This window comes from Diabrotica virgifera, chromosome 7 (assembly GCF_917563875.1).
Source record: "Diabrotica virgifera virgifera chromosome 7, PGI_DIABVI_V3a".
In the NCBI taxonomy this organism is placed as follows: Eukaryota; Metazoa; Arthropoda; class Insecta; order Coleoptera; family Chrysomelidae; genus Diabrotica; species Diabrotica virgifera.
Genome location: NC_065449.1, coordinates 103,653,068 through 103,725,156, shown reverse-complemented (window position 1 = coordinate 103,725,156; position 72,089 = coordinate 103,653,068). Strand labels below are relative to the sequence as shown.

Below are 72,089 nucleotides of genomic sequence, written 5' to 3'. Positions count from 1 at the left end.
TATTTTCGAGTTTTTTATGCGCTCGCTCGCTCGTTTTTGTATTTATAATTATTACATTTTTAATGATTAAACTTTTTATTATAAACTATTATATGTTTAAGTAATTTAAAATTTTTTAATTTTTAATAAAACCCGAGTTAAATTCAGCTTATCGTGATAGTATAATTAAACACAATGAACAAGAAGTGGATAAAGACTCGATATGTTTTGAATCAAATTAAAAATTATATCTATATGGTTTTGTGGAGCTTTCGAGTTAGTTTTAAGAAATCACGACGAAAAGGAAAATTCAGAAAATAGAGGCATATTTATGGAACTGTTCAATGTTAGCCGAATTAGACAACGACTTAGGTTCATATTCAAAGTTCCAAATCTTTAAAAGCATGTACCTGAAAACAACACAACATGAACTCCTTCAGTGCATCTTAGATGTTTATCACGAGGAAACAAGGAAAGAAATTGAAAGTTATCTTTGTGTTGCAGTGATTGCCGATGAAACGACAGACGTCGCGTCGCTGGTGAATTTCAGTTAGTTATAGTTTTCCGATATTTGTGTAAAGGGCGATAAGTTGAGAGATTTTGGAGATTTTACTTGTTGGACGGACATGATGTCAAATCAATCACTGAATGCATTTTAAATATTTAAATTTCTTGACAACCCAGAAATGGTATATACCTACATAATAATGTAAAAGTATACGTACCTATTTTTTTAAATTTCTATTTTATACCTTTTTTGACAATATCGTGAACCTGTCACTAAAAATTTAGGCAGCCGCCCGAATTCTGGCACTACCTACTTAAAGTGATACGAGCCGCCACTGATGGGAGGAGAACAAAAAGACCTCATATTAGACGATTACATCACGATAAAGCATTGCTGTGACTACAAGTATCTAGGTATCACTATTTCGCACTATGGAACATTAGACAAAGCCATAAGAGAGAGAAATACGTCATGGAGAAATGCCATCACAATGTTAAACAGCATTATATGGAACCAATCCATCAGCAAAGAAAATAAAAGGAGGATATGTGAGACTATATAGTGAACAGTATCACTCTATACAGCTGTGAGGTATGACCACTGAAAGAAAGAACACTGGCAACGCTGAGGGCAACGGAAATGGATTTTTGGTGAAGAGGCGCAGGAAGATCTAGAAGAGGAAGGATTACCAACGAACTTCTTCTTCACGTGCCATATCAGAATTATTCGACGTCGTCGATCACCATTGCGAAGGCTTCTCCATCTTCTGCAATATGGAATAATTGTCCAGCATTTGGTATCTGAGTCCATTCTCAAATGTTTTTTAACCAAGAAACTTGTTTTCTTCCTACACCTCTACGGCCCTATATTTTGCCTTTAAGGATCAGTTGTAATATTTTATATCGACTTCCCTCACTATATGTCCCAGATAAGACATTTTTCGATGTTTAACAGTCTTTAGCAGTTCTCTATCTTTGTTGACCTTCTTTAGTACTTCTGCATTAGTTTTCCTTACTGTCCAAGGTATGTTCAGCATTCGTCTATGAATCCACATTTCCAATGCTTCAATTTTGTTCATGATCGATACTTTTAGCGTCCACACTTCTGCACTATACAAAAGTACGGACCAAACATAGCACTTAACCATTCTTTGTCTTAGTTCTAAACTGAGATGATTATTGCAAAGAAATGACTTCATTTTCATAAAAGTAGTTTTAGTCATTGCTATTCTACGTTTTATTTCTATGTCCGGATCTAGTTGGTCCGTTATCACAGTTCCCAAATATGTCATTTTGTGAACTTTCTCAACTTGGACTTGGATGTGAGTCACGACTAAACACTAAAAATTTGGTTTTGTTTGAGTTTATTTTAATGCCCATTTCCGCTCCTACCTCGTGAATACGATCAAGCAGAATTTGGAGACCTTCAATATTATCTGACAAAATTACTGTATCGTCTGCATATCTAATCACATTAAGTTGTTCGCCGTTGATTTTTATTCCATAGGCTGTGTCTCAAGTGCCTTTTTAAATAACGGGTCCGAGTAAATATTGAACAATGTTGGCGACAAAATGCACCCTTGTCTGACTAATCGTTGTATGGAGATTTGATCGGTGTAGTTATCTCCATTTTTTACGATAGCAGTTTGATTCCAGTACAAATTTTTAATGACACGAATATTCTTGTCATCTATTCCGATATTTTTCAGTATTTGTATTAATTTTACATACTGTACTTTATCGAATGCCTTTTCGAAGTCCACGAAACATGCAAATACATATTTTCTTTGGTCACGGCATTTTTGTAATAGGATGTTATATAAGTGCAAAAAGTGCCTCCCTGGTTCCCATAGCATTTCTAAAACCAAATTGGGTATCTTCGAGATCTTCTTCTCATTTGCGTCTAATTCTGTTGTGAAGTATTCTTAGGAAAATTTTAGGAGTGTGGCTCATTAAGCTTATTAATCGATATTCTGAGCATTTTCTCGCATTGTGTTTTTTATGTATTGCGACAAAGATGGATTTGAGCCAATCTGTGGGAATCACTTCGCTGTTATATATTGAATTAAAAAGTCTTACTACTACTTTTATATTATTATCCTCTATTAGTTTCAGCAACTCAGTTGGTGTATCGTCTGGACCACAAGCTTTTCTAATTTTAGCATTATTTATAGCGTGTTCTATACTCTCGTTCTACCTCGCATTTCATAATTTCTGGGCCGTCAGTACAGTTTTGGTAGAATTCGGCAATATTATTCCTGTCATCTTCAAACAACTCTGATGTTATACAGCTGCCATTCTTTTCTTATTTCGTGCTCATTTACAATAATTTTGTTATTATTGCCAACGAGTACAGAGGGAACTCGTTTTTTAAATATGTTACTTATTTCTTTTAGTTTTTTGTGCACATTAAATAAGTCGTGTTTAGATTTAGATATCACATCCTCCATTTCGTCGCACCTTTCTCTCATCCATTTTTCTTTCGCTAACTTGATCTCCTTTTTTATTCTTCTCAACGGATGCCTATATTCTGTTTCATTAGATTTTATCGGTCGACGTTGTTCCATCAATTTCAAGATGTCGTCTGTCATCTATTTATTTTTCTTGATTTTTTTTCTATAATCATTGTTTGTGAAGATTTCGTTAACTTGGTTTTTAAATTCACTCCATAGTTCTTCTGGACCTTCTAGTTGTTCTCCGATGTTTTTTATTCTATTGTTAAATTCTTTTTTAATGTTATATTTTATGTTTATATCGTCAAAGTTGAGTACATTGGTTTTTGGTTTTTGTCGCTGAATTCGTTTTAACCTTAGTTTAATATCTGCTACAAGTGGTTGATGATCAGATCCAATATCCAACGAACACATTAGAGAAATAATGGGAATCAAACGAACAATCACGGATGACCTAACAACAAAACAACTGATCTGGTTCGGACATATACAAAGAATGGATGAGCAACGAATACCAAAGAAAATATTAAAATGGAAAACAGAAGGAAAGAGAAAACGAGGTAGACCGAGAAAAAGTTGGAACGAAGGAATAAATAAAGAGCTGAGAGAAAGAGACTTAGAAGAGGACCTATGGAACAACTGGAGGAAGTGGCGATTGGAAGTCAGAAAACGGCGGAGAACGTTATAAACCGACATGTAGTAGTAGTAGTACCAATTTCTACATGAATAATAACAGTGACAAGCGCTATTATTAGGTTTGTTCTAGCAAACAGTCAAACTAGTCAGAAATCGTCAGCAAACAGTTGGTCAGTGAGAGAACATAATACAGTCACCAGTGCTATCCCCTCTACTCGCGCTGGTCCACTATTCGCTGATGGTTTCAAACCGTTTGAAACTGATACTAGAACAAACCTTATGTTTCTTTGATGTTGAATTGCGAATAAGTATCTTTGGATTCTACTATTTGTACGTTGCTCTTATTTATTACTGTTGTTCTTTGTGTGTTTAGCTGTAGTGAATATAATTTTGTTTTATCGATAAATCGTTAATATCGACGCTAAGGATAGAACAAAGAAAACACTAATTTAAAAAAAGCTAATTTTAAACTTTCACATTACAAACGATCTCACGTCACGTGAAGTCGTTCCACGAATATATTATTGGATCGAATTTGTAGCTGAAGTTGTGTAGTTTCGAAAACGTACTTGTGGAATCGACAAGAAAAAGTTTTTAAGGTACTAGTACACTTTAGAAGACCAAAAATAATTATTTTTTTCAAGAATTTTTTTCTCAGAACACTTATTAAAAATGAACATAAGACTTTTTACATATTAATATCTAACTCATAGAGAGTACAAAAAATATATCTTTTTTCATTTATGCTCGTACACTAATATTGTAGAGGACGCAAAAGTCGAGACCTCGAAAAATGATGGCGGACAGTTAATCTTAGGATTGGGATATCTGAAACAAAAAGATCGTACTGCATTTGAAAAAGGAAGGTTTCTTACGTGACAATTTACCACAATTTGACCAAAAAATAAAAAATAAATATTTTTTAACCATGAAAAACTAAAGAAAAACGGGCGATTTTTTCACAAATTTTTTTCAAATTTCCGTAAAATCTTTTTTTTGCGGAATTTTTCACTAAAGGTGGTAAATCTCAATCCTGAGATTAACTGTCCGCCATCAAAACTCCTTTTTTTTCCTTCCTGTACGTGCATAAATAAAAAAAGATATGTTTTTTGTATTCTCTAAGAGTTAGATATTAATATGTAAAAAGTTTTATGTTCATTTTTAAGAAAGGTCCTGAGAAAAAAATCTTGAAAATATGCTTATTTTTGGTCTTCTAAAGTGTAGGTACTAGTACCTTAACGATTTAGATCATTTTTGTAATGTGAAACTTCAAGTTCAGCGTTCTTTAGACATATTTCAAATACCTCATATTTGCTGTCAAAACTCAAAATCGAAATTTCATGTTATATGTGTTGAAGATTAGGTTGTATCAATGAAAATTCCATAGTGACCGGTCAATGGAAGTGATAAATTTTATTGATCTTATGAGAATCGGAAAAAATGGCGAAAATCGCGCGACGTTTATTAAAGATGCACTCTTTACCTTTAAAACACATTTTGATTTTTGTCGATAAGAGACTCTTATCAAAGGATATCGAATTTTTACCGTCGAGTTGCGGTATTGCGAGCATTTTATTTAAAAAATTTATTTCACTCGCACAACTGACATTCAAAATCTCCGGTCGTTTCAAGTGTTGTTTCTAAGATAACGATTCATTAGCTACAAAAAGTGCTAACAATCAAGTGCTTCTGTTCATTTTTGTATACGGCGTACATATTCTTAGTAAATTGATGTTTTCCGCCCCCTTTCATATTTCTTTACACACCTCGTATACAATTGATAAAAAAATAATATTGTTACCTGATCGTTGCTTCTTAAATTTTAGACTATGCAGAGCATTTTATGAATAATAACTTTTTTTCCTAAAATTGATAATAAAAAAGTTTCCCATATAGTTTTAAGTTACGCAGACATATTATTGCGTGCTGAAGAAAAAATTTTAACATTTAAATTTTTTTATGTTTGTTATTCAATGTATTTTAAGTAATTTGTGCAGAAAAAAAATTATAACTTCGTGTAAACATATTTTGAATTGATATTTTTTGGTTTTTGCATTATATTTTTTTATTTTTCTTAATTTTCTCAAAAAGAAGTTGTTTATTTCATTTTCAAAATAAAATAACTTAGTGCATTTTAAAGATTATATCTTAATTAAGCTTCTAAAAAGCACCTATAAAATTGTGCTTTTTAAACTTCTTCTCTTAAAGTAGTAAACATTCTCTTAAAAATGGTAGTAACTCTGTAAAACTACGAAGTTTTCAAAAATTTCATTTTTTGAGACGTCGCGTCGTATCATCTGAATAAAATTTTGAGATTATTTTTGAGTGAAACATTGCTTAGTACAATGTAATTTCTCTAAGTCTAATTGTGTAAGTTTGCGATTTTTATAGGTAAAATTGTATTACTAACATATTTTTAAATAATTTTTAAACAAAACTCATGTAAGTCCCACTTTCTGCCCACACTGTTCTTATGCACATATTTTTTTCTTTGCAGTATAACTAGTAAAGTAGCTTTAATGTCTTCTTTCATTACCAATTTCTAAAAGTAAATTTGATCAATTATTTAAAAAGTTGTGTTAAATTTATTCAACTTGCGTGATTTAAATAAAAAATTACAAAAATTGAAGAAAAAAAAATCTTCTGTGTAAAAGGTATATTTATTTAAAACCCCGAGTTGGCTTTTACCTTTCTCTTTGTGAAGACAGAGAAATCAACTCAACCACCCACATACACGTGATATAGTCATATGATGCTTTGAGGTATATCTTGTTTAAATTTCACCCATCGCCAGGGTTTGATATATAATATGCCAATGTAAGACTTTTGGTCGGCATTTTAAGGGTTTTAACCCATGTATTTTTGGTGGCTTAGCATGTAGAGCTTGCTTAGAACACTGATGATGCTCTCTTTAGATCGAAAACGTTCTGTCTTTTAATGTAGCCCTTTATTGGGGTTTTAAATAAATATACCTTTTACACAGAAGATTTTTTTTAAATTTTTGTAATTAATGGTATACAGCCAGCTACAGGAAATTTTTCCTTATGGATTTTCAATAAAAAATTATTAAAACTACAAATCTATGTAATTTTAGAAAAATCTTGATATATGGTAATTTAGGGAAACATTTTCTGAATTTTTTAATGCTTGGGTCAGTTTCTTTCGAAAATTTATATTTTCGAACTTGTTTTAAAAAACAACTAATTTTGCAGTTAATTTGTTTAATAAAAAATTAAGCACCCACTTTTGGGGTACAACTTTTTGATATATTGTGTATTATACTTTTCTTAATGAAATTATAAAATTTTCTATCTTGTTAGATTTTTTCCGTAAGTAAAAGCCTACATTGACTCCACCACTATATCGAGTTTCTGTTTGTTTCTCTTAAAAGTAAATACAAAGAAAACTAGAATATTTTTGATACCTACCACTTATATTTCGGCAATTCAAAAAATAAAACAGACAAATTGAACTGTCTACACTGGGATATACAGCGCGTGGAGACTGATGCAGATGTGTGCCACCGAGAGGAAAGCCCATATAATTTGTGCACATAAGTGCATTCCATTCGGGTGTTAGACTACTCGCCGACCCCTTGTCGTCCTACGTCCCGGTTATCCCGCGCCTAGCAAACTCCCTAAGTGCATTTACGTGTCGAATATATGCGAAAAAATATGGCGTACTCGAACATAATGCGGACATGAGAACGGAATGCCGGGAATCGATCACTACGTGTTTCTATAACAAAAAGTCCTGTCAGGATGAGCTGTTTCTCGTTCGCCTCTTGGTCCTTCGAATATGTATTACGTGTAAAGTTCATTCTTCTTTCCTTTATGGTTATTTACATGATCGGGGAAGGTGTATATAAATTGGTCGATGTTCATCTAGACTTCCAGACACACTTGCTGTTAATTTATTTCCATACTCTTCGATTTCTATTTACTTAGTTAACAACTAATTAATCTTGCTGTTTCAGTAGATTTTATCAGTTTTTGTATCTTTTCTTAAGGGTTTTTCTCCATTACTGAAAGCTAATGGCGATACTGTTACGGTACAAAAATTGTACCATTAATTGTTACTGTAATAATCAAAACTCAACTCAAACTCATGATGATATAAACTTTATCGAAGAAGTCGAAGACACAGAATTAGAAACGCCCGAAGAACAAGAAGAAATAATAAATCCCACATCAACAAGAGACATAAGTGAACTGATCCGAAAAAGATCACCAAAAAAGCACCTGGTGCAGACGAAATCTGTATTTGACAAATATAACAAACACAATACTAAGATACAGGTTCTTCCCAAACCGATGGAAGGAAGCTCATGTAAGTAATAATGATACCCAAGCCACGAAAGAACCACATATTTCCGCAAAATTACAGGCCGACTTGCTTACTTCCAGCAGTCAGTAAGATTCTAGAACGAGTCGTATAAACCAGACTCCAATCAGAGACAGATATGCTAGGATTAATCCCAGAAGCACAATTTGGATTCAGAGCTCAACATCAGAACTTCAAATACTCAGACTTACAAAATACATAGCAGCTGGATTCAAAGACCAACAATATACAGTAGGAGCCTTCCTGGATATAAGTAAAGCCTTCGACAGAATTTGGCATCAATAACTGACATGCAAAATGAGAGATTATGGATACAGCGGGCCCATGACGAAACTCAACTCCTCGAACCTAGGTTCTATTCTCCTAGTACCTTACATACCCGTTACTTAGTACCTGAAGTACCTAACGTCCAGATAGGACCAGTTCTGTCTGAACCCGGAATCCTGGTAGCTGGAGTACAGGGGCGTCTTATCACCCCCTCTGTATAGCATAAATACAGCAGACGTTCCAAGAACACTAAGCAGCCTTTAAGCAGACGACACGTCAATTGCGGCAAAACAGATGAAACTGGATTTAGCTGTAAGGAATCTACAGACGGCACTGGTTACTATAGAGGAATGAATATCCAATGGAAAATAGCAATAAAACCAGAAAAGACCCAGCGGTTATTTTAAAAAAGAGAAGAAAGGACCTAGATAACAGCTAACAGTGCAATACAGACCCGTCGATTGGCAAAACGAAGTTAAATATCTAGGAGTCACAATTGGCCAAGATGTGACATTCAGACTACATGTTAACGCAACAGTCCAGAAAACAGCAACGGCCAGAGCTGCAATTAGGTGATTCACAGGAAGAAGAAGAAAATTAGTCATGAAAACAAAATTAAGACAAGTTTGAACAGCAGAGCTGTCTCTGTTTCGCCTCGTCCTTCGAATATGTATAACGTGTAAAATTCATTATCTTTTCGTTTATGATTATTTACATAATCGGGGAAGGTATATATAAATTGGTCCATGTTCATCTAGACTTCCAGACACACTTCGGCTATAGCTTTTAATTTATATGCATACTCTTCGATGTCTATTTTCTTAGTTAGCAGCCAATTAATCTTGCTGTTTCAGTAGAATTTATCATTTTTTTTTTGTATCTTTGTTAAGAAACAAACACAACAAAAAATTTTTTACTTAACAAAAAAATTATTGTTAAACAAAAAATTATTAAATAATTTCTTGCATGATCACCTAGTAACCATAAATTTGACAATAAAAATACTCCGTGCTTAAAAAATGGTTGGTACAGAACACCCCTTATATTAAAACAAAAGAATTTGTAATTTTATTAAACCAAACGGACTCTAAAATTATTGTACTTAACTTAAGGTGATACAGTAGCGATCAACAGGTAGCCAAAACGCGTTCCAAGATTGGGGCTGTAATTTTGAATATTTTTTCGAAATATTTGGCACACGTATTCGTAATATAATAAAGAATGGCGGTACAGAGCCCAATTTGAAAAATATATTAATATGTGGAAATTACTCTGTAATTAAATACAATATTAAAAAACGAGCCTGTACCGCCATTAAGAAGAACAAAAAATACACTTTCTTCAAATAAACTTTTTTATCCGATGCCTAGATTTTGTGTCATTTTGGAACTACTAATGAAATAAAAATTTTTAGTAGTTCCAAAATGACACAAAATCTAGGCATCGGACAAAAAAGTTTATTTGAAGAAAATGTATTTTTTTGTTCTTCTTAATGGCGGTACAGGCTCGTTTTTTTAATATTGTATTTAATTACAGAGTAATTTCCACATATTAACATATTTTTCAAATTGGGCTCTGTACCGCCATTCTTTATTATATTACGAATACGTGTGCCAAATATCTCGAAAAAATATTCAAAATTACAGCCACAATCTTGGAACGCGTTTTCGCTACCTGTTGATCGCTACTGTTTCCTCTTAAACATTGCCATATTCCAAACAACGTAGATAGCTCGGAGCCAACTATATGAAATGTCCACAATACAGAAAAAATCAATTCAAACCATAGAAAGATCCATCAGAGAGAGAGCGAGAACTACTTAAATCTCCAAATTCAAAAATTCACCGGTAACAGCTGAGATCAAAATAGCGTTAAGGCAACTTAAAACGCATACAGAAGGAACTTAGTAAATGGGCCTTCGCCCCGGACCAAATGCGTTTTTCGTACAAGAGGAAAAACCGAAACTCATCGCAACAAAATAATCTGAAAAGAATACTTGCCGTGGTTCAAACGATGAACTGAACTCGGAAATAAAAATTATCTAGAGGGGAATTCGAAATATTTTTAAGGACAAATCAAGCATGTTACATTAATTGCAACAATACTTAAACTATAATGTATTAATCTGAAATTGTTATCCCTTTCAGTCAATCCCTAATTTGTAAATTTCGCAACTTATAGTACATTCTTTCACGGTTTTTGCTGTAAATTTTAAAGAACCGCTTAGATTAACATGAAATTTGGCATACGTATAGCTAAAATGTTAACGAAGAAAAGTGATATTGTGCAGATGTGTGCTTTTGCCCTGGGGTGACTTTCACCCCCTCTCGGGGGTAAAAAAATATAAGTCCGGAAATCGATAAACTGACTAATTTTAAGCAACTTTTGTTCTTTAGAGTTTTTTCACCAAGTCAATACTTTTCGAGTTATTTGCGAGTGAACCTTTTTCATTTTTCAATAAAATAACCACGTTTTTAGACGGTTTTTCGCAAATAACTTAAAAAGTAAGTATTTTGTCGAAAAAATCATTTTTAACAAAAATAAAGCCCGTAAAAAGTGAAAAAATGGTGTATATATTAGATCTCTATACTTAGCAGAAGCAGAGTTATAGCTAATGAAAAATAGGTTCCTATTCGTCAAATTCCAAATCGAATATTTGAACTTGAAATAACCAAAAAATTAAGCCCTTTTTGGGGAAAACTCATTACAATGTTTTTAAAGTGTTTCAAAAAAGCTTTCTTTTGTTTTACAAAAAAACATTTCTAGCGTCAAAAATAAACAAGTTACGCTCAAAATAAAGTTGGTCCCTTTTGTTTTGGCAAAATAAAAATCGGGAAGATCAACCCCTAATTAGCAACTTAAATGATATTAATCATTATCGCTTCACAAGTTACTTTACTTATGTTGTGTTTATATGATCTGTAAGTTTCATCGGTTCAAAGTGCTCGTTTTTGAAAAAAATTGGTTTTGAAATAAAATTTTCAAAAATTTTAATTTTGGAGAAAATGCATTTTTTTAAAATAACTTAAAAATTGTTAGAGATACCAAAAATCTTAAACAATAATAAAAGTCGGCTTGCTTTTCTGAATATTTTATATTTTTTTGCTTTACTGTAAGACAAAAATTGGTTAAGATTTGGTGTATCTAAATTTGAATACACTTGTGATTAGTAAATCTTTCAAGCCCATTTAACTACAGCCCTCTCAAAAATAAGGACTTAAAACCAATGAAACTTACAGATCATATAAACAATACATACAGGAGTAAAGAAACTTGTCAAGTGGTAACGATTACGTTCATTTGAGATGCTAATTAGGGGGTGATTTTCCCGATTTTTTTACCAAAAGAAAAGGGACCAACTTTATTTTGACCGTAACTTGGTTATTTTTGATGATAGGAATGTTTTTTTGTAAAAAAACAAAAGAAAGCTTTTTTTTAACACTTTAAAAAAGTTGTAATGAGTTTTCCCAAAAAGTGCTTCATTTTTTGGTTATTTCAAGTTAAAATATTCGATTTGGAATTTGACGAATATGAACCTATTTTTCATTAGCTATAACTCTGCTTCTGATAAGTATAGAGACCTAATGTATCATTTTTTCACTTTTTTACAGGATATATTTTTTTGAGAATATTTTTTCGATCAAATACTTATTTTTTGAGTAGTTTGCGAAAAACCATCTAAAAACGTGGTTATTTTGTTAAAAAATGAACAAGTTCACTCGCAAATAACTCGAAAAGTATTGACTTGGTGAAAAAACAAATTTCATGTCAATCCAAGCGGTTCTTTAAAATTTAGAGCTTTTGCAATATTTTACCGTTAAAGAACGTACTATTAGTCCTAATTAGTCCAAATTATTGTAAGGTAACAAGATCAAGTACATTGTTTTCGTCTTACAACGATCAGAATATCCTTTCATTTGAGCCCAGATTAGTTCAGTGCTGTTAAAAGCAATGATAATGTGGTATTCGCAACAGTATTAACTCCACGTTGTTTTGCTACTTCATGTACAGCATTCACCTATATTTTGGCGAATCTAATTTACATATGTCTTGACATAACTGTAAAAGCTCCTTTTATAGTTATATTCCTCCTTATTATGGATCATACTTCGGGAATCTGAGCATCGTGATCACGTACCGACAGACGTGGGCTCGACGACCACACCTTTGTGGCGCTCAGCCGTCTAGGAGAACAAAATTTATTCTGCCAATTCGACGGCTGAGTGATCAAGCACAAACAGTCTGGACAGCGGGACACCAACTTAGGCGGTGCTTCGCTCCCTGGAACACACATTTTTAGGACACAATTCCAAAGTCAAGTAATAAGTAAATTCAGTCAATAATGGGGTTACAAGCTCTTCTAGGTGCCCCTAAAATCAGGTGACTTAACCACGTAAAGTAAAACAGAGGATGTACCATTACCCAGAGCATCCAGAGTAACGTTCAGTACAAAGCTACCCCATTAGTTATGTCCTGCGATGGGGAGGGGTTGTGGTATAGCTTGGAAGTCAGATAGGTACCTAAATGTGGGTCTCACTGTTCCATTGTAACACGCATGTCATTCGGAGCTGGAGTTGTACCAGTATGTGTGTGTGGGTTAGAAATTCGTTGAATAATGTTTAAAAAATATTTATTTTTTATAAATAGTGTTAGCTACAATAATTATTAACTCTAACTATAAAATACTTAACAACAACAATCAAATAAAAAACGACCTAACAACTAACAAACAAACTGTTGGAGTAACTAGACTACTGTTTGGTTACACTCTTGGGCATCTTCTGTACCCTAAAAAATTAAAACTAATTACAGATAATGAAATATACAGTGCTAGTCAAAAGTCCGTACCCCCCCTCTTATCTTTTGAAAGGTTATACCTATAATAGTGAAATTTGGAGGGAGGAAATAAACGGACGTAAGCTTCTTAACTAGTCATGACAGGTGACGTTATAGTGACAGATGACTTTACAGCGCCACTGTGACAGATAAGTTTAAACGGGACCTTATGGCAAGTGATACATCGTTTGAAAGGTATTGAAAATACCTATTCAGACATACTAATTTTGTTTGAGTTTAAGCTAATTTTGATGAATAAATCAAATAAATTTAAAATTGTAGTTTCGCATTTAATTAATAAAAATTCTAAATTCCGCCTATGGTTACTTGTCAAAAAAAATGATGTTGTCGTAAAAACTACTAGAGAATTGCAAAACGTCAACTTTTTTGACAAAAAAAACCATAGGTGGACATTTGAATTTTTATTAATTAAATGCGAAACTACAATATTATATTTATTTAATTTATTCACCAAAATCAAAATCAACTTAAACCCAAAAAAATTAGTATGACTGAATAGGAATTTTGAATACCTTTCAAACGAGGTATCACCTGCCATAAGGTCCTATTTAAAATTATCGGTCACAATGGCTCTGTAACGTCATCTGTCACTATTACGTCACCTGTCATGACTAGTTAAGAAGCTTACGTCCGTTTATTTCCTCACTCCAAATTCCACTATTATATGTATAACCGTTCAAAAGATAAAAGGGGGGGTACGGACTTTTGACTAGCTCTGTATATTATTCTCATACAGTACCTTATCTTCTTCACAAGCATATAATTCTTGTTGCGATAGTTTTTCCACAATGGCAGCTGCGTAACAATCACCAAGCATGTTATTAGTAGTGCGAAATCGATCTCTAGAAAATCCAAAAAAAAAACATAAAATGTGTAAATAAATTTTTAAATTCAAATTGTGGCTTATTCCCAATGAAAATAGTAAATTGCATCAGATGCCACAAGAAAAAAGCTACAGAAAAATATAAAATGGTATCGTCGCATCAAGCTCGCAGTCGGAACTTGATTTGCCCACTGGTCCTATTAGTCCAGGGTAATAAGGTTTTTTCCATGACACTCGAGCAGCCAGGTTACTGAAGCGTTTTTTCGACAGGTAATACCTATAAGAGCAAATTGTAACTATTTCCTGCGTAGGATCTGGCGGCCATTTTTATTTATAAACAATTAAGTGTCAAAAAATGGCATTTTCCCTTTTTTTTTTTCAAATCAATGGAAACAGTGAAAGTTATGGTTTTTTTAGTACAAATATCTTTGAGATTATGGAAAAAGCTTTAAAATGACATATTACAAAGTTTGATATATTCATTTATTGTTAATATAATTGCGAAAAAAGGTCGGAATTGCAAAAAAAATTAATTTCGCAATATCTATTGTAAAAATTAGTGTACAGCTTTGAAATTTTTGTCATATAAGGGTTCTTTAGTGCTTAATATGTGATAAAAATTTCAAAGCGATTCATTCAATTGTTTAAATTTTATTCAAATTGTTTATCCCAGAGAGCATTTTTTTTACAATAACATAAGTCAGAAAAAAATGACGTTAAAACCATTCCACAGGTGTCAAATGAAAGAGCATGAGCTATATTTTCAACTTGGTTTAAAAAAAGCGAATAAAAAATGCATTTATTAGTAATAAATAATTATGCAAAAGTATCGTAAATATTTCCTTATAAACTTTTTATTTTGTTATATAAGAAATTATATATATTTATTACAATTTTTTATCAATTATGATATAAATAACATTACTTGGTAGTTGTGCACTTAAAACAGGGTAAAAAAGTTAATTTTTTTGGAAAAAGTTATTCAAAAAGTTTATAAGGAAAGATTTACGATACTTTTGCACAATTATTTATTACTAATAAATGCATTTTTTATTCGCTTTTTTGAAACCAAGTTGAAAATATAGTTCATGCTCTTCCATTTGACACCTGTGGAATGGTTCTAACGTCATTTTTTTCTGACTTATGTTAGTGCAAAAAAAATACTCACTGAGATAAACAATTCGAATAAAATTTAAACAATTGAATGAATCGCTTTGAAATTTTTATCACATATTAAGCACCAAAGAACCCTCATTTTACAAAAATTTCAAACCTCTACACTAACTTTTACAGCAGTTATTGCGAAAATAATTTTTCTTGCAATTCCGACCTTTTTTCGCAATTATATTAACAATAAATGAGTATATCAAACTTTGTAATATGTCATTTTAAAGCTTTTTCCATAATCTCAAAGATATTTGTACTAAAAAAATCATAAGTTTCACTGTTTTCCATTGATTTGAAAAAAAAGGGAAAAATGCCATTTTTTGACAGTTAATTGTTTATAAATAAAAATGGCCGCCAGATCCTACGCAGGAAATAGTTACAATTTGTTCCTATAGGTATTACTTGTCGAAAAAACGCTTCAGTACCCTGGCTGCTCGAGTGTCACGAACAGGGTATATTTTTGTCTTATTACCCTGGCCTATATGGTTTTGATACTAAAAGTGAATTTGAAATGTTGATTCAGTATAACCTGATCATTTACCGTAGGACATACTGAATTAAGATTAAAATGAGCGAAAATATAACGTCTTTTAACTAAAAATAAGATATTATTTGGTATTTTCCGAATAACTTCTTTGTTACCATATTTGTGTTTAGATTTTTTGGAAATAGTGTGTACAAAAATAAAATAAGTTCTATAGAAGTGAAATCAGTGGCGGATCCAGAATTTTTGTTGAGGGGCGGTCATGGATCTTGAGGGTGATTTAATTACTTTTCTCTGATGCAAGTTCACTTAGTCTTTCCACCCCTAGGTTTAAGTGAGTTTTCAATTATTTTTTGGATGGGCCTAATTTTTTTTTGTTTGACGGCTCTCGGTTTTTCTTTTTTTAGGATTATTGAATTGATATTTATTTTAGAATAGGGGGGGTCATGACACCCCCCGTGACACCCCCGTGGATCCGCCACTGAGTGAAATAAAAAAATAAACAGAGATATTACTTTGAAGAGAAAGGAAACATATTGCATCGGAAACAATCGGCTTTGTCGTTCGGGGTTCGCCTCTGATGGGTATTCGTGCACAATTTGGAGGGGATACTAGGGGAAAATTAAATTCTGATCTTTGTCTATTAAATGAAAACGTAATGTTAGTATCTTCGTTAGATGTCTCGCTAATTTTCTTATATCAACCATACACTTTTTCCGAATCTGTATTTTCTTCCGAAAGACTTTTGATAGTTCAGTCTTTCGATTATTCCTTTTAGATTTATTTCTCTTATATTCTGTTTCCATTTTTATGAGCTAAGTATTAGAATTGCTAGTAAGCTTTGCTCATTGTTTATTTAATGTAGAGATGGTAGGACATTGTTTTGTAGTCTATTTTAAAATGATACTTGGTATGTCTAGATCGTATCAAAGCTTTTAATTGATTAATTAATTAATAACTATACTTACACAAGCCAATCAACGGCAAATAAGAGAGATACGTTATGGTTGGGAATGCCAATTGAAGAAAGTACCATAAATAGAATAATTAACGCCGAACTTGGTACACTGGTAACTGCAAATGACATTATGGTTGTTGTAAACCTAAAACAGAAAGGCCTTAAAGTGAAACAAAATCAATAAGACCAAAAATATTTTTGTATTCCGGTTGTAAAATAGTTACATGCATCGTTAAATGTATCGTTAAATCAATTAGGAATAATAAATTCTTTTGAATCTGCAAAACTATACAAGGTGTCCCATTTAAATTAAATGAGTTAAGGCTATTTCCGGTGAAACTACATACACTCTGGTGCAAAAAAATCGATCAACTGAAAATTTGGTCATTTTTGATGTCTCGAAATTCCTAAACCTTTTGTCCGATTTAAGTGATTTTTTTACCATGTTATAGTCTTATTCATTAACAATATCGCTGTACTTAATAATATTGTTGCTAGACAGGTAAACTGTTATTGTATACCGGGTGTACGAATCAAACTGTGTTTTTTTCTCAAAGTTCGCATCACCCTGTGGACTATTCTAGCGTTTAAAAAATATTGAAATTAAAAACCAACTATAGCCTCAGGTTTTCTTAACATTCTGTTTTTAGATTCATTCGCTTATGTTGGATAATAAAAAAGTTAGGTACTTTAACAACTAGCCATGTTCTTCATTAGTACACGGTGTTTCTAAATATAAGTGCGACAAACTTTAAGGGGTAATTTTACATGAGAAAATAATGACAGTTTGAATTATAATCATATGTCCGCAAACGCTTCTTTTCCGAGGTACGGGATGTTCAATTTTTTTTACAAAGTGACGATTTATTTATTACTTTAAAACCAGTTAAGATATATGCAAATCAAATTTGGTGGGTTTTAAAACGTAGTTATTGCACATTTTTTGACATACAATTAAGAATTTTATATTCACCATTGGCGTGCATACGGGTAATATGATCGGTCATAATACCCGTTTGCGCGCTAATGGTGAATATTAAATTCTTAATTGTATGTCAAAAAATGTGCAATGACTACATCTTAAAACCCACCAAATTTGATTTGCATATCTCATCTGTTTTAAAGCAATAAATAAATCGTCAGTTTGTAAAAAAATTTAACATCCCCTATCTCGGAAACGAAGCGTTTGCGAACATATGATTATAAAGCAAACTGACATTATTTTCATGTGTAAAATTGCCCCTCAAACTTTGCCGCACTTATTTCGAAACACTCTGTACTGATGACGAACATGGCCAGTTGTTAAACTACCTAACTTTTTTATTATTTAAAATAAGCGAATAAATCTAAAAACAGAATGTTAAGAAAACCTGAGGCTATAGTTGGTTTTTAATTTCATTATTTTATAAACGCTAGTTTAGTCCACAGGGTGATACGAACTTTGAGAAAAAAACACAGTTTGATTCGTACACCCGGTATACAATGAGAGTTTACTTATCTAGCAACAATATTATTACAGCGATATTGTTAATAAATAAGGCTATAACATGGCAAAAAAATCACTTAATCGGACAACAGGTTTAGGAAATTCAAGACATCAAAAATGACCAAATTTTTAGTGGATCGATTTTTTTGCACCCGAGTGTAGAAGTAGAGTACATAGTAACAAAAAATATGCTATCAGATGCGTTATCTGTGTCATTGTACTGGTATAAAAAGCTTCATGAATACCTATAGTGTAGGAAGCAAAGGTTGAACCTTGCAAAATGGACACAAGTCCGGTTTTATTTTTTTTTTCTGGTATATCAAGGGGTGCTTATTATAAGAGTAACTTTTTCTGAAAAAATTTCGCCCCGGAACCCCCATTTTTACCCCTTTAAAGGGGGTAATTTGTGGTTTTTGCGGAACGTAGCCCTTCCTGTACCTTTTACAAAAAATTTCCTTTATAGAAATATGAAAAGGACTATATTTTCTACGATTTATTTCCCGACAGCATCTGTCTATCATCCACCGTTTAGCGGGGGTCGCGCCCCAAAGTTGACAAGTTTTTAAAAAAGATGTTTTAAAAAAAATATATTTTTTCCTAACTGTAACGGAAATTAAGAAGAAATCCTGCGGCAATTATTCACAAATAATTGATTGATTTTTTGGTATAGGTTTCACTTAAGGGTAATAGCCCTTTTTTTAATTACAGGGTGTTACATTTTAAAAAAACCCTTTTTATACCATCTGCACCGTTTATGCTAGAGTAAAAAAACTTTCAGCGATTACCCATGCACTGGTGCTATTTACAAATTTGTATAATGCACCCCCATTTTTTCCCCGGAACCACCCCAAAAAAAATAAGAATTAATAAATAAATTGATTTTCTTGGAATCATTCACACACAATACCCTTTATTAATATGCTTCGTATATCATTTTGTGCACGTTATTATTACCCATGCATGGACACCAAAAGCGATTTCCTAGTGCAACCCCTGTAGCCAAAAAAAAAATTAATAAAATGGGGGGTTGAATTTTTTTTTGTTTTTTGCTTTTTGATCCATATGGTCATATGCTTCATCAATATTGCTTTTCAAAAATATATATGGTTATTGCAACATCACTGCTGAAACCACCCCTATCCTTGAAAATATACTGCAGAAACTACCCCTAGCCCTTGGCGAGCATGTTTTTACGATTTTCTCATTACTTATGCATTCTTTTGAAACAAAACTTATACAAGGTTAAAGACCACTATTTACTCTAAAAATTAGGTCCTATTCATTTTTTTCGTATAAGCAATCGTTACGGCACAGTGGCGCCGTAAACCTCATATATGCTTTGGCGGGCTCCAGTTTTTGTTTTTTATTTCGTCATCTGTTCGTTTTACTGATAAAGTACTTATGTAAAATAAAACAACACAGTGTAACCTACAAATTATGACCTATGCACATTTTACATTCTTTGCGCCCCATAGCCACAGTGGTGGCCCAAAATCAATTTTTGCATATTTTCGCCACCTACACGCATTTTATTGCAATAATGCTACTTTAATAGCACAATATTCACCCTTAAGTGGTCAATAAGCAGTGGCGGATCCAGGGAGGGGTGATGGGGCGATCACCCCCCCTCTTAAACCGAGTGATATTATATTTAAAGATTATAAAAATATTCATTTATTTTTATAAAAATTTAGCCAATTGGCACCCCCCTCTTAACGATGCTGGTTCCGCCACTGTCGCTAAAGCATAAAAAGTACGCCATTCTTTTAAAAATAATAATATAATATAAGTATTTCAATAAAAATAAATGAATAGTTTCATAATCTTTAAATAGAATATCACTTGGTTTGAGAGGGGGGGATGATCGCCCCGATCACCCTTCCCTGGATCCGCCACTGCTTAGCGACCACTTAAGGGTGAATATTGTGCTATTAAGGTAGCATTAATGCAATAAAATGCGTGTAGGTGGCGAAAAGATGTAAAAATTGATTTTGGGCCACCACTGTGGCTTTGGGGCGCAAAGAATGTAAAATGTGCATAGGTCATAATTTGTAGGTTACACTGTGTTGTTTTATTTTACATAATTACTTTATTAATAAAACGAACAGGTGACGAAAAAAAACAAAAACTGGAGCCCGCCAAAGCATATATGAGGTTTACGGCGCCACTTCTCAGTCACGGTTGCTTATACGAAAAAAATGAATAGAACCTAATTTTAGAGTTTTTAACTTTAACCTTGTATAAGTTTTGTTTAAAAAGAATGCATAGGTAATGAGAAAATCGTAAAAACATGCTCGCCAAGGGATAGGGGTAGTTTCTGAAGTATATTTTCAAGGATAGGGGTGGTTTCCGCAGGGATGTTGCAATAACCATATATATTTCTGAAAAGCACTATTGATGAAGCATATGTCCATATGGATCAAAAAGCAAGAAACAAAAAAAAATTTGAACCTCCCATTTTATTTATTTTTTTTTGCTACAGGGTAACACTACACTACTACCAAACTGCTACACTAGGAAATCGCTTTTGGTGTCTATGCATGGGTAATAATAACGTGCACAAAATGATATATGAAGCATATTAATAAAGGGCATTGTGTGTGAAGGATTCCAAGAAAATCACTTTATTTATTAATTTTTCTTTTTTTTGGGGTGGTTCCGGGGAAAAAATGGGGATGCGTTATACAAATTTGTAAATATCACCAGTACATGGGTAATCTCTGAAAGTCTTTTTACTCTAGCATAGACGGTTCAGATGGTATAAAAAGGGGTTTTTTTAAAATGTAACACCCTGTAATTAAAAATAGGGCAATTACCCTTAAGTCAAACCTATATCAAAAAATCAGTTACTTATTTGTGAATAATTGTCGCAGAATTTCTTCTTAATTTCCGTTACAGTTAGGGAAAAATATATATATTTTAAAAACATCTTTTTTAAAAACTTGTCAAGTTTGGGGCTCCACCCCCGCTAAACGGTGGATGATAGACATATACTGTCGGGAAGTAAATCGTAGAAAATATAGTCCTCTTCATACTTCTATAAAAAAAATTTTTTGTAAAAGGTACAGGAAGGGCTACGTTCCGCAAAAACCACAAATTACCCCCTTTAAAGGGGTGAAAATGGGGGTTCCGGGGCGAAATTTTTTCAGAAAAAGGTAGTCTTATAATAAGCACCCCTTGATATAACAGAAAAAAAATAAAACCGGACTAGTGTCCATTTTGCAAGGTTCAACCTCTGTTTCCTACACTACTATCGTCTTTTTCGTTTCAAAAATATTTACTTTGGTTCCATACTTTATCCCAACCCTGTAAAGTATGTAAATCACATGTATTTCTGTTATGCGTTATACAATATATGTATATTTAAACTTGCTCCTCTAAAATTAAATTCTTCTTCTTTCAGTATCCTGTCCGATTATCGAACTTTGGCGATCATATTGGCAATAATAACTTTGTTTACGGTAGCTCGAAACAGATTAGCGGTGGTCTTTTGATACCAGTTTTGGCGATTTCGGAGCCACGATGTTCTTGTTCAGCCTGGGCTACTTCTTCCGGCGATTTTGCCCTGTATTATGAGGTGTAGAAGGCGCAGCATAGGTAGGAGAAAAATGTCCTGGCTGAGAAATCTCAGAGAATGGTTTGGATGCAGCTCAACTGAACTCTTTCGGGCTGTAGTGTCGAAAGTGAGAATAGCAATGATGGTTGCCAACCTTCGTCGCGGAGATGGCACGTAAAGAAGAAGAATGAGGTGTAGAAATTTATACCTCTCTGGATGTCTCATTACATGGCCGAAATATTGCAACTTTCAAATTTTGATTATTTTTGTTATTTCTGTGTTCTTTTTCATTTGATGCAAAGCTATTTCATTTATTTTTCAATTAACACAATTTATCTGCAATATTCATCGATAGATCCACATATCAAAGGCCTCCAATTTTTTCATCAGTGCCTCTCTAAGGGTCCAGCTTTCCATGTCATACTGCAGATTAATCTGATTTTAAGTTTTTATGTAACACTTATTCTTATTTCTTTGTTTATATCCCAGTTATCGTTATCGTTGGCGCCCCAATAGGTGATATTGTGGACTCTTTTCTTTATCCCATACACTCTTATGATCATTGGTTGTACCTAACTCAGTTTTGTTGAGAACCATAAGTTTTGTCTTAGAAGTATCACATGTTTAAGTTACCCTGTTTACAAGTCGTTGCAACTCTTTTTCATTGGAAGCAATCAGTACGTGTCATCCGCGTATCTGAGATTGTTGACATTAATTCCGTTGATTTTATTGCCTGCATCTTCATCTAAGGCTTCTTTGAAAATAAATTCGGAGTATAGATATTAAAAAGTAGAGGTGATAAAATACAACCTTGTCTCACTCCACGTCGTATTTCCACTGCTTACGTCGCCTCGTGTTCTGAACAATTCGTTTGTTTGCACATCGATTAAAAGTGAAAATTAGCTTAATAGAACTAAACATACCTACCAAATGCTTAAGAGAGTTCCTACTGGCAAAGGAAAACCTGACATCTGGGCAATAAATATAGTTGATATGGCCAAAAACATAGCGGTTCCATCCAAATTTGTGTTGCAGCCAATTGGCATTACGAAGCGCGTAATTCTGGGATCTATGTTAAGTTCTTTGTCCATTAAGTCCATATTTATTGGTAAGGCGGCTGAAGTAGAAGCGGCTGCAAAAGCAGTTACTGTTCCTAAAAAATATTGTTACGATTTTATCATTACTCAAATACAAGTCAGTCAAAGGACAGTTTCAAATTAACACAACTAGACCTGGCGGTATCTGTTTTGTGTTATGTAAATCATATATGACTCTATTTTTTGCTTTAATCGCTTCGAACTAAATATAATTAGAAATGATAATTTCACTATGCAGACACTTCAAAAGGTGGGCTAAATTTTTTATTAAACAGTATGTGAAAAACATTTTAAAAATTGTTTTTTTCTCCTTTTTGTTGCTGGGCAGCTATGCATTTTACAAAAATTTACTCCCAATATTCATTTCCTTTTTTTTACTTTCTACGTGACTAAAATAAGACTCAGCGCAATTTTCACCCTCCCCCCCCCTACTAAAAACATATTTTTTTTGTTGTTTTAGGTGGTATGCAATTAGTTTCAAAATTTTAAAAAATTCACACTCATGGTGGAAGCTTTCATAAAAAGTGTGCATTTTTTTATATAGGGCAGTCAATGAGGGTACTTGGCTCCGAATTCCATCCTACTACATCGCTTTACTTGATATTTTCATAGTAAGAAGGGAATAGCCCATGAAACAAAGTCTACCCTATGCCGATGTGCGCTTTTATCTTGGGGGTGGTTCCCACCCCCTTCTCAGAAGTGAAAAATGTTTTGGTTAAAATAGCCACGGAAGAGGCTAGAGAATCTAATTTTAAGCAAAAACAGTTCTATAATTATTGTTTAAAAACTCAATACTTTTTGAGTTATTCGTGGTTGAAAATTGGCCGTTTTCATTGAAAATGACACATTTTCGGACGGATTTTCGAAAATACCTTAAAAACTATGCATCTAACAAAAAAACTATATAAAATATTTCTGTAGGTAATAAAAAACAAAGAGACTCTTTCCTTTATAAATCTTCTAGTTAAAATAGAAAGAGGAATATGGTAGGTAAGAAGAGTTTGTTTTTTTTGTGCATGATCAAATCGGTGTATTCAATTTGAAATACCAGAGAAACGGTCGATTTTAGGTGTATAATTATACTTACAACTTTTATAGTGCTTGAAAAGACCTTTAAAATGAGCAATACCAAATGTCGATTATATTCAAACTAAGCGAGATATTCTGTAGAAAAGTTGAGCAAAAAAGTTGATGACCAATGTATTTTAAGAAGAAATGAGAAGTATATTTAACCCCTCATCCATCAGAATTTAAATACATCGTTTTCCTTCTACAATACATTTTATTATAGTGCTATTTATATGTTCAAAAAGTTAGACTGGTTGAAAATGAATGGTTTTTGAAAAAATAAGATCAAATTATAGAGCGCATTTTTAAATTTTCTTAAAAATCTTCCTTTTTCTCCATGTAACTCGAAAATAATAAGAGATACGAAAAAAAGGATACCACACAAAAATGTGGGGTTTTTTCAGATACAATTTCCTTTTATTTTTCATTACTGTATATCTTCTCATTTTCAAGTTTCATGATAAAAAGGAAGATTTTTAAGAAAATTTAAAAATGCTTTCTATAATTTGATCTTTTTTTTCAAAAACCATTCATTTTAAACCCGTCTAACTTTCTGAACATAGAAATAACACTAGAGTAAAAGGTATTGTAGAAGGAAAACGATGCATTTACATTTTGGTGGATGGAGGTTAAAATTACTTCTCATTTTTTTCTTAAAATACATTAGTTATCAATTTTGTTTGCAGCATATCTTGCTTAGTTTTAATGTAATGGACCTTTAGTATAGCTCATTTTAAAGGTCTTTTCAAGCACTACAAAAGGTATTGGTAGCATTATACATCTAAAATCTAGTGTTTCTGTTATTTCAAGTTGAATACACCAATTTGAGAATGTACCAAAAAACAAACTAATTTCACCTACCATATCTCTTTTTGTATTATAACTAGAAGAGTTGTGAAGGCAAGTCTCTTTGTTTTTTTATAACTTACAAAAATGTTGAATATAGTTTTTTCAGTTAGATGCATACTTTTTAAGGTATTCGCAAAAAACCGTTCGAAAAGGTATTATGTTTCAATGAAAATGGCCAATTTTCAACCAAGAATAACTCAAAAAGTGTCGAGTTGTCAAAAAAATATATAAAACAGTTTTGGCGTAGAATTAGGTTCTCTAGCGAATTCCGCGATAATTTATACCAAAAAATTTTCCACCCTTGAGAAGGGGTGATAACCACCCCCAAGATAAAAGCACACATCGAAGTAGGGTAGACTTTGAATTAGGAGATAAGTAGAGGCTAGGCCCAAAATTTCATTAAAATCCATGCAGTAGGATAGAATTCGGAGGTAATCTCCTATTCTTGCTCCCATTGACTGGCGTAATAGACCCGTTCTTGGTTGAAAGTGTACATCAAAATGATTTTTTTTTTCGAAGAAAGCCTATAATTCTTTTTGTGAGACGGCTGCAGGTCTAATTTTTTTTGTGTATTTTATCAAAAACTATATTGTTACTTTTATGTGATTAAACAATATAACAAAGCAACTTTATCCCGCCACCCTCGTCCCCCTACCCATAAGATCTATTTTTTTCGCTTTTATTGTTTTTTTTTTAGTTGGGTTGCAATCAATTTAAAAATTTCAAAAAATTCACAGGCATAGTTCAGGCTTTTATAAAACATGTCTATTTTTTATAGACCCATAGTTTGAGTGTACATAACCTTAAAATGCATTTTTTTCGGAAAAAACGTATAACTTTTTCTGGAGATGGTTGCAGGTATAATTTTGTTTTATTTTGTGTAGTTTATAACTATATTTCTAATATTTTCAGATTTTTGCGTAAGCTGCGCCACTTTAAAAATACCAAAAAACTTATTTTTCAGAGGTTTTTGGGGATTTTCCCCATTTTATAGATTTCAAAATAGCTCAAATCAAGATTTTTTATAGGTCATATAATTTGAAGTAACTGAATCATTTAGGATATTCAAAGATTGGGCGAGACACGTTTAAACCCTCCAAAAAAGACCTCCCAAAACCTTATATATTTTTGGGGGTTGAACATGTTCCTTCCAATTTTTGAATGTACTAAGAACTAAAGGACTCATTTACTTGAAATTATATATTACCTATAAAAAACTTTGATCTATTTTGAAGTCTATGAAATGGAAAAAATCGTATTATGATAATATTATATGCCTCGATTATATGTTTGAATGGAGAAGGAGACAAAGGTAGGAGCATGCAGAAGGCGGATAAGATTCCGGGAAGCAGAGTGAAAGCGTACAGTGATCAAATCTGGAGAGATAAAAAACCATCCATAGTTGGAAATGATACCAGATGCACTGCAATTTAAATATAATTTCGAAAGGCCATTTACCATCCTCTTTACATAAAAGGACGAAAGGAGGTTGAATTAAATGAATCTCATAATAGCAGATCAATGCCTAAAACTGATAAAAGAGTTGGATGTGTAATATACGGAGGGAAATCAAAGCTAATCCTTAGTGAAAGTCTTGGTAATCACCCCACTATCTTACAAGCGGAAATTTATACTATAGAGATGTGCCTACAGGAACATCTGCGTGGATTTGCGGGGACAAAACTATAAAAATTATAGCAGATTGACTAAGTTAGTTTGGAACTGTCTTCAAAACCTGATTTGGATCGGAAAAAGTAACAAAGTAAGTTTACTCTGGGTGTCTGGACATTTGATATTGAAGATTACGAAACAAAAATGTACCTAATTGGCATGGGAGGAGTAAAAGAAACATTCATAGGACCAGAACCTTTCGTACCTTCCTCAGGGCTGCTTTATCCATTAGGCAATATAGGCAGCTGCCTAGGGCGACAAATTGTGAGAGGGCGGCACAGGGGCTTGAAATTTTGATTGGGGGGGGGGCAAGCATTATATAATATACAATACATTATATTATATGATGTAATAATGAAAACTGAAAGTATTTTTTGTAAATTTCAGTCATTTTCAGTTTCAGGGGAGGGGGCCTATCAGATGACGCCCCTGGGGCGGCAAAAATACTGTACAAAAAAATATTTGTATTTAAAAATTAAAATCAAATAACAAATACCTATGTATATTCATCATTCATCCATCAATGAAATAGAAGTGGGCGTTCGTTTCTAAATAAAGGAAATTGCATTCATATCAAAAATAAAACAAACATAGCATTCTGTTATCTTAAACCTAACACTGTTCATCCAAAAAGAACGGAAGTCTTAAATTTAGTGATTATTGGGCCGCCAGAAGCTCCGCAAATACGGTGAATTGACTGAAAACATCAATATTGCACATATTGCAGAAACTAAAGATTACCAGTAGGAAATCGAGTTAGAGTTGGGATTTTCAAACTGTATTATTACAAGGAGATAACATTCGTGTCATCGCACTGATATAATACTCCAGCCAGGGAAATAAGCAAGAAAGAGACCATGTTCGGAACAATGAAATTAATATCAAGGTAGCTGACTACTTTTTTAGTTATTGTGGATTTGACCTATAGGATGAAAACCTTCATGTTTCCTGCCTAGAGATCGTGTTTTTTAATTATTAACAATTTGGTGCAATCAATGCGATTTTTTCCATTTTTTGCACTCAATTAAAAAGCTAAATAGTTGACATAAAATTACAAAATGTATTTTTTTAGAACATTGAAAAACCTTCACAATGACGATTTTTGAAAATCAAAAAGTTAATTTGTTGCTTCGTAAACTGCAAAATAACTGAAAATCGTTATTTATTAATAACTTTTCCTAAAACTAACTTAGAACTGTAGTGTTTCGCTTTACTCAAAGTTGGGTATTGGGGTACATAACAAACTCCCAAAATTTGAGACCGATCCATTAATTAGTTTAAAAGTTATGTATTCTATTTGTTTATCCCAGAGACCTTTGTTTTGCAATAACAAATGACAGAAAATAATGAAGATAGGACAATCCTGCGTATGCCAAATGAAAGTAGAAAAGTGATCCTATCAAAATGTATTAAGAAAAGATAAAAAATTGTCTAATATAGTAAAAAATACTAGTTTATAAACATTTACAAAACATCTTCTTACATAGGTATTCGGAAAGATGATATTTTACTCGAATTTTTAAAAATGTAGTTCAAACGAACGCGAACTCTAGGCAGGAAACATGTAGGTTTTCATCCTATAGGTCAACAATTAAAACAGTTGTCAGCTACCTGGCGGGAGGCGAAAAATGCACGAGTTCAAAAACTAAAAAAGCAACTTAAAACTACTACCATTTTCTATATCTTGGGATCTACTCAATGAATTTTGATATTTCTTCGTTTAATTTGTATGTACTTTTGTGTAAATTAGACAAATATGTCGTTTGTCTAGACATTTAATAATTATAAATTGTCTAATTTTTTAAACAATTTTTGAAAAAATAATATTTTCTCAAAAATCCATTTTTTGTAATGATACTATCATTATTAATCATAGAAAAAGTTAAGGTATATTTTAATGAATAAATTATGTTCAATAAATTATTATTTAGTAAAAATAATTTATTTATTAAAATATAGGTACTTTAACTTTTTCTATGATCATTAATAGTATGATAGAATTGATTAAAAAAATGACATAACCCAGACATCCAAAGTGAAAGTTATCCTCCAACACCAAATTGTTCTATATCGTCCATATAATGTTCAGAACAAAAGACAGAGGAACATTTAAATCAGCTGCATGGAGAAAAGAATATAACCCAGACCTATGTTTTGTCTCAAAAGATACCAATGACAGACCACTAACAACTGCGAGAAGTGTCCTTGCAGACTTCCCACATACTCAACATCGTCCGGTGCTTATCACCATCGGAATATCAATTCCAATAATTAGATCATATCCTCGACCCAGGTGGAATCTTAGAAAAGCAAACTGGAAGAAGTTCTCTGAACAACTAGACCGGACCTTGAGCTGGGTCCCTCCAACCAGCAAACATTATGAGAGGTTTGTGGGCGCAGTAATAAGCACTGCCAAGAAAACCATCCCTAGGGGGTATCGCAAAGAATATGTGCCTGGATGGACTGAAACATGTGAAGACTTATACACGAAGTTTCTCGAAAGTGGTGACCGAGAAATAGCCGATGAGCTTTTACACAACATCGATACAGCTAGACGCCAAAAATGGATAAAGACTGTCGAAAACCTTGACTTCAAAAAATCAAGCCGGCAGGCATGGTCCTTGTTGCGGAAAATTGGAGGAGCTAACCAGCTGGAATCCAGAGAGTCTAAAATGTCTCCTAACAAGGTTGCCTCCCATATAGTATCTCTATCCAGAGCTCCACGAGATCGAACACATACTACCAACGTGAAAAGAGACTTAAGGGCATTAAAACAAATGAACAGAACGAACTCCGAATATTCGGCAAGAATACTTATTTCTGAAATCACACATGCGCTGAAAGAAATGAAATCAGGTAAAGCACCTGGCTTTGATGGTATCCATCCAGAGTTCTTGATATACAGTGGTGCATACACGAAACAGTGGCTTGCAATGTTCTTTAATGATATACTTCAGTCAGGTAACATTCCTTTCTCACTTAAGCGAACAAAAATAATTGCAATTCCGAAACCGGGCAAATCAAACGATAAGCCAGAAAACTACCGCCCCATAGCTCTACTCAGCATGGTATATAAACTATTAGAAAAGCTTCTCCTCAACAGAATTAGTCACAGGATACTAGAAAATGTCCCCATTGAACAAGCTGGCTTCCGCCCTCATCGAAGCTGTACGGACCAAGTGCTGTCATTAACAACTTTTATAGAAGCTAGTTTTCAAAAGAAACAAAACACAGCAACAGTATTTATAGATCTAACAGCAGCATATGATACTGTTTGGAGACAGGGATTAATATATAAACTGGCCCGCATTATCCCCTGCAGAAAGATAATTAACCTCATTGACAACATGCTGACCAACAGAGCCTTCCAGGTTATAATGGGAAAGGAGACGAGTAGACAGATGAAACTTAACAATGGTCTTCCACAGGGTTCTGTCCTTGCCCCTTTACTTTTCAGCCTCTATATTGCTGACATGCCTGAAACCGAATCTCGGTTGGATATGCTGACGACTGGACCCTTGCAACAAGCCACCAATCTTTAGAAACTACAAAAATCACTCTCACGAATGACTTATCCATCCTCAGCGAATACCTTAAGAAATGGAGACTACAGCCAAGTACTACAAAAACTGAAGTATCAGCTTTTCATCTAAACAACAAGTTGGCAAACAGAGAATTGCGAGTGTATTTTAATAACAAGCTGTTAAAACACAATAAATACCCGAAGTACCTTGGGGTTACTCTAGACAGAACGCTCACATTCAGAGAACACCTGACGAAAACAGCAGCAAAATTGAAAACACGCAACAATATAATACAGAAACTATGCGGCACTACATGGGGGTCCACAGCATCAACATTAAGATCCTCTGCTCTTGGCCTGATATATCCGGTGGCAGAATACTGTGCTCCAGTGTGGCTAAATAGCAGGCATGCCCACCTGGTCGACACCCAACTAAACCGTACTATGCGTATGATAACAGGCACAATTAAGCCCACCCCTACAATGTGGCTACCTACCCTTAGTAATATAACACCACCCAACCTACGCCGCGAACATGCATTGGTTAAAGAATATAACAAAATAATGGACAGTCGCCAGCTTCTAGTCCACAACGACATCCCCGATATTCTTGGAAACCGTCTCCGATCCAGGTTACCCCCTCTACAATCTGCTCAAGCGCTGCAGCAATCCAACTTTGACTTAAATACCCGATGGAGAGAAGATTGGGAAAGTAGGACAGATCCGCATTACCATAGTCTACCGGACATCATAGGGAAACCTGGCGAATTTGAACGTCCCCGTAAGATTTGGGCAGCCCTTAATCGAATTCGAACAAACTGTGGAACATGCGCCGACTCCCTCCACAGATGGGGTAAACTCCCCTCGCCTTCTTGTGACTGCGGCGCTGCAAGACAGACGATCAGTCACATTGTTCAGGACTGCCCACGCAGAGCATACACAGGCGACCCTATAGACTTTGTAATGGCAACCGAAGGGTCAATCGAATATATAAAAAAATTGGACATCTGTTTGTGATGCATCGTATAATGCATAAATCTAAATATATTCTGATATACTTAAGCCATACGCTAAATAAAAATAAATAATGTTCAGAAAAAAGTCACACCTTTTTGAGCGTCGGGTTTGGGTGGGAGAGGGGGGAGAAGTCGGTAAATTCGTAGTTTTTTACGTTTTTCGTCAATATTTCTAAAACTATGAGGTTTAGCATGAACAACCTTTTATACAAAAATGTTCTACAATAAATTTGAAATAAAAAATGCCCCTATACATAATCCTTCTAAAATGAACGATTCCAAAGTTACGGAGGTAGTATAGTATAATTGGTCCAAAAAAAGGCCTAACCTAGACATCCAAAGTAAAAGTTTTCCTCCAACACCAAATTGTTCTATATGATCCACGTATTGTTCAGTAAAAAGTTACACCATTTTGAGCGTCCGGTTTGGGGGGGGGGAGATGGGGGAGAAGCCGGTAAATTAGTTATTTTTTACGTGTTTCGTCAATATTTCTAAAACTATGTTTAAGCGTAAACAATGTTATATACAAAAACGTTCTACATAAAATTTAAAACAAAAATGGTCCTATCCTTAATTGTTATAAAATCAACGGTTCCAGAGTTACGGAGGGTGAAATGTGGAGGTTTTCGATACCTTTTATATTACTTGGGCAATTGAAGATGATTTTGGGTGGTGAGGTTGACGTTTCTTCAAGGGCTTATCACTAACATACCATCGGCCACTGAAATAGCAAATCCTGTTAAAGAAAATTTCTTTCAATCAGTAAAAATATTATAAATTGCTCAAGAAATATAAAAAGTATCGAAAACCTCCACTTTTCACCCTCCGTAACTGTGGAATCGTTGATTTTATAACAATTATGTATAGGAACTTTTTTGTTTTAAATTTAATGTAGAACATTTTTCTATAGAACATTAAAGCATATTTTTAGAAATATTGGCGAAAAACATAAAAAACTACTAATTTACCGATTTCCCCCCTATTTACCCCCCAAACTGGACGCTCAAAATGGTGTAACTTTTTACTGAATAATATCTGGACCATATAGAACAATTTGGTGTTGGAGGAAAACTTTTACTTTTAATGTCTGGGTTAGGCCTTTTTTGGACCAATTATACTATACTACCTCCATAACTTTGGAACCGTTCATTTTAGACGGATTATGCAGAGGACCTTTTTTGTTTCAAATTTAATGTAGAACATTTTTGTATAGAAGGTTGTTCATGCTAAATCGCATAGTTTTAGAAATATTGACGAAAATCTTAAAAAACTACGAATTTACCGATTTCTCCCCCCTCTCCCCCCAAACCCGACGCTCAAAATGGTGTGACTTTTTTCTGAACATTATGTAGACCATATAGAACAATTTGGTGTTGGAGGATAACTTTCACTTTGGATGTCTGGGTTTGGATCTAGTTATACCATACTATAATGATATGATTAAGAAAATAGGTATTTGGAAAAAAATAATTTTTTCAAGAAATGTTTAAACAAAGTAGACCCTTTATTAATTAATACATTTATAATAAAATTGCATATATGTAATGTATGTAGAAATTACATACAAATTAAATTGTTAATAATTAAAAAAACGGACGTGAACTCTAGACAGGACACGAGTAGGTTTTCTTGCTATAGGTCTACAATAATTAAAAAAGTAGTCAGCTACCTGAATATTTCAGTTATTATTAAAATGATGTAACAGTGTGAAATAGCTTCAGTGAAATAACAGTTAAAAAATAACGGCTACTGCTATCGCAACACATTCCTATCTTATGCTAGTGCAAATTGCAAATTATACATAATCACAATTTTTCATTTTTATGTAAAACATTCTGTGTTTATTTTCACCGGTCAAAAGTGAATTCATACCATACTGTGATCAGTGTGATTTTTGTTCTTCTCACTTGTGTAAAATATTATTTTTTATAAATTCTATGTTCCTCATTTTAATACATTTCCAAACAATATATTTCTTATTTAAGGGACCGTTCAAGTATTACGTAACGCAGGTTAGGTGGGGTGAAAAATCTTCAAAAATTGCGTTACGTAGCGGGTGGGAGGGGGGGTCAAAAATCTTCAAAAATCGCGTTACATAATACTTGAACGCTCCCTAAATAAAAAATTCTGCTTGCATTTTTTTTCGCAAAAATGGTACATGTTTGAAGGGCGGCTACTAGAGAATTGCCTAGGGCGGCAATTGACCTAAACGCGGCCCTGACCTTCCTAAAGGACGATATCGGACTTGGTGGAACGGATGAAACGTATCCACTGGCATGAACAAACGGGTATCACACATTTGAAGGCTTTTATGCATGAACCTTCGAAGAAGAGATTCAAAGATCTACTAGATATGAGTAGGAATTATCTGTGAATAAATATCGTAGGTCTCCTTGACAGGAGACTGTCACCTTAAGGGGCACATAAACAAGATCGGACTGACTGAAGACTGAAAGGGTGAATAGCAGATTATATCGAGGTGAAGATGAGACGACGGAATACGTTATGTGCAACTTCCCAAAGCTGGATTGGATAAGGGTCATAATGCGCTTTGTTGGAACGGCTTTGCTGAAAGGGCAACTTTAACGTGGAAGAGTTATTTTGCGCCCACTTATATTGAACCTAATCTTTTCTAACGATTTATTTTAATTATTTGTACATAAAATGAAAAATGGAAAACCAACGATCAAATTATATTAGCGTTTGATTTATAGCGGTTTATATAGGGAACTCTTACCTTGCATCAAACCTACGTAATACTTAAATGGATTTTTTCTTACAATCAACCAATAAATTAATTGTATCACAATGATTTGATAGATTAATACTCCTATAATAACAGTCGATATCAGGTACCCAAGCTGCGACATTACCAGTTGTAGATCCGCAACTGATAATATTTTTCCTGCTATAATGCTGCACAATCCGACAGGCGTTATCCATAAAATTCCCTTAACCATTTTCATGATTATTTCAAATACTGTAGAAAAGAATTCTTTAATGACATGACCTTTTGATCCCATAGTACCTAGGATGGTACCGAAAGCTACACAGAAGACTACTATTCCGAGATTGTTGATTCCAGCTCTAGAAAAGTGAGGTTATGATAATGAAATGTTTTTAAAAATTAAGAAAGATAATTAAAACATCTATAAAAATCATATCTATAAAGTATGTGTATTCGTTACAACAGTATTTCTTCTTCTTTACGTATCTTCGACGTAAGAGAACTTCCTTCGTTCAATGCCTCGTCCTCTTTCGACCTTCCCTTCAACAATCTACTGCAGAAAACGATACTTATCGTTTCTAAAGATGTGTCCAAAATAGGTCAAGAGTTAATTATCTTTATTCATTCTTTCCAACACTCGATCATTTTATACTCTCTCGCCGGCACAACCAATTTGATAATCCTTAAGACTTAACATCGAACACAATATTTATGTTATCGAATGCTTTCTCATAATCTATAACACATATGCACAGACAATCCTCTTTTGATCGAATCTTTTGTATCAATACAGTAGAACCCCGAAAATTCGAACTAATTGGGAGGGCAGCCTGTTCGGATTCCGAAAAGTTCGGATTATCCGAAAGTTAGCCTAACTAGTAATTCAAAGCTTGCATTGTCGTTGATTTTAAGTCGCAAAACGTTCTCGCAAGAGTTTGGACAATGTTTTTGGACTCAAGTTGACTACGACAAAACCGAAGTAAGTTTATCCTTTATAAGCACTACGTATAAAGCACGTATTTATTTTTAAGAAATTTTATATGTCAAAGTCCTACTAATCCTACATTGTTCAATGTTGTGGTTATAGTCTGTATAATAAACATGTTTTTAAGTTTTTGTCTTGAATTTTTTAATTTTCTTCACCTTCTTTTCGTTCGGATTTTCCGAACGTTCGGATTAGCGGGTTCGGATTTGCGGGGTTCTACTGTATTTCCATTGAGAGTAATAGTCCAGGGCGCATCTGTTTTGAGATGGACGTTGAGAGGTGACTCAAATTTTTTTGCAGAAATTGCTTGAAAATAACTCAAATAATAATATTTGAGTTCTGCTCCCACTCAAAATGATCCGGAACATTGTTTAAATAATCAAAATATCAAAATATGAAGGAAAAATTCGATTTTTTTATTGGTTTTTTGATTATAACTTTAAAACTATTCATTTCTGAGAAAAGTTGTACTGACATAAAAGTTGCGTAATTAAATTTCCTACAATAAAGAACTGGTTAAAAATTTAAAAAAATAGTCACCCTTGTTGCAAAATAGCAATAATTGCGAAAAAAAACATACAAAAACAAGTATTCGCATTTTACATTTTTCAACCATTTGTGCTAAACTTAGGACCTTCATATTTTACCCAGAAAAACTTTATGATATAGTAAAATAACACTGTAAATTTCATTAAGATCGGTTTAATAGATTTTGCAAAATAAATTTTGCAATCCAGCTTTCGCAAAAAAATCATTTTTTTAAAATGTTGCAGGATTGAAAATAAAGCAGATAGCAAGTTAAATTTTTTTTGTTTATAAAAGTGTACTGTACCTTTCATTTACAATTTGCAAAATTGCAAATGAAAGGTACAGTAAAATCGATTAATTACTACGGCGTCAGGAAATTTTTTAAATATTTGGTGCTACGCGCAGGACAGCGGTGTTCGATTCACACAAGTTGATTTCCACCAAAATTTCTTCCACTCTTAATCCAATATATTATTTTCTTACTCTATATTTTGTTGTATTTTAATATTTTAATTCCACAAATATCAAACTAATTTTACTATTGTTTGTGAAATATTGTTTAAACAATTGCATATGTTTAAAAATAATAAACTTTTATTCTCTAAGTTAAAATATATGAACAAAGAAAGTTTTTGCTAAAAAAAGTGTTATTTCAAAGTAGAGTACGTGTTTTTATTTTGCAATAAACAAATTTATTTATATCGAAATGTAATAAAAATTAAAATGTATCAATCATTATCAAAGGTCATTGGAATGCCCAATGAGAGCAAACTATCCGCTGTCCTGCGCGTAGCACCAATAATTAATGTTTATTTAAAAAAAATTCCTGACGCTGTGGTAGTTAATCGATCTTAATTTTGCAAATTGCAAATGAAAGGTACAGTACACTTCTATATGCAAAAAAATTTCAACTGGCTATCTGCTTTATTTTCAGTCCTGTAACATTTTGAAAAAATGAACTTTTTTGCGAAAGCTGGATTGCAAAATCTATTGAACCGATCTTTATGAAATGTACAGTATTGTTTTACTGTATTATAAAGTTTCTCTGGGTGAAATATGAAGGTCCTAAGTTTAGCGTAAATGGTTGAAAAACGTAAAATGCGAATACTTGTTTTTGTATGGTTTTTTCGCAATTATTGCTATTTTGCAACAAGGGCTTATTTTAAATTTTCAACCAATTCTATATTGTAGGAAATTTAATTACGCAACTTTTATGTCAGTACAACTTTTTTTGAAATGAATACTTTTAAAGTTATAATCAAAAAACAAAGAAAAAAATTGAATTTTCCCTTCATTTTTTGACATTTTGATTATTTAAACAATGTTCCGGACCTTTTTGAGAGGGAGGATAACTCAAATATTATTATTTGAGTTATTTTCAAGCAATTTCTGCAAAAATATTTGAGTCACCTCTCAACGTCCAAATGTACTAATATTTTTATAGATGCGCCCTGGTCTATAAAGCAACTAGGGGGAGCGTACCATTTCTGAAACCAAAGTAGTTTTCACTTATATTTTCATATTATCTTGTTACAAAGTCTAGAATCTAGATCTAGAGTTTAGAATTCGTAGAAATTCTTTTAGTAAATGACACTTTAGTCTTAACAAACGGCACTAGTTACATATATTTGGATTGTATTTTTTAGGTTGCGTAACAAATGTAGATTGAGCCATTACCTGGGCATCTTTCCAGTATACGCTGTGAGCTCGTACGTAGAAGGGATATTTACAAATTCTCGAGCGCCAGTAGTGACAAGTCTGTAAACGATTACTGGAAATTTGACATAAATGTCAAAGTGATTAATTTAAAATTAAAATTAAAAACATTAATTATAAAAAGTATTAGTTTGTCAAAGCTGTGTTATATATTTTTACCTTAAATATACAATACGTTTTAAATACTGAATTTAAGTTTTTTTAATGTTCCGTAATATCTAATTATAAATTAATATATTAATCTTACCGCCATCTATACGATAATTGTGAAAGTATCCGAAGTAAGAAATTCATATTTTATCAATAGAACGTCAAAATGATTAGCAAAATCTTAAAAAAATCGATTATAATTTAATTACTTTTTTGCGTTGTAAATATTAAGCGATAACAATTAAATAATAAATTTAAAAATTACCAGTGAAAGTTGATTAGTAATCCGCCAGGAGCGACACCAGCGAAGCTCACAGCGTATAGTGGAGTCACTGAAGGTGGATATGAGCTATTACCTCCGTTTTCGTTGAACCTCCATCGATTTGCATGAAAATTGGTGAGTGGTTAGAGAATATCTCAAGGAACAAAGGTGACATGGTGCCAACTTGTGCTTTTACCCTGGGGGTGGATGCCACCCCTTCTCGAGGGTGAAAATTATTTTATTAAAAATAACCCCATAATTCGATAGAGGGACAAATTTCAAGCAAAATTTGTTATATAAAGTTATTAAAATAAATCAAAACATTTTGAGTTATTAAAGATCAAAGATTTTAATTTTTCTTGAGAAAAATGCATGTTTTTAACCAATTTTTCATCAATAACTCAAAAAGTGTAAGTTTTTACAAAAAGGGTTATTATTATCAAAATTGAAGCTAATAAAAAACTAAATGAACCCCTTACTACAAAATCCTTTTAATGTTAACTAAAAGTGAATTATAGGTAATTGAATGTATATTTTTTTCGGCGAGTAAAAAACTCTAACTGAAATAACGGACATCGCACACATCTTATGGAAAATATAATGTCACTCAAATTCAATAAAATTTATACCAATAAATTCGTTTTAAATTAACGATCAAATCTTATCATTGCGCCAACTCTCTATTTTCAAAAATAAGAGCAGAAATTGATATAAATAAATCTGAAATCAAATGGGTAGGTACATAAGTTAGAGAGAGAAAAAATATTTTAAAATACCCAGATTTTCGGTACTCCATAAATCAGCGGATTAGTTTCACTAATCCGCTTAGGCCCAGCGGGATTTAAGCTGTTATGAATAGCACTCAGAGCAATAATGATTGTAAACTAACATTTTATGGACTCCAAAAATGTGATTTCGATAAACTTTAATTGCAATTTGCGCCGTAATTAATCATAATTAAGAGTTGGCGCAATGAAAAGAATTGATCGTTATATTAAAACGAATCTAATCGTATAAATTTTATTGAATTTGAGTGACATTATATTTTCCATAAGATGTGTACGATGTCCTTCATAACATAAACTTATTAAACATTTGTCAAAGTATTACTTAAAAATATCTATTAAATGAGCCCCCGAACATGTTGATAGCGTTAAAATTTATGCTCCAAAAATTTTTCAAAATTTATCTTATAAAAATTTTTCCAAAAAATGTTGTTGTTTTTTTTTTAATAACTCCGTTCGTGTTTATGATATCAGGTTCATCTAAAAACTGTTTGAAAGTTAATTCCAAGTGCTATTTAGGCACGTTGAACCTAATCTTTTAAACCCCTTACTTTTTTAAAAATAAAAGGTTAAATGACCCCAGTTGCATGGTTCCCACAGCAAAATTTAAGATTTAAACGTTTCTATCTCGGTTATTTTTTAACCTATAGAAATAGTAAAACAGGTAAAATATTTGGCATAGAAAAAACTAAAATTTGGTTATGTATAATTTTTTACGTATATTGAGTATTTTTGGAGTTATTATCAAATGAATATGAGAATTAAAATAATTTTAAAAATTATGATTTTTTTAAATTATATCTTCTTTTAAAAAATATGCATTCTAAACCGGTAAAAATTATCGAACACTTTACTTATGCTAATATAAAGAAGTTTTTGTAAGGTCTACTATAAATTTTAATTTTTGTGGAAATGGCATATGTTTTATTGTTCACTTTTTCCTAAAAAATTCGAAACGGTTCTTTTATTTTCATTATAACTTGCTTAATTTTGACGCTATTACCTTGTTCTGAAGCTCATTTGATAGGTATTCCGAAGTACTTTGGCAAATGATTAGCAGGAATATTTTATACATTGCATCGTTTTCCCGTTATTTAAGCTTGAATACTTAGATTTGAGTACTCGTCGAAAAAAAAATACACATTCAATTGCCAATAACTCACTTTGAACTAACATTAGTTTAGTTTTTTATGTGAGCAATGTATTTAATTTTTTATTATCTTCAATTTAAGTAATAATAACTTTTTTGTAAAAGCTTGTAGTTTTTGATTTATACGTGAAAAACCGATTTAAAACATGCATTTTCTTACGAAAAAATAAAATCTTTGGTCTTTTATAACTCAAAAATTGTTGATTTATTTTAATAACTTTATAAAACAAATTTTGCTTATAATCTGTCCCTCTATCGACTCATGGTATTATTTTTAATAAAATAATTTTCACGATTAATTATTTATATGGGAAGATAATATATTATATATTTTTGAGAGTAAATTAATGTAAGACCAAATACTTACGATGTCGAGATAGTATCACAGGGTTTTTCCTGGTTTTCCCTTGTGATTTACTATGAAGTCTCTAACGCGAGAATTTTACTGTCGTTGCATTTGGTTGTCTTTTTAAAGACATATCACATGCTATAATTTTTTATGACGGATATTCTTGAGTTGGGGTTAATTTCATGTAATCGAATGAACTATCTTTCAGTAAGTCGTCCCAGGAACGCAACTCATAAATATTGGCAATATCATTTTAAAGTCTTCTACTTTAAAATGTATAATATATGTCTGAATTGCCAATATAAATGAGTGAGATTAAATAAATTATTAGAAGAATTTTTTTTGCTTAGCAACAACACTTTAGTTTATTTTAGTAATATTTTGTATTTTGACAACGGCACCCGATTTGGGCGTCGAAACGTTAATAAAATTTTTTTTTTTTCATTTTAATTGTGGCTTATTTCCCATATAAATAATTAATCATAAAAATGCCACAAGGAAATAGCTTCAGAACAACAAATAATTTTCACCTTCGAGAAGGGGTGACATTAACCCCCAGGATAAAAGCGCAAGTTGGCAGCATGTCACCTTTATTCCTTGAGGTATCCTCTAATTACTCACCAATTTTCATGAAAATCTATTGAGGTTCAACGAAATCGGAGGTGAAAACCTTCAGTGACTGCACTAGTATTATATATTTGTTAAATAACATAAGTATAATATTCCTGATATTCCTCGTCCAGTAGGTTTAGAACTTACAACACTTAAGTCATCTGAACTAGCAGTTTTGAATTTTTAGTTTCTCCCAAAGCTTTAATTAATTAAGCTAAATCGGGATAGTTGCCACGAGTTGGCTGTATACCATTTAGTTAAAAAAATTTCAACATTCAAGTAGAAACGTTGAAATTGGTATAAGTATTTAATTGAAAATTAAATTAAAAATCCAAATGGATTATAATAGTCGTTCAGAACGAACGTTTTAGGATTTATCAGTTTATCTTCAGTGAACTTTGAAGTACTTGCGCTAATAACCGCAAAACCAAACAGTGATTTGATTTAAATTGTAGATTACATACTTGAAGTATTAAAGTGGACGGTATGAGGTCGATAAAAATGGATAAAACTATCCAGGAACAGCATGTGTTCTTACTCGAAATAGCAATTACATCTGTATTGGACCGCAATAGCCTGCCAACTGGGAAGTTGGGGGAGTGCAATTAGAACGAAAACATGCATTGTTTCGGAAAAATTCAAACAAGCTTATATTTTTCTAAAACTTTTTTTGTTAGTTTATATACATGGTAAAATAAAAAGTTCTACTGGCAGATTTGGCCGCTAATTGTTTATTAATTGTTTAAACAATAACAATTGTTTTGTATAAATAATTTTAAAAATATCGTTAAATTCATCATTTTACTTTGATAAAATATGTTTCTATATTGTTTTTGATTATGCTGAATCCGAATATGGCATTGCAATTTGAAAATTCTTATACAGAAACTCTTATACAGTGTGTCTGCGTAGCTAGGAACCACATGGAAAACTTTTTTATTATCAATTTTACGAAAAAAAGTTATTCCTAATAAAATGCTCTGGATAGTCAAAAAGCTAAAACTTAACCATCACATATCAAATTTATGTCAAATTTATATCAGAGTTATGTCAAAAATATGAATTTCGTTAAAGAGTAAAGTACCTTTGTATTTTAGAATATCAAAAAATGCTATTATGAAAAATTGTTTGAAATTAGAAACTATGTCTAAATATACAAATTACATCATTCTAATCGAAAAAAAAAAATTCAATTTTCTCTCAAATTACGGACTCATATTTACTTTTTTTTACAATTAAGTATGATAACTAAGCATAAAATGCTCTCCCTCGCCTAAAATCTAAGATACAACCATCAGATATCAAACTTTTTAAATTTTATACGAGGTATGTAAAAAATATGAATTTTTCTTAAGAGTAAAGTGCCTTTATTATTCACAATATTTTAATTAGAAGGATGTAATTGAATACTAAAACAAATTTTTTAATTCCAAACAACTTTTCTTAATAACAATTTTCGATATTGTGAAATGTAAAGGTACTTTACTCTTGAGTGAAATTCATATTTTTTGGCATACCTCGTATAACATTAAATAAATTTGATATTTGATGATTGCATCTTAGATTATATACGATGCAGAAGTATTTTATAAAGAATAACTTTTTTTCGTAAAACTGATAATAGAAAAGTTATAAATAGGTTCCAAGTTACGCAGACATACTGTATAAGAGCTAAAAAAATTTTTTTTGCTGAACATTTATTATTGTTGAAGCTTATTATTAAATTCATTTTAGGTAAGTTTTACAGAAATAGTTTTGATCACTTTATATAAACATTTTTGTAGCTGGTAATTTTCGGCTTTTGTATTACATTTTTGTTATCTTTCTTAATTTTCTTAAAAAGAAATAGTATATTTCATTTCTAAAGTAAAATAATTTAAGCATTTTAAAGATTACATCCTAAGCTTTAAAAAAGCACTTATTAAACTGTAATAGATCTGTTCAAAATTGAGTAATACCGTCTTAAAATTGTGGCAATTCTATAAAACTACGAAGATTTCAAAAATTACATTTTTTGGGATTTAATAGCATTTAATATCATTTATATCAATATTTAATATCATTTGAATTAAATTTTTGAGATTATTTTTGAATGAAACATTCTTTAGTAAGATGCTTGAAAGGTAAGTTGTGCAAAATTGAGAGTTTTATAAGAAAAATTGTATTAGTTACCCATTTTTAAATAATTTTTCAACAAAATTCATGTAAGGCTCACTTTCCGCCCACACCGTACTTATGCCCATAAATTTTATTTATTTCTATTATAACCATAAGATAGCTTAAATATTCTTCTTTCATGTTCGATTTGTAAAATTTCATTTGATCCATTAGTTAAAGAATTACATTAAAATAACTCAACCGTGCACTTCGCCGTACGTTAGTTTACAGTGCGCCAATGTTTGTAAGAAGCGTGAGTTTAGCGTTATAAATAAAAAATTATAAAAGATACAGATTTAATTTTAGAACATTCTTTATACAAGGTTTTTTTGTAAAATTTTCTAAATTTTTCAATGGTTAAGTCAGTTTTTTTCTAAAATTTATATTTTCGGAGTTATTTAAAAAAAACATCTAATTTCGTAGTTCATTTATTTAATAAAAAATGAAGCACCCACTTCTCGAGTAGAACTTTTTGATATGTTGTTTATTTAACATTTCTTAATGAAATTACAAAAAGTTCTATCTTGTTTGATTTTTTCCGAAGTGAAATTTCTATATGCACACCCCTAAGTTGTAAAGTCACAAATTAAATAATAATCCGTATTCAAAGTTATGCCTTTGGGAAGATTTTGTTAACAATTTATAAATAATACACAATAAAATTATTATCAAAAAACGAAAAAAATATAATACATTAATAATAACTCACCCTGTAATAGTACAACAATAGAGTTAGTTGCTTTACTTACCTGTACTTAACAACTCTTTTAATATTACTAGGGGGATGAACTACGTAGTCAGTATATGCCTAAAAATACATTAATTACATTTCCGCCAATACCAAAAATTACAAATCTTACTTGCTGAAATGTCGCCTGAAAGATATTATCCGCTATAAGATTTCTGAAAATTAGACAATCATTACCATCATTATTATTATTACAATCACATTAGAGCCATCATAGCATTCTTATTTGTGTGGGACTCCGCATAAAAATCAATGAATTAACAAATAATCAAAAATCGGAATAAATTATATAAATATACCAAATGCTCATTTCACTGCAGCAAAATTCAGTGTTGTTTACTTAGTGCATTTTACTCGCGGTTTTTGCTGTAAATTTTAAAGAACCGCTTGGATTGACATGAAAAGATTTTAGAAAACCAAAAATGGAGGTTGACAGTAATCTCCATATTTTGCAAGAAGTGGAGGAGTAAAAGCAACATACGTTAATAAAAAAATGGATTTTTTTGACGGGTTATAGAAAAATAAATTATTCGTTAATAGTTCAAGTAATGAAGCTTAACATAGGACAAAACCTCGCAATTTTTACAGAATGGATCGATTTGCTTGAAAATTTGAGAATAAGTAATGGATAGTCCAAGGATCAAAATCTATATGATGCCGAAAGGCGCTTTTACCATGGGGGTGGTTGCCACCTCATCTCGGGGGTGCACATTTTTATTATATTTTGACCGCAAGAGTTGGTAAAATCATTCATTCTAAGCAAAAAACGTCCTATACATTTTTTTGATAAAATTAATAGTTTTCAATTTATTCGCTATCGAAATGGAGTTAAAAGCGAATAATGAGTTTTTGTAGTTTGGTAAAAAATGCCCTTTTTTCAGAATAGAAAAACATCAGAGATACGAAAAAATATTTAAATATGAAATTGTAGCTTATTTAATTCCCAAGAAATTGGTTTGCAAAAATTTTTTTTACGGCAAAAATTGATTGAGCTATTGACAATTAAAACTTGTAATATCATGCAAAAACCACCTTTACCAACCCTTTCAATGCCACCTCTTTTTGTGACTGAGAATTTTAAAAGGATTTAATATTAATAGCCTTATAGATCTTGTAAGAACCTACAAAATTCTTTTTTAACGAACTTTCTAAGATAAAAAATAAAAAAGGTACGGTTAAAAAATCAATATATTTTTTTGAAAAAAAAAAGAGAAATCCAATTGGATGTAAGTTAGCGATGTTTTTAGTCATTGGACTTATTTATTCTTCTTTATTTATGTATTATTAATAGATTCTAGAAGTTTGACTGGCTTAGAATGATTAGTTTTTAAAAAACTGACGTTTAATAAAGCGAATATCGAATGTTTGTAATTTGGTAAAAAATGCCATTTTCTTCAGAATAGAAAGATTAGCATCAGAGATACGAAAAAATTTTTAAATATGAAATTGTAGGTAATTTAATTACCAAGAACTTGGTTTGATAAAATTTGTTCTACGACAAAAATTGAGTGAATCGTTAATGAGTATACCATCGAATAACATTGATTTTCAACGAAAACTTTTCGTTTATAAATTTTGCAAAAGTCTGTGTGTTATTGCTTTGCCGCTCCTGCAATACTTAGAGCAGATGTGTCGATGGATTCTTATGTAGTTTTGTCTTCTGAATCCAAATCTGAAAACGGCATTTCGATATCTCTAACCGTCTTCGAGATAATCGACCTCAAAATCTAAAATGTGACATCACAATCCGGTTATTTCCTACCAGGCACTAAACGTCAGCTGAAATCTTTGATTAGGAAGTAGGCTACTTTTTAATCTGAATTTGTTAAGCAAATCAAATGTTATTATTTACATTTGAGTTTGACACTTCGTGAATGTCAAATTAAATTTTAAATTATATAGCTATTAATAAAATATAAATGACATTTTATAGTGAATTTAATTATTATATAAAATAATATGTGTAATAAATGTATAAAAATACAATTTGAGTATATTTTGAAAGCAATAATACATATTATCACAGCCTCCTACATTTGCAAGCCATGAAGTAGAAATTTGGCAACGTCAAATGGTAGTCCTATTCGAATGTGGCCAGCTGATTGCAGTGCATTGTAAATGTATGGCAGCTATGTGTAAATTATATTTTTGTACTGAATATTAAGTGTTTTTATATGTCTAGGAAGTTATTTAAGTTATCTTATTGGACTAATATTATTGATATTGTACTAAAGGTTGAAATAAACTCAAAGTATGTAAGTAAAAACAAATAACCAATAACTTAAACATTGTTACGTTGTGTGTCGAATTTTATTCTCAGTATTTACAAAGAATCTTTAGTATTTATTAACGCAATGTTTAATTATTTTTTATATTAATCCTTGAGGCAATTAAATTACAGTTTTTGCGACAACTGTGGGTTTATTCTGCGGTTAATATCGTAATAGTCGAAGTCGAAATGCCACGAAAGCTTAAATGTTTTATTTTTTTCATTTATTAGATGCCGAGACATTATACCTCGATGCCAAAGTAATTACACCAGCATTCTGAAGTTGGAAGGGCCTGTAAGCACAAGATAGTTCAAAAGACATTGATATGGCAAGTCTTGAAAGTGATCAGTGATCAGTATTATGTAAACTTTAAAAAAAAATGTATTTGTGAACAAAGCGCAAAATATATTTATCTTGTTGCATCAAAAATCTTAAGCAATATAATTTTAAATAATTTTACTAAAAATGAAAATCATAGTGAACATGCAATAAAGCAGATAGGTAAACGTAAAAATAAAAAAATAAAAGGAACTGTTGAAACTGTACCCAAAAAAAGAAAATTATCAACATTAACAAAATAATACATAGTCACTTTTAATCAAGTCCAACTTAAGTGGCATTCAGACTGATTGTTATCTCTCGATATAATGTTTCAAATCAGTATCGTTAACTTTGTTAATATAGGTATTCTTATCAACAATAATCGTAAATGATCCTTGCATACAGATTCCCTAGAAAGAAACTAACCTCAGTAACTAGCCTTCCTTAAGTAAGAAACTTGCTTTGCAATAAGATCTGTTTCAAATTAAGTATTTTCTATGGAAAATATCTGTTTCAAAGGAAATAAATTTATCATCTGCAAAAATGGCATATTTATCATTGTTTAAGTATCATCTTCGATATGGGCATCATTTTTGGGGTTCTAGTACAGCTGACCAATTTGATACTACTTTTAAATTACAAAAAAGAGCAATTCGTTATCTATGTGATATCAAAAACGAATTATTGCAAGACCTACTTAAAAAATCACGGAATTTTGAGGCTTTCCTTTATATATATTTTAGAAACTGCTTGTTGGATACACGAGCACCTAAACATTTTTCCTGAAAGACCTGATCAAGGCTATTCTTTTTAATTTTACTAATTTAAGATTGTTTTGTTCGGTTGGTTTATATTTTTATAATATTTCACTTTTTTGTTAGCTGTGTCCACAAAAGTGTACAATTTTCAGTGACAATAGTGATTACAGCGTTAAATTAAGTTAGAATGTAGCCCTCCGTTTGTTACTGTAATAATAATAAAATTAATAACACATATATAAGTTGTGCTGTGCACTGAGCTAAAAAAGTATCTAATGAAAAGTGTTTTTTATACTTTAAAGAATATTGTAATTCATAATGGTTGATTTACGACTCCCTGTATGCATTTTTATGGCTTGTATACTGAGTACATACCCGCATTTTCTCTTAATCTGCTAGGTACTACACATTATTAATTATTAAAACACTAGATTCTAAAAATTAAAAATATTGACTATTCCTATACATTTCTAACATTTGTATGAAAAATAAATATTATTACTAACAAGTTTAACTTATTTATTTCATACTTTCCTTTTTAAATTTCAATTTAATTAAAATTTCTCTTATTTGTGCGATTTTAAAAAGAGATTCATGCATTTTATTGAAAATATTTCGTTATGAAACGGACCACCAATTCTCCTTCGTAGGACTACCTAAATCACGTGTTGCGACGTTGCCTTTTTTACTTCATGGCTTATAAATGTAGGAGGCTGTGATATTATACTATATTAATAATGAATCAGTAGAAACGATTATATTTAAATTTGGTAAATCATAACTCCACTCGACCAGCGCACGACCACACAACTCAAAACACAAGTATATACGCAAATACGGTTGCGTGCAGCGTGGCGCAAAGCCGTGGAATTTACGAGACTCGCTCGGTCTGTAGATCCAAGTAAGTTCATCAGTAAAAAGTATCTTTATCATGTATGTATTATTTATTTTACAATATTGGAAAATTGTTATTTAAAATGTGGTTTGTAATAAAAAAGTATGTTCTGATATATGAAATTACATCCTTCTAATGGAAAAAAAAATATTTGACGAGAATTTTCTCAATTTATGGATACCAACATCATTTTCATTTATAACTCTTGTATTTTTAATTTGACGAAGAAAAGTTATTCTTCATAAAAATCTCTTCTTGGTCTAAGATTTATGATGCAACCATCATGAATCAAATTTTATTAATTTTATACGAGGTATGTAAAAAAATATGAATTTCGAGTAAAGTATCTTTATAGTTCACAACATTTAAATTAGAATGATATACTTGCACATTAAAACAATTTTTAATTCTAAACAGCTTTTCGTAATAGCAATTTTCTATATTATGAATTTAAATACGTATATAAACAAAGTTTTCGTTATGATAATGCTCGCATTTCAGCTTGTTTAGATATAAAACTAACACTTTCGATAGCGAATAAATCAAAAACTATTAATTTTATCACAAAAATGTATAGAACATTTTTTACTTAGAATGAATGTTTTTATTAACTTTTGCGGTCAAAATATAATAAAAAACTTCCACCCCCGAGATGGGGTGGCAGCCACCCCCATGGTAAAAGTGCCTGTCAGCATCATATAGATTTTGATCCATGGACTGACTATCCACTACTTATTCTCAAATTTTCAAGCAAATTGATCCATTCTGTAAAAATTGCGAGGTGAAAAGCTTTGTTTCCTGGACTATAAGTGAAGCGGTTAACTCTAACAGTTTACTGAATATGAAGTTTCCACGCTTGAGAGGGATAATTATACACAAATGGAAATGCTCCTGACGTGAATTCGGAGCCAAACTCTTAAGAAAAATATTATTAATATTAATCGAGAATACTCACATATCAAAAAAACAATTTCAATTCAAATTTCAGTTTCAAATGAAAGTTTTCAAATTCAAATGAAAGATATTATAAATTATCGTTGATACCAACTGTAAGACTTAAGCATATTCCAAATAGAGTGGCGTAAAAAATTTAGGTGGCATGTGAAAACTGTGGTGCAAACATTACTGACGATTTTTATTAATAACTATTGTATCAACATCCTATGTAAGAACCATATATATATATATATATATATATATATATATATACACACCGTTCTTAGGCGACAACGCCCTTCGGTAGAGACCTATCGAGGAGTATCACCAAGCCGCAAGCCCTTATCCCTTACCGTACCGCTCCTCCATAGGCCGATCAGACGCCAGTATATGTAAGAACCATACCTATGTTAAAAACTCTAACTCTAAAATATCTATGTATACTACAAGAATTGCAGTTTTAAATATTTACGTTCCGTCTGAATTATTATATTGACAACATTAGAAAACTTATTTGTTTTTATTTAGCTAATGCCTCGACAACTAATGGCCATTGGCATGGTAGGTGCGGTGAATTTTTGCAGTTAGGTACCTAGTATCATCTGTAGTGTTTGTGTGTTGACTAAGTGTCTTGTTACTTTGCAAAGTCGACGTCATTGTCTTTGCAAAGAGACGCTAATTGTATCCGAACGTCTGCGGTCCCTCCGGTGAGTACCGATCCCTTAAGGACAGAAACCATCTTCATTCATTAATTTATAATAAACGAAAAATTCCTGACCCTGGTGAGATTCGAACTCACGACCATTCGGACCTTTCGATCCCAAGGTAGGCGCTCTTACCACTGAGCCACAGAGGGGGGGGGGGGAACTTATTAATTATTTGAGGTAAGTCAGTTATTACCTTCCTAAATCCAGTACACTATCCAACATAGAACTGTATGTTTTCTCAGATATTCCTTTAATTACTTGATTCTCTATCCCCGGATCACCAGGATGAATAGTTACGGCCAAAATAACACCCAGTAACGAATTAAAGGTCGATGTTAAAAAGAAATAGGTAAACGTTCGAAGAGCTATTTTTCCATTTAGTTTTGCATTGACACTTGAACATCCAGTTATTATGCTTGATATGATTAAAGGAAGTATAACCAGTTTCAGTACCCTCATGTATAATTCTCCTGGATAGGATATTAAGGTTATGGCCGTGTCAGAGAGTTCAGAGCTTCGTAGGGATAAACCTGAAACAATATCTTTTATCAAAATTGGAATAAATTACAGACGATGTGATAACAGTTTTTAAAAGGTTACAAGTTTAATAAGCGAAAATGATATTAAAATATTAACACAGGTTTTGACAAATACCAAACAACAAAAAACATTTAACAACCTGCTAGTGATCCATTTTCTCAATAATTAATCCTTAAAAACATTTTTCAGGAAAGCTATTTTAAAATCTAATGCAAACTTTTTTATTTTTGGCAGGTAGAAGTTTTATGTAACAAACTCGCATATCCTGATCTTCTTCTATTTCGATGAGTTGGAAGAGGAGTTTCGATTGGAAGAGATTTTGAATTGATTCTAGGTCAGAGCCAGGGGTGTAACATAGAGATCTAATCTCTTGGTTCAATCCAAACCAAGTGGTCCAAAGGTGGTTGCTTGACTATTTTTAATATTTTTTATTTTTCTACCTTTTAAACTTCATTCTATAGAGAGTACAAAATTGTATTCATTTTATTTTTAAAAAATTTATTTTGCCGATGACGGCCCTTTTTGTTAAAGCGTATCGATCATTTTTACGGAAAACATGGCTTCGCTCTTTAGCCAATATTTTTACTGAGGTTTGTCCTAAAACAATAAATCAAAAACCAAACTTTTTAGAAAAGTGTGCTCTAAAGAAACGGCCTATGGCATTATTTAATTTCAAACTACCCTTAAGGCCTTAAATGAACCTCAAAGTTTGAAAATGTAAACTGATAAAATACCATTTTCAGCATTTTATTTTCGAAGCCCAAATCGGGTTTCGTTGTCAAAATACAAAATACAGTAGTATTCGTTAATAAAATCATTTTTTGATAAAATTGTGGCTTATTTTCCATTAAAAATAGTTGATTATAAAAATACCACAAGGAAATAGCTTCAGAACAACATTGTGGTCTAACTATACCAGGTTTTACAAGTGGTCCAACTATCCCAAATGTCCCCTAGTCCGTCTCTCCCAGTTGTCAGGGATAGATGGACCAGCCCCTTTAAACAAACAACGTTACAGGCACGCTGTTTTAGATTAAGATCATACCTAGGTGTACAATGAAGTTATAGCATTGATCTCACATCAAACTCATTTAAACTAACTTAGCCACATAACAAAGAAGTCGAGTATAAAAAAAAATTTAACTCACGAAAACAAAAAAATGAAGTTCTCTTCTAAAATACGCGTGAAAATAATGAGAAAGACTAAGTAAGCTATGTTCCGTCTACTCAACAGCAACAACCACACATACCGACTGCAGTTCTGTTGTGGAAGGCCATCGAAATATTCGACCGGTCCGTCTATACCGGTGGGTCATCTATCCCATGGTCACCATAGCAAACGAAGTTTTGAAACCAGAAAAAGACTCAATAAAGAAAAAGGATTGGATGACCGATAAAATACTAGACCTTATTCAACAAAGAAGAAATTGGAAAAACAAAGACGAGATTCGGTATAGAGAGATATATCGACAAATAAGGTACGAGGTTAAGCGAGCAAAAGAGGACTGGATGGAACAAAGATGTCGTGAAATGGAAGAACTACAAAGAAAACATGACGAGTTTAATATACATAAAAAGCTTAAAGAAATTACCTACACTCAGAGAAAAAGAACTCCTCACTTTATGAGAAACTCCAAAGGTAAAATAATTCTCGACTTGGATGAAAAAAAGGAAGAATGGACTAACTATATAAAAGAGCTCTTCCTGGATACGAGGCCACTACTTAACACCACAAAGTATACGAATACTGGTCCTAGCATTTTAAAAGCGGAAGTAGAGAAAGCCATCAAACAGAGCAAAAAATGGGAAATCTCCAGGCCCTGACCAAGTACCATCAGACTGGCTCAAACTTCTGGATGACGACAATGTCTCACAACTAACAAACATTTATAACCATATATACGAGACTGGAATGATGCCACAGATATGGTTAGAGTCTACATTTATTCCACTCCCAAAAAAACCTAATACATCATCATGTAAAGACTTTAGACTAATTAGTCTCATGAGCCACTCTCTCAAGCTACTTCTTAAGATAATTCTTAATAGAATCAATCAGAAATTCTTAATAGAAATTCTTAATAGAAATCACTTATCAGTGAAGAAACAATGGGAAACAAACAATTCGGTTTCAGAGAAGGATTGGGAACAAGGGAAGCTTTGTTCTCAATGTTAACATTACTTCAACGATCATGGGAAGTACAGAAACCAATTTACGTCTGCTTTATAGATTTTGAGAAGGCGTTTGATAGAGTTCAACATGATAGGTTGTTTCAATATCTAGAAATGATTGGAATATATGATAAAGATCTGAGACTTTTACAACATCTATATTGGAATCAAGAAGCTTCTATTCTGGTAGACGGCAAAGAAACAGACAAAATTTGCATTCAAAGAGGTGTCAGACAGGGTTGTGTGTTATGCCCAACTTTGTTTAACGTATACTCAGAAATAATTTTTAATGAAGCCTTGGAAGGACAATGTGGAGTTCGAATCGGGGGTGAAACTATTAACAACATCAGATATGCAGACGACACCGCGATCATGGCTGAAAACATCGAAGATCTTCAATTCCTTATAGATCGAGTCACTAGAGAATGCTCCAATAACGGACTTAACATAAATGCAACAAAGACAAAGTTACTTGTGGTTAGTAAACAAGACGTCGGCCCTATGCAACTAATTGTCAGTGATGAATCAATAACAAAAGTTAACCATTTTAAATACCTAGGATGTTGGATAAACGAGACCCTAAATCCGGATGAAGAAATTAAAACTCGTATAGAAATTGCAAGAGAAGCATTTATGAAACTTAGATCTATTCTGAGCAACTCTCAGCTGAACTTACAACTAAGAATCCTGGATGTAGAATGGATAAGAATGGATGTGAAACCTGGATCATGAAGGTTAACATGATGAACAAATTAGAAGCCTTTGAGATGTGGTCATATCGTAGAATGCTCAGAATATCTTGGGTTCAACGCATTTCTAACAGAGAAGTCTTAAACAGAGTAGGTCAAGGCGAAGGTGACTTAATGAAGATGATAAAAAAGAGAAAACTTGAATATCTGGGGCATATAATGAGAGGTAGCAGATACAGGATGCTACAGTTAATACTCAATGGAAAGATCGACGGAAAAAGAGGAATTGGTTGAAAGAAATATTCATGGCTCCGAAACCTTCGTCAATGGACTGGCTTATGGGCAGATCAATTGTTACATGCCGTACAAGATCGAGAACGATATCGGCAAATTGTTATGGAAGCTACCCACGCCTAAAAATTTGGGCACGGTACTTAAAGAAGAAGATCTATCCCCGACGTACCCAATTGGGAAACTTATACGAATTTTCAAGAAATAAATTTCCCCTATATTAATTAGGGTCAAAGTTAGCCCCTTTTTTTGTTTTATCTAACACTGTGATCCTGTTACAATGTTAGTTACCATACTGCTCCGAAACGGCTTGACTGATTTTTATGAAATTTTACACGTATATTCTGTAGGACTGTGAATAGGTTGCAATCTATTTTTCATACTCATAATTGATAAGGGAGGTTGCCCCCTTATATATAGTGGCTAAAACACACCTGTGGGGGTAGCGCCGCCTTTACAGGCTCACTAGATCCATGTTTTCGAGGTGGATGAGTCCTCCATTCTTTTCTTTCTTAAACTGCATTACATATCCGGTTCCAGCTCCTTCTGTCTCTTGCTCTTTCTTTTGCATTTCTAATTCCTATGTCCTCTAGATCTCGCTTTACCTCTTCCAGTCATTTGGACCTCGGTCTTCCTCTTCGTCTCCTTCCGGCCGGAGACCGCTTTGTTACTATGTGTATTATCGCCTCTTCCCCTGCTCTCCATACATGCCCAAGCCATCTCAATCTTTGTCTCTTTATTCTCCTGACTATATCTTGTCCCTTCAATTCCTCATTTATTTCGTTATTGCTTCGACTCCTGTATTCGCCTTCTGCTGTTTTTATTGGTCCTAATATTGCCCGAATTATTTTTCTCTCAGTTCTTCTTAAATTTTCTTCGTCTATCTTGGTCATTGTCATCACTTCTGTCCCATACATTAATGTCGGTCTAATTAACGTTTCATAGAGCCTTAATTTAATTGTTTTTGTTAATATTTTGCTCTTTATCATTTTTTTTGTTGGCTTGGAATGCTTTATGTATTGCCAATGTTTTCTCTTTTATTTCGTTTTCTCTTGTTCCATCACTTGACAGCATGATTCCTAGATACTTATATTTACTTACTTCTTCAAATTTGTATCTTCCCACTTAGACCTCTCTATTAGTAGGCTTTTTTCCTAATCTTAGTATTTTTGTTTTGTTTTCGTTAATACTCAAACCCACTGTTTTTTCTACTTGGATGAGTTCCTCTACCATTTGCGTTAATATATCTCTTCTCTTTGCCATTATCACGTCATCGGCATATGCTACAATTTTACAGAAATAGAGGAGGTTCTTTTGTTCATTTTTCTGGTAATATATTTATTATATTGCCATGTTATATAGTGTTGTGGATAAACTATCACCTTGTCTCACTCCTTTGTTTGTTTCAAACTCCTCTGTTCCCCCTATTTGCGTTTTCACACTTGCTCTGGTATGGCTCATTGTCATTTTTATAAGTTTTCTTAATTTAAGCGGCACCTGTAGCGTTTTTAATATTTCCAATAGTTGGTTTTCCAATAGTTTGATGGAATCAAAGCTTATTTAAAATCTACGAAGAGTATTTCTAAGTTTATGTTAGATTCGTTCGCCATCTCCATTATTTGTTTTAGTATGTTTATCGCATTTATTTTGGATCGCCTCCTTACATTTTTTAATTTTTTTTTGACAAAATTGTCTATTTTAATTTTATAGGATATATCGTTAAAAAATACAAACTACCCTTAATGTTCACCCTTCTATCACCAACCCCTATTTTTTAATAGCCACCTATATATTTACATCTATAAAATTCTCCTGTCACAGTGTTAGTTGCCATACTCCTCCGACACGGCTTGACTGATTCTTATGAAATAATATATGTATATTCATACCCCTGTATGATAAAGAAGGTTCCCCCGTAACATTTTGTAATGTTAGGTTAGAATATTATACTATACATACATAATACTATATTATAATACGTGTAGTCTATTACAAGTACATACATACAAATTTAAAAAATATTGATCAAAATCCATCAAGAAGTTCCGGAAATATTAATCGCAGTATATGTTTGAAGGATCAATGTCATTTTTTGAGTGCACGGATTTTATAATTCCCCTCCTCCGGCCCCAAGCCGATTTCATTAGGACTTCAATTTTAAAGCTTTATTAACCGCCCTATTGAATTCAAAGCCATGAAATTCAAAATGGCGCTTGTTAGGTTGCTTAATTGTTATAACAAAGTAGCTGTGAATTAAATAAAAAAGTGTCTTATGAACGTAACGAAATTTTTCGTTAATGTTTGTTTAATTTAATAATATGTTTTGAATATCTCGTGAAGACGTTCTTACTGACATGATACTTTGTATAATGTTTTACTGGATTTTCTTTGAAGATCTATTACTCAGATTTTACTGAATGGTTTGTAATAACATCGATAATATCATATTATGAAAGTGTCATAGTCTAAGAGCTAGTGAACCCTTCGACTAACGGTCGTCCTGTAAGGCTAGAAATTTTTCTAGTGATAATTCATAGCACACCAAGGCTAAAAACCATGACCTGGCAGGCCTCAGCGGTGCACGTGTATCTACCAGGTGAATCGAAAAGTGCAAATTTAGGGGGTAAAATAAACTTTCTCCTGTAAGGTTTAAATTTAAGTATGTGTTTGAGTAAGTCATTTAGAAGAAATGTGTACAATGACAGGCGATTCTGAAGAGCATAAGACCTTGCCAGGCGAGGGGAAAGATTTGGGGTGTTTTCTAAAATTATTCTTTTTGCATCGAACAAATTTTTTTTAGGTTTTTTGATACATTCCAAACAGAAAACGTCTTTAGTGATTTTTCTCTTAAGTCAATAGTTTTTGTTATATAAGCGATTGAAAATTTTGAAAATTGCGAAATCGGCCATTTTAACCCTAAATCGGACATTTATCTAAAAATTTCAATGTTGCCAAGGTACGTAGATATTCTTTAAACATTGATTGATGAAATCCCGAAGAGTTATTTGCAATAAAATATCGAAAAACCCTTTGTTTTTTTAATTGCTAATCAAGCGGGCGCGTCACTGTAGTATAAGTGAGGACGTTTGAGTTTGCATAAATTCATTATCTCGAGAATGGGCAAATTTCAAGAAAAATCCTCAGATAGGTCGATTTTTATTTTTGAATTAGGACTTTTTGGCATATATATAATACTAGTGACGTCATCCATCTGGGCGTGATGACGTAATCGATGATTTTTTTAAATAAGAGTAGGGGTTGCATGATAGCTCATTTGAAAGGTTATTTAATTCTCTATTCAGTAATATAAACGTTAACATAATTATTTATACAGGGTGTACATAAAAAAATTTTCTTCTATTTGTTAAATTTAATCAAAGTTAATTTAATAAAAAAAAATTTTTTTGTACAACCTGTATAAATAATTATGTTAATGTTTATATTGGTGAATAGAGCATTAAATAACCTTTCAAATGAGCTATCACACAACCCCTACTCTCATTAAAAAAAATCATCGATTACGTCATCACGCTCAGATGGATGACGTCACTAGTATTACATATATGCCAAAAAGTCCTAATTTAAAAATAAAAATCGACCTGTCTGAGGATTTCTCTCGAAATTTGCCCATTCTCGAGATAATGAATTTATGCCAACTCAAACGTCCTCACTTATACCACAGTGTCGCGCCCGCTTGATTAGTAATTAAAAAACAAACGCGTTTCCGATATTGTATTAAAAAAAACTCTTTGGGATTTCATCAATCAATGTTTAAAGAATATCTACCTACCTTGGCAACTTTGAAATTTTTAGATAAATGTCCGATTTAGGGTTAAAAATGGCCGATTTCGCAATTTTCAAAATTTTCAATCGCTTATATAACAAAAACTATTAACTTAAGAGAAAAATAACTAAAGACCTTTTCTGTTTGGAATTATTCAAAAAACCTAAAAAAAATTTGTTCCATGCAAAAAGAATAATTTTAGGAAAAACCCCTAATCTTTCCCCTCGCCTGGCATGGTCTTATGCTCTTCAGAATCGCCTGTCATTGTACACATTTCTTCTAAATGACTTACTCAAACACATACTTAAATTTAAACCTTACAAGAGAAAGTTTATTTTACCACTAAACTATGCACTTTTCGATTCACCTGGTAGATACACGTGCAGGTCTGATGCCTGCTAGGTCATGGATTTTAGCCTTGGTGTGCTATGAATTATCACTAGAAAAATTTCTAGCCTTACAGGAAGACCGTTAGTCGGAGGGTTCACTAGCTCTTAGACTAGCAGATTAAGACTCGTTTTTGTACTATTCGAAGAGCATCCACTTGTTGATGTTCAATAATCCTTTCAACGTTCTCTTCGGTATGCATTGTCCTTAGGCTTCAGTTCTCTTGTGAAATGAACTTTGTTAAGTGTGGATAGGTGTTCAGTGAGGATATACCTACTGTAGAGTGCCTTTTTAAATCTGCAATTCTTGCCCACGCCGAATTGATGTTCCCGCATTTTCACCAACTTTTTTTCAACTGCTCTCTTCACAGTTGACGAAGATAAATAAACAATCCGACCATAATATATTGTACGAAATTTTAAAACTGTGGTTTAACAAATATTGATCAACAATGAAAACATATAGACCAGGTCGCATCTGTAAAAACATTAGTACATTTGGATGTTGAGAGGTGATTCATATTCTGTTGCAGAAATTGCTTAAAAATTACTCATATAATAATATTTGCGTTATCTTCCCACTCAAAAAGGCCCAGAACATTGTTTAAATGATCAAAATGTCAAAAAATTAAGGAAAAATTCGATTTTTTTCTTCTTTTTTTGATTATAGCTTTAAAAGTATTGATTTCCGAGATTACACTGACATAAAAGTTGCGTAATTAAATGTCCTACAATATAGGATTAGTTAAAAATTTTAAAAATTGTCACCCTTGTTGCAAAATAGCAATAATTGCTAAAAAACCAAAAAAAAAACAAGTATTCGCATTTTACGTTTTTCAATCATTTACGCTACAGTTAGGACCTTCATATTTCACCCAGAAAAACTTTATGACATGATAAAACAATACTGTAAATTTCATTAAGATAGGTTTAATAGATTTTGAAATTTGCCCATTCTCGAGTCACTATACATAAAGAAAACGAAATTCATGGTTATATCAAAGAAAAATATTGGAAACATCAATCTACACGTAAATAATAAGACGATAGAACGAGTTCAGAATTTAGGGACGAACATTAGTGAAACAAACGATTATACCAAAGAAATCCGAATTAGAATAGAAAAGGCTAGAAGTGCATTCACTAATATGAAACAAATACAGTGAGCACGTAAAGGTTGGAATAAATTCATTTTCTAGAGAATGGACGATTTTAGAGAAAAATCCCAAAAGAGGTCAATTTTATTTTTAAATTACGACTTTTTGACACATATATCGTACTAGTGACGTCACCCATCTGGGCGTGATGACGTCATCGATGATTTTCTTAAATAAGAATAGGGGTCGTGTGATAGCTCATTTGAAAGGTAATTCAATTCTCTATTTAGTAGTATAAACATTAACATAATTATTTATACAGGGTGTCCAAAAAAAATTTTTTTTGATTAAATTTATTGACATAAAAAGAAGACTGTATGTAATGTATTTAATTCAAAATACATTTTACTGCTCTCAGAAAACAGAAAAAAAAAGTTTATTTGAAAAATAATCATGGCTTTTCGCTTAAATTAAATGTTCAAACTGTCACGAGGCTGGTGGGTGGCTGCTTTAATATTGAATTTAAGCAAAAAACAATATTTATTTGCCAAATAAACATTTTTCCTGTTTTCTGATAGCAGTAAAATGTATTTTGAATTAAATAAATTACACACATTCTTTTTTTTTATATCAATAAATTAAATTAAAAAAGAAAAATTTGGACACCCTGTATAAATAACTATGTTAATGTTTATATTACTGAATATAGAATTGAATTACCTTTCAAATGAGCTATCACGCGACACCTATTTTCATTTAAAAAAATCATCGATGACGTCATCACGCCCATACGGGTGACGTCACTAGTATAATATATATGTCAAAAAGTCGTAATTTAAAAATAAAAATTGACCTGTTTCAGGATTTTTTTCCAAAATTGTCCATTCTCGAGAAAATGATTTTATTCCAACCTTTACGTGCTCACTGTATTGTGTAGTAGAGACCTCAGCCTATATCTTAGAAAGCGAGTACTAAAATGTTATGTATTTTCTGTTCTTTTGTATGGGTGGAGACATGGACTCTCAATAAACAATGCCTCAATAGATTGGAAGCATTTGAGATGTGGACGTATAGAAGAATGCTGAGAATCTCCTGGACAGACAGAATAACCAATGAGGAAGTACTAAGGATAATACAGAACAGCAGGGAGATACTGGATTCCATCAATATAAGAAAACTTCAATACTTGGGTCATATAACACGTGGTGACAGATATGAACTCCTAAAATTAATTATGTAGGGAAAGATTCAAGGAAGGCGCAGCATAGGTAGGAGAAAAATGTCCTGGCTGAGAAATCTCAGAGAATGGTTTGGATGCAACTCAACTGAACTCTTTCGGGCTGTAGTGTCGAAAGTGAGAATAGCAATGATGATTGTCAACCTTCGTCGCGGAGATGTCACGTAAAGAAGAAGAATAGATTTTTGCAAAATAAATTTTGCAATCCAGCTTTCGCAAAAAAAATTCACTTTTTTAAAATGTTGCAGCACTGAAAATAAAGCAGAGAGCAAGTTGAATTTTTTTGCATATAATAATAATAATAATAATAATAATAATAATATACGTTTATTCAAATCATAGTTAGTACAATAATTTACAATTTCGGTTTACTTACACTAAAATAAACGTAAAAAAAGTCTTAAATGCATAAACATGCTTGTTGACTTAATCTGTCTAATATTGACAAGTTTATGTTTATTGTTTTTTTTACAAATCATTATTTTATTTTACAGTTTCTAATCTAATTTCTATGTTTTTTTTATCTAGTATAATTTAAGTTTATATAAAAGAATACTGTACCTTGAATTTGCAAAATTAAACTCGGTTAACTACCACGGCGGCGTCAGGAATTTTTTTAAATAAACATTAATTTTTGGTGATTGCTGCATTTTGCGGTTCGCTCTGATTGGGCATTCCAATGACCTTTGATAATGATTGATCACTTTTAATTTTTAGTACATTTCGAAATAAATTTGTTTATTGCAAAATAAAAACACATACTCTGTCCTTTGAAATAACACTTTTTTAGCAAAAACTTTCTTTGTTCATATATTTTAACTTAGAAAATAAAAGTGTATTATTTTTAAACATATGCAAGTGTTTAAACAATTTTTCACAAACAATAATCAAATTGGTTTGATTGTTAGGAATTAAAATATGAACATACAACAAAATATAGAGTAAGAAAATAATATGTTAGATAAAGATTGGAACACATTTTAGTGGAAATCAACTTGTGTGAATCGAACACCGCTGTCCTGCGCGTAGCACCAAAAATTAATGTTTATTTAAAAAAATCCTGACGCCGTGGTACTTAACCGATTTTAATTTTGGAAATTGCAAATGAAAGGTACATTATTCTTTTATTTGTAAAAAAATTAACTTGCTATCTACTTTATTTTCAGTCCTGCAACATTTTGAAAAAATGAATTTTTTTTGCGAAAACTGGATTGCAAAATTTATTTTGCAAAATCTATTGAACCGATCTTAACTAAATTTACAGTATTGTTTTATCATAATATCATAAAGTTTTTCTGGGCGAATATGAAGGTCCTAACTGTAGCAGAAATGGTTGAAAAACGTAAAATGCGAATACTTGTTTTTTTTATGTTTTTTTCTCAATTATTGCTATTTTGCAACAATTGTAAAAAAATTTAACCAATGTTATATTGTAGGAAATTTAATTACGCAACTTTTATTTTGTGTAACTTTTCTCGGAAGTGAATACTTTTAAAGTTATAATCAAAAAACGAAGAAAAAAATCGAATATTTCCTTCATTTTTTGACATTTTGATTTATTTAAACAATGTTCCGGACCTTTTTGAGTGGGAGGATAACGGAATTATTATTATATGGCTAATTCCAAGCCATTTCTGCAAAAAAAAATAGAGTCACCTCTCAACGTCCATCTTAAAACAGATCCGCACTGGACTAATATTATTGTTCTCTTGTTTAACACTCATAGCTTAATAATTATAAATACTGTTCCAACAAACGGTTTGGAACGTATTTTATTTGAAAAACTAATTTTTAGACAGCATAATTCACTTTAACCTACACTAAACCCTCTTTATTGTTTGGTCAATCACTCTGTTAATCTTTAATGAATGTTATTTTATTACATTAGTGTTTTTTGTACCGGAGACGGGATCGGTTCATTTAAACAATTTATAAAGTCTATACAAAAAATCAAATTTAAATCTTCAAAAAGACTTACCTATTACGCCTCCCAATAAAACTCCCAATAACGTCAAGGTAACCAATAAATGTTTTATTAATTTTTGTTTTATCACAGCTATGTCGAGATATTTTTTGTACACACATTGTTCGTTGGCCTTTTCAACGTTCTTTGTTTGATTTTCTGTCATCATATTGACGCTGAAGTGCTAACTAAAGAAGGTACTTCCCTTGTCCCAGTTTAAATTGAATAATAAGAGGATAATGTATAGAGGAATTATTTTATTAGAGTAATATAAATATAATAAGGTCGATATTGGGGAATCAGTACAGTCAAGAATAATACAAGTGCAGTATTATTTTTAGCACTTCTTGTTATTCATTATATTATTGCATTTATAATTTATAATAAAAATGCCAAAGTAAATTTATATTTTAACGCAACATGTTACCTCCATTTAATATTAAAATGTTGTCTTTACAAAATGTACGGGTGTTTCTTTGTGCCACAGTTAGAATTCCATATAAATTAATATCGCAGAAAAATTTACGTGTCACAAAGAAACCCCCACCCATGGGGCGACTGTGTGACAACTTTTTTTGACATTTTCTTGATTTCTATAATATATAGCGCATTATAGTTTTCACTGAAGATAAAGGAAATATTGAGCTTTCAGGTGGTATTTTTAAAATTATACTAAACCGAAGGTGTATGTACTATATCATCACAAAACCTAAAAAAGTGTCACAAAGTAGCCTCATTTTACGGTACCTATCTACTAATTTATCCAGAGGAACTATCTTCTATATTTGCAAACAAAAGCCACTGACAACTCTAGTCAAAACAACGTGGTAGTTCTAACGTGGATTTATATTACGGCACCCGAGCGGTAATTTAGAAAGATTCGTCAGCATTTTTTAGGCTATTGATTATGTTCAAAATAAGAGAGCTAAAAGGAACTACAACGTTAAGGGGGTTTTATTGTCTCATGTGGCCAATATGGCCTCATATGGAGAACAACAAAGAGACAACACATTAACATAGTAATGGGCGATCTGAACGCCAAGGTAGGTCAGGGTAAAGTTGGAGAAAATGTCGGTGAATACGGCTTAGGTAATAGAAATGAAAGGGGTGATCGTTTAGTTCAGTTTTGTCAAAGCGAAGATTTAATAATAACTAATACATTCTTTAAATTACCCCCAAGGAGACTGTATACGTGGACGTCACCTCAACACACACAAGAAAAAGTAATCAGAAACAAAATAGATTACGTTATGGTGACAAAAAGATACCGTAATGCCGTGAAATCTACTAAAACTTACCCTTGAACTGATATCCGTTCGGATCATAATATGTAGTATCTGTGTTAGAAGCTAGACCAAAGAAAATGAGAAAAACCATCATCCCAACGTTAGACTTAAGTCAGCTTAAAAGTGAACACCGACGACAAACAGTGCGCGAAGCCGACCTCAGTGTAGCAGAAAACCAAATCCGCAGAACAGACAACATAGATGAAAAACTGAAGTATATAAACACTATAATAAGAACTACGGGAAAGAAACACCTAACCAAATCTCCAAAGAAACATAAGGTGTGGATGACACCAGACGTACTAGAACTAATGGATGAAAGACGCAAATTGAAGAATAATTCAGAAAAATACAGAGAGGTTGATAAGAACATAAAGCAAATAATAAAGAAGGCCAAAGAATCATGGATTAAAGAACAATGTGTAGAAATGGAAGACTATGAAAGAAAGTATGACACATTCAATATACATAAAAAAGTAAAAGAACTTACAGGAACCCAAAGAAGACATCAAATAAGTTTGCTTAAGGACAAAGACGGAAATATTATTGTAGACTTAACAGAAAAAATTAATAGATGGAGTGAATACATAAGAGAATTGTTTGAGGACAACAGAAATAACATTGACAAGGTAAATGGTGAAACGGGACCTGAAATCCTAAAATGTGAAGTAGAAATGGCACTTAGAAATTCCAAAACTGGAAAGGCAAATGGACCCGATGAGGTTCCTACTGAATTACTAAAGCTCTTGAATGATGAATCAATAGGTATAATATTGCACTTATTTAACACAGTATACAATACTGGTATTATACCTCAAGAGTGGCTGCTGTCTACATTCGTTACACTGCCAAAGAAATCCAATGCAAAAGAATGTTCAGAACATCGAACAATATCTTTAATGAGCCATCTACTAAAGATATTTCTAAAAATCATCCACAACCGAGTTTATCAAAAGTTGGAGTCAGATATTAGTAATACACAGATGGGGTTCAGAAAAGGACTAGGTACTCGAGAAGCTCTCTTCGGTTTGAATGTTCTTACACAAAGATGCCTAGACGTTAATCAAGAAGTACATGCATGTTTTATCGATTTTGAAAAAGCGTTTGACAGAGTACGCCACGATAGGCTAAGAGACATTCTTGAAAGAAAAGACATAGATAATAAAGATCTGCGAATAATTCTCAACTTATATTGGAATCAGAAAGCTAACATCAAAATAGAAAACGAGATATCAAAAGCAATAGAAATACGTAGAGGAGTAAGACATGGATGCATTTTGTCACCACTGCTATTTAATGTATATAGTGAAAGCATCTGTCAGGAAGCCCTTTTGCAAGCAAATGAAGGAATCGTAATCAATGAAGAGGTTGTAAATAATATTCGATACGCAGACGACACTGTACTAGTTGCAAGAACAGTAGAAGAATTACAACGATTACTTACAAACATAAATATTGCTTGCAACAATTATGGCATAAACATTAATATCAAAAAAACCAAGTATATGGTCTTCAGTAAAATCATGACACAACCAGCACATATTAGTATAAACGGCGTTCAAATTGAAAAAGTATCAAGTTATAAATACTTGGGAACTTTAATAAACGTAACTGGAGACCAAAACAATGAAATAAAAAGACGTATCGAAATTGCCAGGGCCACCTTCATAAAGATGAGAAAATTCTTCTGCAACAGAGATATAAGCATCCCTCTACGATTAAGAATGCTAAGTGGCTACGTATTTAATACGCTATTATACGGTGTAGAGGCCTGGACTCTCAAACAGAACAACATAAAAAATATTGAAAGTTTCGAGATGTGGTGCTACCGTCGAATGCTGAAGATAAGTTGGGTTGAAAGAATCACAAATCTTGAAGTAATACGAAGGATAGGAAGAGACCCAGAAATTTTATTAACGATAAAACGAAGAAAACTCGAGTATTTGGGTCACCTGATGAGAGGTCATAAATACGCATTACTTCAAAATATAATGCAAGGAAAACGGAATCCAGGCCGTAGAAGAATGTCGTGGATGCGGAATTTGAGAGAGTGGTTTGGCTGCACCACTAATGAACTTTTTAGGTCAGCCGTAAACAAAGTCAGGGTAGCCTTGATGATTTCCAATCTCCGATAGGAGTGGCACAAGAAGAAGAAAATGGCCAATGGGGTGTCAGACAGGGATGTATACTATCTCCACAATTATTCAATATATATGGAGAGCATATTATGAGAAGAGCACTTGAAGGATGGGAAAAAGGCATCTCAATAAATGGTCAGAAAATAAACAACCTAAGTTTCGCAGATGACACAGCCCTTCTTGCAAATAGTCAAGCAGATCTGATTGATCTTATACGACTGGTTGAAAACGAAAGTCAAATATTTGGTCTGCAATTAAACATATCAAAGACAAAGATCATGATAGTGGATAGACTACATGACAATCATCCACACATAACCACAATTGATCGGTTTGAGGTTGTGAGCTCATACTTATATTTGGGATCATTAATCACAAACACAGGGTCACTGCAGGAAGAAATAAAACGTAGATGTGATCTAGCATAAGTCGCCACAGCAAAAATGACCACAATATGGAAGGACTGTCAAATTTCAAGATCGTTAAAGATAAGGTTGATCACCTGCTTAATATTCCCAATACTGATCAACGGATGTGAATCTTAGACCCTGAGAAATTCGGAAAGAAGAAAGATAGACGCCACTGAAATGTTCTGTTGGAGACGAATGCTACGACCTTTGACCGACCATAGAACAAATAATTCAATTTTAAGAGAGCTAAAAGTTAGCCAACGACTCTCCAGTAAAGTCCATCTCCAACAATTAGAATACTTTGGACATGTTATGAGAGTAGACACAGAAAACATGGAAAGGCTCATTATACAAGGAAAGGTGGAAAGCCGAAGATCACGAGGAAGATCCCCAACAAGATGGATCGATCAAATTACAGGAATATGCAAAAGACCTATGCATGAGTTAAAAGAAATGACCAGAGACAGAGATCTTTGGAGACGGACAATACACGACATCATGTCGACCACTACACTCCCTCCGGGGGGTCAGGATTGAAGATAGAGATGGCCAATGGACCTCTAAATATGAAAAAACCGCAGAGTACTTCCATTTAAAGTGGTGCGTTTTTGAGAAAGGAGTGAATTAGTCCCTAGGCACAGGGTGCATTAGAGTGAGTTCTATGTACTTTTGGTACAAACACGTCTACAGAAAAATTATTTCAGGTTAGATTTTTTTATCATCATATCACCTTTTAAAGAAAAAAATATTTTTTTTACAAAAATATATTGAAAAAAAAATAAAAAAAAAACACAAAAGAAAGCAATTTTGTTTTTTGCCCAACAACTTTTTTCCACGGCGATATAGGTATTCAATTCCCCATTCTGCCTTGATATTATCTATTTCTGTCACTTTACCATTTTTCATTTTTGCGGTGGCTTCCGGTAATTCTTCCAATGTTATTTCATTATTCTCGTTTCTCGCCGTCCTATATATATGATCGCTTCTTCTTGTTCTTCTTCATCATCTGTTTCATCTGCTTCAAGTAACTCTTTGAAATATTCACTCCATCTGTTAAATATATCTTGTGGTTGGGTAAGTATTTCACCAGTTTTATTTTGTATCTGCATGACAGTACTACCTAATTTACCTCTCATTTTTTCAGACCTTTATAGAACAGTTTTTCCTACTGTCTTGCTTCATCTTTTCTCCAAAGCTCTCCCACATTTCCGATTTAACTTTTTGAACTTTTTCTTTCATAAGCTTTCTTGCTTCTTTGTATTTCTGATACATATGTGAACTGTTATTTTCCTGTGTGTCAAATGTAGTATTCACTTATGTCTGTAAAAAAATAAAAATTGTTTTTTGGTATTTCATAGTAAATAAATAAAAGTAAAATAGAGTTTTTACAATAAGTACCAATTCTATATACAGGGATCACCATTTTATTTTATTTTACGTATAAAAATTTAACTAATCAATTTTACCTGCCACAATGTATACGTTTGGATACGTACTCTAACCCTAAATTGGAAACAAAGAGATTTTTGTGAATTATATTAAAAATCTTACAAAAAATAATTTATTTTGTATCTTCAATTTTAGAATTTTTGCATGTTAAACAAAAAGTCTTGAGTGGAAAGGTTAAAAGGTAGCACTCCGCGGTTTTTTTCATATTTAGAGGTCCATTGACCATATGAAACAATAAAACTCCGTTAACGTTGTAGTTTATTTCTGAAGTATATAATCAATAGCCTATTTCCCATATTTCAGAGATTTGAATATAAGTTTATCTATTTTAATTTTAGTTAGAACTGCTCAATCTTCAAGTAGTTAAAGATAAAACAGAAATTTTGTCTGTATATTTTGTGTAGAATATACCAGAATACTGTGTATAATACATAATTATGTCTGGCTATTAACTTATTTTTTATTTGACAAATCTTGTATATTTTTTCTCTGGATACTGACTGGTTCACCGGTCGTATTGGAACCAATTGTTTTTTGGGAGGTGGGAATCTTCGCCGGACCCTCTGGGAAGGTGTCCCAGGTGTGTCGGATTCGGTCCGTCCTATATGTATCACGGGCCGCCTACTGACTAAACCCACCCCTCTTTCTCCAGCCGACGGGTATGGGACCGCTCTTAGCGAGCATATCTGACCCGTCGACCTTACTCATAGCTCCCCTCTGGCACTCTCAGCGCTCATTTCACGGATTAGTTGGCACCCCAGCCCACGCCCCGCACAAGGCCGGTCAGCGAAGCGACCGTCCGGCGCAAACCTGTGCGCAAGTAGGGCGACCGGGATGCCCCCAACCCCGGATGGAACCCAACCAGAAGATGTCAGTTGGTGGTTACGAGCAACTCCAGTCGTTCATACTTTCATCTATGCACTCTTTCTCGTCCGCCCCTTCATACTTTCTCTCATTCAACTCCAATCATTCATAATTTCATCTATGCACGCTTACTCATCCACCCATTCAATTCGGAAATTAAAATGGGAAAGTCTGTGTAGGTCGGATGTAAGATGTAAAAGGTCCTTCCCCTCTGACTGAGCCAGAAAACGATACAAAATATAACACAAAGGGAGAAACGAGAGTGAAAAAAGAGGAAAAAGAGAAGAAAAGAGCAGAGATACAGTGAGAGAAGAGAAAAGACATAAAGAAAAAGGAAATCAACAAGGAAAGGACAGAGAAGAAAGAAAAGATAGAAAACATAGACAGGAAAAACCGAAAAATAAAAAATTTGTTCGAAAGAACTATAAACGTATATAAATAAAATTAAATAGGTAAATAAATAAAATACGATAAAATAAATAACTAAAAATATGTAAAAGTAAAATAAGTAGGTAAAAATAGGCAGTCAGCGTGGTTTGGATGTAAAGGGTCCACTCCCGCTGGCTGCCCGACCACAACACAAAGACATTTTAAGAAAAATAAATATAAAGCGGTCATCCCGCTTTCAACCGCCTCTCTTTTTCTTCTTTGTGCTTTATTGTCTTTGTGACAAAAGCAATTATCAGCTCAAAATCTCGTGATAGCTCTATCGATCAGCTCATGGGGCTCGCCTAGGGGAGATCCCAGGCCCACCTGCAGTTCGGTACGCCCCGCGCGATACGCAGGGCATACGAACACGACATGCCGCGCGTCATCCACCACCCCACACTTGGGACATAGATCGTCCCTAGTTTTCCCAATACGGTGGGTATATTGTCGAAACGATGCATGTCCCGTCAGAAACTGTGTAAAGTAGTAGCCGACCCGCCGATGTCGACATCCGTACCACCTCACTACATCCGGGATCAGGGATCTCGTCCAGGCGGCCCTCCCGACTTCGGCTGCCCATTCCCTCTGCTACGTCTGTAAACTTCTAGCTCTCTCCAGTGGCCCTGAACCTATCGCCCCGTTTCCCCATTCGCACAGAACCAGCCACCACCTGTAAGGCAATGGTTGATACAGTCCTGTACGCGCTGCATACCCTGATCAGGGGTTTGCTTTGAGCCCTCAGAAGCTTGTCTTTATACTTTTTCATCCGGAGGACCTCATGCCACACTGGGGCCCTGTATAATATTATGGATAGTATTGATTGTAACATCACTATCCTCTTTTGGGATCCGGGCCCCCCTATATTTATTAGTTTATTCAGCGTTGAGGTCCTCTCCTCCGCCTTTCGACATGCTTCTATCACATGTTGTCCAAATGTCAATCTGTCGTCCAAAGTTATGCCCAAATACCTTACTGTCCGTTGGGATCTTATTTCGGAGCCTTGATATCTGAAAACTGTATCATCTCTTTTTCTTGGTCCCCTCAAGATTATTATTTCTGTCTTGTGTACTGCTAACTTTAAATCGTTTTCTCTATCCACGCCGCGGTCTTCTCTATCGCTTTTGCCTTGTATTGTATTGTATTGGAGCCAATTAAATTATAGTACATTTGTCAGATCTGCTATATATAAGCTTATCACATCAATAGCCCACAGGCCCTAAATTTGGCCCTGGTATATCTGGAACTACGAGCAACAGCCAAGATCTGAAAGACAATTAGAAACCTTTACTAGAATCAGACCCTAAATCTCATAGTGAACACACCAAAATATGCTAAAATCATACGTGGGGTGAGGCAAGACTGTATTTTGTCTCCTCTAATTAGGGATGGGAAAAACCTACCGGTTTTAACCTAAAACCGGTTTTTTTACTTTGCAATAACCGGTTTTACCGGTTGTTTTTTTGTCCCGGTCATAACCGGTTTTTTCTTTTTAAAGTAAAAACCGGTTATTAGGTTTTTACGGTGATTAGGATTAGGTTAGGTATTATTTTGGATCCCAATCATAATTATTATTCTCAAGTAATTATTCCAAACAAAACCATAATTCAAATTTTATTTTATAAATACAGAAGCAAACTGAAAGTGCAAACTCACATCAGCCAGAAACAATTTCAAAACGATACACCCATACAGGAAGTATTAAATGAGTTAAAATGTACCTATTATACAAATATACAAACCTGTTAAAAGAAATACATGATACATTTTTTTTTGATGGTAGTAAAAATAAAAGATAAATTGCATTATCCAATTTATTTTTAAATAAAATATTTATGTTGATATTATTCTTTTAAATCCCATTTGAAAGAGTCTGGGAAATTTTTTATAAGTTGAACTGGTTGGGTTAAATTGTATATTATTGCAATATGTATACATAAATCTTACGCTATATTATATTTAATAATAATCAATAAATATATAATAATAATAAAATAATAAATAAATATAATAACTGAAGGCATTTGCTGCAACTGAATACAAGGAACGGCATGACGCAGTGGGAAAAATCCTTCATCAAGAGATAGCTATCAAGCTGGGACTTCTCCAAACGGACCATCTCCCATATTATCAATACGTCCCTGAGAGTATGCTTGAGGATGGCAACTACAAGCTATATTGGGACCGTACTGTGCTCACAGACCAAACAGTGGCACGTAATAGACCAGATCTCGTACTAGTTAATAAATTAACAAGACAAACAACACTGATTGATGTGGCGATACCTAACAACAATAATCTACGTAGTAAATTTACTGAAAAGATCGCCAAGTACAGAGATTTGGAAATTCAAATATGAAGACAATGGAGAATACAAAGTACCCAGACGATACCTATTATTATGTCTACTACTGGAGTCATTATGAAGAACCTCCTCGAAAACATAAAAAAGCTGGGTCTAAATGAACCTCGATAACACGGAAAGAGTCCCACCAGAGCTCAATCCTTTTGATACCGTAGGTATCTGGGATGAGTCAATTTTCCCCTTAGAGGGAGTGTGAGCCGTATGGCTAAATCTGATAATATAATAATTAATAGAATAAAATGGTTTTATTAAAAATTGTGTTTTATTTATATTGATATTGATGTTCTTTCGATAGTACTAATTTTGATCATATTGATATCGAGTATCGAGTCCAGTGGAGTATCTAAAGTGCATTGTAAATGTAACATTGTAACCTTTTGGATTAAAAAAACCGAAAACCGGTTTTTGGAAAAACCGGTTTTTTTGGCCGGTTATAACCGCCAGGTTAAACCGTAAGCAAAAAAACCGGTATAACCGAAAACCGGTGTTTTGTCAAAAACCGCCATCCCTACCTCTAATCTTTAATATATACTGTTAAAGAATATTTATCGAAGCTTTGCACGAAACAAATAGGTATTCTAACGGGTACCGTCTAAACAACGCCAGGTATGCAGATGACACTATAGTATTTGTGGATATCTCCTTATGAACAAAATCACGTATTACATTCAACAATAGGGATTCAATATAGACCTAAAGAAGAAAATGCTCATGATAATTAAGACGAAAAATATAACAGAAAGTCAAATCTACGTCATCCAAACCCCAGTATTATGTAAACCCCAGAGCATTAGGTAAGATAGATCCACCTTCAACCGGATCAAAAAACAAGTAAGTAACGTTAGCGCATATTTAAAGTTTTTTAGTGCATTCCCACTTCTTTGACTAGTGTCTTCCTGCTGACATTTCTGAGGAATGTCTTCTGCTATTTTCTAAGTCGTTATCTAGAAAACTCCTATATAGCGAATGTGTCTAGCAATTCCAGTGGCACAAAAACGCCATCTACTTTGATGACTGTAGACGAAATCGACTTACTAATAACGTTTTCTGTCTTTTGCTTGAGCTATGCAACATTTGCAATAGCTTACAGATTTCAGCAAAGCGCTGTCGCTATGATGAATTAAAAAGCCACATATAGGTACAACCATCTAAAAAACACTAAATTGTGCTTCATTCGCCATTATATTTGGATCTTCAATTCATACACGTATATGTTAAAATATGTATAAAATATATAATATTTATAAATATACAATTTGGTAGCGGTATTTATTGTAATGGCTACATAGAATTTTAAAACAAATTTGTTGTTTTTTCCGACGTTAATAAAAAGTCCGAAAAACGAAAACGCTGCTACAAAAATTAAATGTACACGTGAACTGAATTTTAAATTTACCAATTAAACCGAACAGAACGATAAACTAAAACTGTTAAATTCATTTTCATTCAAATCGAACGATTGTGGCACGTAAACTAAAAAATTAAAAATACCTACATGGTCGGTATGCAATTTAAAATTTTCGAAACAAGATGCGATGAATAATGAACAACTCTCTAAAATTTAAAGTAATGTATGGCTTGCAATTTAAATTTTATTAAAAATGGCGAATTTATGTGTTTGTTTAAAAACGACTACATATTATTTACGTTTTTCAAAATTAACTGGTTATTATAAGAACAAATGGAGATTTTGTGTATTCAAATAAGTGGTCAAGTAGAAAATTCAGTCGTTACAGGAAAAAACAAAAATTTTCCCTACGTAACTGGCTTGAGTAACAATAATAATAGGTTTGTTCTAGCATCAGTTTCAAACGGTTTGAAACCATCAGCGAATAGCGGACCAGCGCGAGTAGAGGGGATAGCACTGGTGACTGTATTATGTTCTCTCACTGACCAACTGTTTGCTTACGGTTTCTGACTAGTTTGACTGTTTGCTAGAACAAACCTATAATAATTATATTAGGTTTGTTTGTAACGATCCACCCGTTATAATATCATTTTTAGCGCTTTAATTAATTTTTTTTAAATATTTACGTGACGTCACATTCTATACGGAACATTCTACGCCTCTGTTGGTGAATTTAATTCGCGTTCCGTGGTCGTTGACGTTCTGATCGTTCTGAAAATTTGACAAAGCGATCTTCCGTTTTCCGTTACTTGGCTGTGAAGTGTGCTAGGATTCGGTCGACGAACT

The 72,089-nt window shown here is 32.8% G+C and overlaps 1 protein-coding gene across 1 annotated transcript; it reads right to left on the bottom strand.

Annotated features, from left to right (window-relative positions):
• Positions 1-12,799: 12,799 nt before the first annotated feature.
• Positions 12,800-61,148, bottom strand: LOC114333239 (excitatory amino acid transporter 2). The gene is made up of 9 exons (XM_028283098.2): positions 60,973-61,148; positions 48,992-49,328; positions 43,024-43,066; positions 42,913-42,971; positions 33,479-33,828; positions 22,445-22,670; positions 16,486-16,620; positions 13,783-13,885; positions 12,800-12,974 (listed from the first exon to the last, which is right to left on the bottom strand). The coding sequence occupies exons 1-9, from the start codon at positions 61,124-61,126 to the stop codon at positions 12,933-12,935; spliced, it is 1,449 nt and encodes a 482-aa protein (XP_028138899.1). The 5' UTR covers positions 61,127-61,148; the 3' UTR covers positions 12,800-12,932.
• Between the last annotated feature and the right edge of the window lie 10,941 nt (positions 61,149-72,089).

Excerpts from the sequence above, each read along its gene's own strand:
- LOC114333239 (XM_028283098.2), bottom strand. The coding sequence starts at position 61,126 with ATGATGACAGAAAATCAAACAAAGAACGTTGAAAAGGCCAACGAACAA. Across the intron at positions 49,329-60,972 it reads TTTATTGGGAGGCGTAATAG|GTTTATCCCTACGAAGCTCT; the intron begins GTAAGTCTTTTT and ends ATATTGTTTCAG. Across the intron at positions 16,621-22,444 it reads GGAACTCTCTTAAGCATTTG|GTTTACAACAACCATAATGT; the intron begins GTAGGTATGTTT and ends TTTCTGTTTTAG.